The 56,354-nt window shown below is 40.9% G+C and overlaps 4 protein-coding genes and 1 non-coding gene across 9 annotated transcripts; 4 read left to right on the top strand and 1 right to left on the bottom strand.

Annotated features, from left to right (window-relative positions):
* The first annotated feature begins 14,113 nt into the window (after positions 1 to 14,113).
* Positions 14,114 to 17,990, top strand: LOC111973071 (alpha-1,6-mannosyl-glycoprotein 2-beta-N-acetylglucosaminyltransferase). Its single transcript, XM_024000251.3, has 2 exons — positions 14,114 to 14,221; positions 14,328 to 17,990. The coding sequence occupies exon 2, from the start codon at positions 14,586 to 14,588 to the stop codon at positions 15,828 to 15,830; it is 1,245 nt and encodes a 414-aa protein (XP_023856019.1). The 5' UTR covers positions 14,114 to 14,221; positions 14,328 to 14,585; the 3' UTR covers positions 15,831 to 17,990.
* Positions 17,991 to 18,639: 649 nt separating this feature from the next.
* On the top strand, positions 18,640 to 31,806 carry LOC111973404 (BRO1 domain-containing protein BROX). 4 transcript variants are annotated; one of them, XM_024147479.2, is made up of 14 exons: positions 18,712 to 18,740; positions 19,197 to 19,314; positions 19,439 to 19,569; positions 24,468 to 24,574; positions 24,744 to 24,840; positions 27,217 to 27,312; positions 27,474 to 27,546; positions 27,841 to 27,946; positions 28,139 to 28,228; positions 28,365 to 28,450; positions 28,556 to 28,637; positions 28,745 to 28,895; positions 28,990 to 29,149; positions 29,331 to 31,806. In XM_024147479.2, exons 3-14 carry the CDS (start codon positions 19,469 to 19,471, stop codon positions 29,415 to 29,417), a joined length of 1,236 nt encoding a protein of 411 aa, XP_024003247.1. In that variant the 5' UTR covers positions 18,712 to 18,740; positions 19,197 to 19,314; positions 19,439 to 19,468; the 3' UTR covers positions 29,418 to 31,806. The 4 variants fall into 4 exon arrangements, with proteins under 4 accessions (XP_024003248.1, XP_023856528.1, XP_023856527.1 ...); XM_024000760.3 differs by having other exon boundaries at positions 18,655 to 19,314; XM_024000759.3 differs by lacking the exon at positions 19,197 to 19,314 and having other exon boundaries at positions 18,661 to 18,740.
* A 194-nt stretch (positions 31,807 to 32,000) lies between these two features.
* LOC111972484 (protein FAM177A1) lies at positions 32,001 to 34,347 on the top strand. Its single transcript, XM_023999484.2, has 5 exons — positions 32,001 to 32,257; positions 32,583 to 32,720; positions 32,824 to 32,878; positions 32,959 to 33,053; positions 33,417 to 34,347. Exons 1-5 carry the CDS (start codon positions 32,237 to 32,239, stop codon positions 33,600 to 33,602), a joined length of 495 nt encoding a protein of 164 aa, XP_023855252.1. The 5' UTR covers positions 32,001 to 32,236; the 3' UTR covers positions 33,603 to 34,347.
* On the bottom strand, positions 34,086 to 34,167 carry trnas-gcu (transfer RNA serine (anticodon GCU)). The gene has a single exon. It is a non-coding gene; the product is annotated as a tRNA-Ser (tRNA).
* Positions 34,348 to 34,763: 416 nt separating the features above from the next.
* LOC111973486 (uncharacterized) lies at positions 34,764 to 36,079 on the top strand. 2 transcript variants are annotated; one of them, XR_002878589.3, is made up of 3 exons: positions 34,764 to 35,014; positions 35,145 to 35,236; positions 35,412 to 35,500. XR_002878589.3 is itself a non-coding variant. In XM_024000873.2 (2 exons), the coding sequence occupies exons 1-2, from the start codon at positions 34,879 to 34,881 to the stop codon at positions 35,915 to 35,917; spliced, it is 642 nt and encodes a 213-aa protein (XP_023856641.1). In that variant the 5' UTR covers positions 34,783 to 34,878; the 3' UTR covers positions 35,918 to 36,079. The 2 variants fall into 2 exon arrangements, 1 of the variants encoding a protein (XP_023856641.1); XM_024000873.2 differs by lacking the exon at positions 35,145 to 35,236 and having other exon boundaries at positions 34,783 to 35,014; positions 35,412 to 36,079.
* Positions 36,080 to 56,354: the final 20,275 nt, after the last annotated feature.

Here is a 56,354-nt window from a genome sequence, read left to right as displayed (position 1 = left end):
ACACCTGTTTTCAATCCCATTCATTACCTATTGTGTATTTAACCCTCTGTTTCCCCTCATGTGTTTGTCAGAGATTGTTTTATGTCAAGTATTGTTTTCTTGTTGTATAGGTGTGCGACGGGTCCTCATACCCATGTTTATTTGATATATGTATATTTTCGTGCTTGGAGCATATCGAGTGGACATTTAGTAAAAGTCTACATTTACACTCCGTCTAACTCTCCTGCGTCTGACTTCCATGCCACCTATACACACTACTATGACAGCTACAACCTTTATGGCTGTGGCCGCCGTGACAGAATTATTTATTCATTGGTTTCCCCTCATGTAAGCCTACTGGTTGTTTGGCAAAAAAAAATAATGTATTGTATAGCCTTTGCTTTTWACTTAATAGATTTATCTGTGATTCTTAATGTCATTAGGCTTCTTGTTTTTGCGGGTCTAATTGCCATTGATAGATATACAGCTTTGCTTTATTTGAAGGGTTAAGGGACAATGACCAATGTAGCCTAATTAGTTGTGCTCTGAGGTGAGCCCTGGCGCAATGCTCCTGTTGTTCTGGCTGTTCACTCTGGTGGTGCTGAAATTGGAAAGGAAAGGGGGATACCTAGTCAGTTGTGCAACTGAATGCCTTCAACTGAAATGTGTCTTCTGCATTTAACCCAACCCCTCTGAATCAGAGAGGTGCAGGTGGCTGCCTTAATCAACATCCACATCTTCGGCACCTGGGGAACAGTGGGTTAACTTCCTTGCTCAAGGGCAGAACAACAGATTTTTTATCTTGTCAGCTCGGGGATTCGATCCAGCAACCTTTCGGTTACTGGACCAACGCTCTAACCACTAGGTTACCTGCCGCAGTGCATCTAACCTTATGCTGTAAGGGTTGCGGAACTGGTGGCAGTGAAGTCAGACGCAGGAGAGCAGAGATAGGTAATAGCCGGAGCAGTTTAATACAAAACCCACGGCAATACAAAAATAACCTACATGGGTACAAAACCTGACGYGCACCAGTAACATAACGTACAAGCACTTACAAACAAACAATCCCACACAAGGACATGGGGGGAACAGAGGGTTAAATACACAACAATTAATGAGGGAAATGGAAACCAGGTGTGTAAGAAAACAAGACAAAACAAATGGAAAATGAAAAGTGGATTGATGATGGCTAGAAGACCGGTGACACCGACCGCCGAACACCGCCCGAACAAGGAGAGGAAACGACTTCGGTGGAAGTCGTGACATATCCTTTGATCTGACTGCCGGTAGCCTTCTGTCCATGGTCCTGAATCGATGGTTACGGTGTGTGGTGTGTGCTGTTATAAATGAGCGTATCTTGGGCTACCAGTCTTCGCGGGGCTTCTCTTCAACATTGTGCTTTCTTGTGTGCAAAATGAAAAGTTGTTGTGTATATGGCTGAATTTCAGAAAGGTCTAAATTTGTATGCATTTTGTACGTCGCAGTAGTAGGACCAATGCCGTGTGGAGCCTACTAAAAGAAGTACGTAGGCAAACGTTCACTCTTTTATCATTAATTTGCATTATTAGTTGTRTGATAGGCTACTGTAAAAGTGATGTCAATACTATGAAAACGCCCCCTCTCTGCTCTCTCGCTATAGCGTGCGTGTGTTTGTGTGTGTGATACTCTCWCACACAGAAAATATTGTGCACCTGGAGAAGTGGCGGCTTGGTTACGCTTATTGCGCAGTGTCACAAATTCAACAGCAATGTACAGCAATGCCTATAGTTCTAATTAAAGTTTAAGCTATGAAGCATGTACGAATCTTTGATAGCATGCAATAGAAATTATGTGCATTGATCAAAAGACCCTTGAGATGAACAAGAAAACATCCATCAACTCTGTTATACACATTATGAGAATGACTTGCCCTTTACTCACGTTTCAGTTGCTCTCTGACGATATTAAAGTGATATCCCCAATAAACACTAAACACCACACACACACACACACACACACATTCCCCTTTCCCAATATCCTGGTGCAAGTGACAGGGCAAGTGTCAGAGGGGCACGTCTCCAGCTGTTTCTACTCAGCTCAGCTTTCTACCACCCCGCCGTTTTCCGTGTGGCTCGGTGCTACTCTGTGGTCCAGTTCCATCCACTGTTTTCTCTCTGGTTGGCTTGCTTAGAGACATTTCTGACTAGAAACAGCTGTTTAAGTCCAAAGAGAATGTCACACACTGTAGGATACGTTTGTGGTATTGTGCATGATGAGTTCGTTTCCATCACCATAAGGCCCTGTGGAAAATGTATTATTTGGAAAGACGATCCACCACTGTGGCCTCTGGATCTATTAAAATCTCCCATTCACTCTTTCGGGGTTCACTCTTTTCAGGGTTACTGTAAATTCATTCATGTATAGTAAAATAGCTTGCCAAGAGCTTGATGACATTACATTTAATGTGGTGATCTCTGAACTGTCCTTTTTTGCAATTGAATGATTATTTTACAAATACTATGTAATAACACTGTTGTTACTATAGTAATTACATGGTTACTACACAGGTATAAGAGCAACTTAATATTGAAAAATATAAAGTGTCAATCAAAGCCAAATTTGTATATGATCAGAGGAATAACAGTCAGAGGAAAACGTGTTCAAAGAGAATAATCAGTTTAGTTTGAAGTCGCGCATGACTGATCAGAACTCAATTCAAGTTACAATGAAAGAACTMCCTGAATCAGCAGATGATAGTGTTGTGACTGAGTTTCGGGACTGGCTAAAGCTGGATGTAAGGTGGTGGGGAGGGTGATGAGGCGCATGATAGGATACAAGGGTCAACTTACAAACTGCTCCAATGGAGATCGTTTTATATATGTTGAAGCAGCACCCATCATTCCTATAACACGGTCTGTAAAGATGGGTCCTCACTGGATCAAAGTATTTTATGTTGGACAAGGTCCTGCGTGTAGACAGGACTGGCTGACACAATCCCACGCTAGAGGGGGTCAGGAGATGGTAGAGTACAGTCCTACTACACTGGACAACATCAGGTGCATAGAGGAAACTTTTCACACTATGTACAGGACAACAATTCTGTCCCCATGAGTAGGGCAGACGTATCACATATCTCAGCTGAAATGACTGAACGTGAGACTGAGGTTGAAGAGGATAATTCCTCGGCTCCCAAGCACAAAGACGGAGAGAATGAAACATTGGAGTTGATACCTGGAGTCTGCAACAGTGACCTCTCATTCATACAAAAGAAGGCAGCCAAACATCAATGCTGGCCTTCATTCAAACAATCCGGAATCAACATACACCCAAGCGGCCCAGGGTACCAAGCTCCCCATCAGAGTCTGGAGTTAGGTCACCTGCAGAAAAAAGGCTGATATGGAGGATGTACTGTAATTCTGGGAGAAGTGGAGAAAAGTCCCCCTAATTAGCCATCCAGACTGAAATCGTTGATGAAGAATTGAAATCATCTATATTTGAGTAACCTATATTATCTGGTTCAGAGAAGGACATTCTGTGTATGTGAGCATAACTTCTGTCGCTAACATAGCTTTTCAAAAGAATGAGCAATCAGCTGATAATTTGATTTTAATGCCACCTCTTGATACATGTCCCAAACAAACTCAGTTCCCTTAACCCAGATATTAGAAAACATTGTACCATGAAACTTTTTCAAACCATTAATCAGGCTAAAATGCTCTGGTACCCTCGTTCCAAGGCTAGAGCAATATTGGCAATATAATATTGTCATCTGAATATTCGTAGCATTATTTCTAAGTGAACAGGTTGATTTTATTGAACGACTCTAATCTGGATTTTTTCTGTTTCTCTGAGACATGGCTGAAGAAATCTTCTCCTATTTCTGCCCTTAATGTCTCTTGATATTCCATATTAAGGAGGGACTGAAGAGGGCAGAGCGGTTGGATTGCTTATGTACATGAAAGATAACTTTAAATGCAATCGTATCATATGGAAACATTTCAATGACATTGAATGTATTGGGCTGAATGTCTTCCTCTCCCCTCATATGTCTCTCACTATTATTGGATTATATCAACCACCAACATCTGATATCTCGTTTTATGACCATCTAAATGCCATGCTTAAAGAATGTGATCATAAGGAGATCATCTTCATGGGCGATTTCAATTATAACTGGGAAAATAAAACTTGCAGGAAAAAACTGAAAGAGATCACAGATTATTTAAACCTGACTCAAAAAAATACAAGGATAAACCAGAGTAACACAGTCATCCCAGACTCAAATTGATCTGGTGTTTACTAACAGACTTGATCGAATAATTAAGCCCAGTAATTTACTAACTGGCATATCTGACCACAATGTTACATTGGTGGTTAGAAAGCTTACCAAAAAGAGATTTAAGAAGCATATTAATGTGCAACAGTACGACAAAAAAGAAATCCAGAAAAGTGAGCAGAGTAACTATGATGCAGCTATAAGTCAAATTGACTGGTTTGATCTGTTAAGCAATGAAGACCCAGAGTCTGGATACAGAACATTTCTGCCAGCTAYTGACAAAGTGGATGCCTCTTTTACTAGGAAATTTTAAAGTAAGCCAAGACGGAAAACCTCTCTACCATGGCTCAACGAGGACCTCTGGAGGCAGATGAGAGAATGGGATTTTTCATTGWAAAAAAGCACAAGTCTGGTAAGAATGATGACAGACGTATATTTGCRTCACTGAGAAATAAGGTGGTTAGGAATTTWAAAAAGCAAAAGCAGAGTTCTTTCTTAGACTGAGCAATGAAGCTAAAGGAAATGGCAAAGTGATTTGGGAAAATCTCAACAAACAGGGAGAGGAGCTGAAAAGTAAAAAAAAAATTCCTGAAATAACGGTTAATGGGATTCTAATTCATATCCACCACCTTTAACAATTTTTTTGTTGACTGTCAGGGAACTGGCTCAAAGATTTTCAACCAAGACCACAGTTCTCACACCCATAGAAAATAAACCAACACTCAAAATTCTTGAAATCTCAACGTCAGCAGTGGACAGTATTATTAGCTTCTTCAGGACCTCTAGAACAAAATATGTATTTGGTCTAGACACTGTATTCCTGAAGAGACAAATATTCTCCGATTGCCCCCATGGTACATCTAGTTAATCTGTCCATCAAATATGAGTTCTTCCCAAATGTAACGGCAGCCTTCCTCCTCTTCGTCTGAAGAGGAGGTGTAGCAGGGATCGGACCAAGACGCAGCGTAGTTAGTGCTCAACATGATTTAATGACAGATGATAACGTGAACACTTACAAAATACAAAAATAACAAAACGTGGCAAACCGAAACAGTCCTCTMTGGTGAAATGAACACAAAGACAGGAAACAACCACCCACAAACCCCAACACAAAACAAGCCACCTAAATATGATTCCCAATCAGAGACAACACAAAACACCTGCCTCTGATTGAGAACCATATTAGGCCAAACATAGAAACAGACAAACTAGACACACAACATAGAATGCCCACCCAGCTCACGTCCTGACCAACACTAAAACAAGTAAAACACACAAGAACTATGGTCAGAACGTGACACCCAATGCTTGGAAGTCTGCTGCAGTGATACCTGTTTTAAAAGCTGGTGACCCAACACTGGTGGAAAATTACCAACTTGTAAGCATTCTTCCAGTGCTATCAAAAGTAGCTGAAAGATGGGTGGCTGATCATCTGACAAATCTATCCAAAACTGTACACATGATTTATGTGGTTCCTCATATGTTAGACGACAGTTGATGATAGTGTTGTTGTTGTTAGAATAATATATTGGATGTAATGTATTTTGTATTTTGTGTTGTTTTAGTGAGTATTTGTATTGTGGCTGTGTAATTGTCCTTAGCTGCCCTGGGACAAATGAGCTTTTAGCTAACCCCGACACATTTACATGGATGTTGAATTATTGTAATATTGATTCATGTGCATTGTCCCTATAAATAAAATGTCAAATGTTTGCTGATCCTTACAACTTTGATCAGTTTGGGTTTTTATTACAAGCAGTTTACAGTCATGCAAGTTTTAGACTATAGGTAATAACTAAGCAGAAAAAACAGCAATCCTTCAGATGCATTGTATTTCTACACTAGTGTTTGCCAGTAATGTCCTTGGCTCTCCAAACAATCATTACATTACATTACAATAAAACCATAAATGTTAACCAGTAAATGTTGAACATTATTTTAGTTTGTAAATAACAGCTCAATAATATTTTCCAAATGCTGGCAGTGGCAAGTGTTTTGTGCTTAAATGTTTCCAATCACTGCCTCTAAATGATTTACTGAAATACAGTATACTGCATTGGGTGTAGTTATAAAAATGTGTGTGTAGCTTAGAGCGGCCTTGAGGTGAGAAAGCATAAGTACTACTAGTAGAGAGAAGATCATATATATATGAATATTGCTGATCTGTTTTACTTGTTTCAGTCCATGCATATCTGGAAACAAAAGAAAGACAGCAACATTTTGGAATAAAAGGCCTTCATTTGTTACCTTAAAATTGGGGTTTGGTTCAACTAAAAACTAAATGATCCAGAGAGCCTTTATACACAATAAATGTATTAATGGTCATTAAGTATGATCTGTTTCATCTCTTGTCCGCACAATAGCAGAATGTGGCATTAATATAGGCATACAAGTGTTAGGATGTGTTTGGTTTGGAAAGATTAGCATAAAGAATTCTGGTGCCTCTGAGGATATCATGACACAAGGCGAGACCCAGATGCAGACACGAGGCAGATGGTTGGAGTCTAAGATGTTTAATAATCCAAAAATGAGTAGGCAAGAGAATGGTCGTGGACAGGCAAAAGGTCAAAACCAGTTCAGAGTCCAGGAGGTACAAAGTGGCAGACAGGCTCGAAGTCAAGGCAGGCGGGTACAGAGTCCAGAAACAGGCAMGGGTCAAAACCGGGAGGACTAGAAAAAGGAGAATAGCAAAGGCAGGAGAATGGGAAAAAACGTTGCTTGACTTGGAACATACAAGACGAACTGGCACAGAGAGACAGAACACACAGGGATAMATACACTGGCCCAGAGAGACAGGAAACACAGGGATAAATACACTGGGAAAACAAGCGACACCTGTGRGGGGTGGTGACAATAACAGGTGAAACAGATCAGGGTGTGACAGAGGAAAAAAATGCATTTGCGATTTGGCCCCAGAGTCAGTGAAACGATTGCTTCATACCCATGTAAATAGAGATACAGGATTACATAATTGGGAGAAAAAAATCCAACATAGATGTTTTCTCTTGATTAATGCTATGTTTATTTGCTTTGGGAGTTAGGTGAAATCACATTTTTGGACAGAAGGAAGTCGTGCATGATTGTGCCTTGTGGTGATTGTTCGATGTGTTTTCTCAAAAGGTCACGGGATGGAACTGCCTTATGAACAATGAAAACGGTTAAGCTGTTTCCAAAACAAAAACTCAGAGAGAGGTAGAGAGAGAGATGTAGAGAGAGAGAGGTGGAGAGGGAGAGGTAGAGAGAGAGAGACGTGGAGAGAGAGTCAGAGAGGAGGGTAGAGAGAGGTGGAGGGAGAGTAGAGAGAGAGACGTGGAGAGAGGAGAGAGAGAGGTAGAGAGAGGGAGAGGGAGAGTGAGAGAGAGACGTGGAGAGAGAGAGAGAGAGAGAGAGAGAGTAGAGGGAGAGGTGGAGAGGGGAGAGGTAGAGAGAGAGACGGGAGAGAGAGAGCGAGAGGAGAGAGAGAGAGAGAGAGACGTAGAAGAGAGAGAGAGAGAGAGAGAGAGAGAGAGAGAGAGAGAGAGAGCTGGTTTCATATTCAATGGTGTAGCCTAACTGCAAGTCACTTATGTCTGAACCCCCTTACTACAAGTGCTTGCAGAATTTGGCTTGAAGGAAAGCTATAAACCATCCATCCTCATTTGTTTGAATATATTTTAAAGCAAGCACATGATTAACAGATTACACAAATTATTTTTACAGTAGCAGTAGAAACAAAACTAAAACATATAAAATGTTATAATATGTGTAGCCTATAACATGCCTTTGTAGAAATATATGAATGACCTTAACCTCCAATCTGTTTTAAAGCACAGCCATGTTCTTCATTGATTAGTTCCACCTTCCTCCTGTTAATAGTCAGGGGACATTGTATACTAATACATTTAGATGTTTTTTAATGTAATTTCTTCCTGCTGTGAAGATATACAGATATCCCATCTGATGTGAGAGGTTATTGTCCTTGCACCCATTGTACCAAGAAAAACATGACATGTATCATGCTTGATTGGATATTTGTTGCTGTTCCTTGTTTCATAATCCACAGAAAAGATAACCCAATCGTTACACACAAAGCTTACTGTCTATGAGATATATTTGCTACCTTTTCACCACTCTCCAATAAAGACTATAAGTAGGTTCCTTGAAACATGATGCACATATTTGGTAAAACAAACATAAAACTACAACATTGTGAGATGTTGTGTCTGATCCCATGCTGTGTGTATGTCACGCCCTGMCTTTAGTTATGTTTTCTTTATTTTTTGGTTAGGTCAGGGTGTGACAAGGGTGTGACAAGGGTTTGTTTAGTTTTTGTATTGTCTAGGGGTTTGCATTTTGTCTAGGGTTTTTGTTTATCTATGGGGATTTTGTATGGTCTAGGGGTATGTAGGTTTATGGTGGCCTGAATTGGTTCCCAATCAGAGACAGCTGTTTCTCGTTGTCTCTGATTGGGGAGCCTATTTAGGTTGCCATTTACCATGTTGGTTTTGTGGGTAGTTGTTTTCTGTTTTTGTGTCTGAACCAGACAGAACTGTTTCGCTTTCGGTTTGTTGTTTGATTTTTTTTTTTTGTTGATTAAATCATGAACACTTTAAACGCTGCACCTTGGTCCACTATTCCTTCAGTCCACTATTCCTTCAGCCCGCGAGAAGCGTTACAGTGTAGCTCAGAGAATGTATGTGATCATCCAACTTTTCAGTGACTGAGACCACAATCRGTCTGAAACACTGGTCCAACCTTTAGATTAAAAACACCAGCATCATGTCTCGTGTGGTTAAAGTTACAGGCACAGAGGGATTGTGAGCTTGTTTCATGTGAAGTAGCCTGTGATGCTTGACATTCATGGTACCCAAAGCTGCAATTACAGTGCATTCAGAAAAAATTCAGACCCCTTGACTTTTCCCTATTTTGTTACGTTACAGCCTTATTCTAAAATGGATTAAATTGTTTTTCCCCCTCATCAATCTACACACAATACCCCCCAATGACAAAGCAAAAACAGGTTTTTAGAAATGTTTGCAAACCCCCCCTGGAAATATAACATTTACATAAGTATTCAGACAAAGGGTACTTTGTAGAAGAACCTTTGGCAGCGATTACAGCTTTAAGTCTTCTTGGGTATGATGCTACAAGCTTGGCACACCTGTATTTGATGAGTTTCTCCCATTCTTCTCTGCAGATCCTCTCAAGCTCTGTCAGGTTGGAGGGGGAGCGTTGCTGCACAGCTATTTTCAGGTCTCTCCAGAGATGTTTGATCGGGTTCAGGTCTGGGCTCTGGCAGGGCCACTCAAGGACATTCAGAGACTTTTCCCGAAGCCATTCCTGCGTTGTCTTGGCTGTGTGCTTAGGGTCGTTGTCATGTTGGAAGATAAACTTTAACCCCGTCTGAGGTCCTGAGAGCTCTGGAGCAGGTCTTCATCAAGATTCTCTCTGTACTTTGCTCCATTGATCTTTCCCTCAATCCTGACTAGTCTCACAGTCCCTGCCGATGAAAAACATCCCTACAGCATGATGCTTCACCGTAGGGATGGTGCCAGGTTTCCCCCAGATGTGACGCTTGGCATTCATGCTAAAGAGTTCAATCTTGATTTCATCAGACAAGAGAATCTTGTTTTTAATGGTCTGAGTCCTTTAGGTAACTTTTGGCAAACTCCAAGCGGGCTGTCATGTGCCTTTTACTGAGGAGTGGCTTCCGTCTGGTCACTCTACTATAAAGGCCTGATTGGCAGAGATGGTTGTCCTTTTGGAAGGTTCTCCCATCGCCACAGAGGAACTCTGGAGCTCTTTCAGAGTGACCATCGGGTTCTTGGTCACCTCCCTGACCAAGGCCCTTCTCCCCCGATTTCTCAGTTTGTCCGTGCGGCCAGCTCTAGGAAGAGTCTTGGTGGTTTCAAACTTCTTCCATTTAAGAATGATGAAGGCCACTGTTTTCTTGTCGACCTTCAATGCTGCAGACATTTGTTGGTACCCTTCCCCAGGTCTGTGCTTCGACACAATCCTGTCTCGGAGCTCTACGGACAATTCCTTCGACCTCATTGTTTGTTTTTTTCTCTTACATGCACTGTCAACTGTGGGACCTTATATAGACAGGTGTGTGCCTTTCCAAATCATGTCCAATCAATTGAATTTACCACAGCTGGACTCCAATCATCTCAAGGATGATCAATGGAAACAGGATGCACCTGAGCTCAATTTTGAGTTTCATAGCAAAGGGTCTGAATACTTATGTAAGTAAGGTATTTCTGTTTTTTATTTTGAATACATTTGCAAAAATGTCTAAAAACCTGTCTTCGCTTTGTCATTATAGGGTATTGCGTATAGATTAAGGCTGTAACGTAACAAAAGTCAAGGGGTCTGAAAACYTTCTGAATGTCTTGTATATCATTACAAATCCTTACATTTTTATTGCAGAATCGATTCCTTACTGCTGTTAAACCAGCTAGGTTATAATTGTTTTTCTTCTGTTGGTTATGATAACCAATGCCGTTGATTCATGCACGTGAATGAATGCTTATAATGAGAACAATAAGTCATAGTACAGAACACAAGGAGCTGGATCCCTGGTTAGAAACAAATAGTAGAGTAATGGGGGAAGTGGATAACAAAATGTGATACAGCAATGCATAATGGGTCTAGGTACTGTATTTGCTGTCTACTCTTGCCATCTACAGGTGAAAGTTATGAACAAGTTTACTTAGCAACTTATGATTCATGTAAATGTTTTAGGCTTGAGTCTGACCTGGAAAGTAGGCTATATGGGCGAGGGCTGGTACCTCTGGTGTGTGACCATGCTGATTTGGTCTGGGTGGGGGAAAGAGACAAATGACAGCGGTGCCAGGCGGGGTTAGGCGTTAACAGATCCACCCCAGATCCCCTTTCTGTTATGGGATCCAAAACAAAACTCCATGTAAATGTTTGTGTGGTTATTATCAGATGGATATGGATGTTTCTCTGCCCTCTGGAATGTCATCAAACTGTGGAGAGAATTTCACAGCCGCCTGGTGGAATCAATACCCTATGTAATAGACTAGTGTGGAAGGCTACAAGTGCACAATAGCATACATATACCATGACATAGTTGAATGTTGGATTGAATAGTTAAAGGCGCTTCTAGTTTGACGAGAGAAGCGTTTGTCTTTGGAACATTTTGTGACAGCTTAAACAGTTGTGTTTTCATTTTGTAACTCTAACAAGTATGTTTAGGCACCTAACTACTGTAATCAACAACCCCTAACACATACATTCCATGTGGGTGTGGCACATGTCTCATTCATACCAGCCAGGCAGCTTTAACCAGTCCAACCTGATTGAAGAGATCCTTGCACAAGCCATAGCCTGGACCAGTGGCGACCTGTCATTTAGAGCATCACATATAAAAAGAGGCGAGGAAGAGCCTGTTTTGAGCCCCACTGTCACGTTCTGACCTTAGTTCCTTTTTTATGTCTTTATTTTAGCTTGGTCAGGGCGTGMGTTGGGGTGGGCATTCTATGTTGTTTTTCTATGTTTTGTTCTGTACGTTATATTTCTATGTGTTTGGCCTAGTATGGTTCTCAATCAGAGGCAGGTGTCGATCGTTGTCTTTGATTGAGAATCATACTTAGGTAGCCTGTTTTCCCACTATGGGTTGTGGGAAGTTGTTTTTCGTTTCAGTGTTTGCACCATTCGGGACTGTGTCGGTTTTCATTTGATTCTCTTGTTCTTTTTGTATTTTGTATTCATTCTCATTAAACGTTATTATGGATACGTACCACGCTGCACATTGGTTCGATATTTCCTACTCCTCCTCAGACGAAGAGGACGAAAGCCGTTACACCCACCTGTTTGGTTTGTTGTTGCCTATTTTACATATTGTTTTGGCAATAATACGTGTCACATATCAGTTTGCAAACAATGTAAAAAAAWAWMTATATCATTGAGTTAATAAAGCTGCATACAAACATGGTCTCTTTTTTGTTTTCTTGAGTAAGTCAGCTCCAAAATGCAGGTGTTTCAGCCTTGTTCAGTGCTTTCTTTGGTGGTGGGGCAAGCCAGGGGAAAATACAGAGCGTTGCGCTGTGATTGTCTCAGTGTTCTGTCACTCATGTGGACACTATGTCACCGCCTAAGGGTAGACCTTGAAAAGACTCTAGCCATTTGGGGGCTGCCATAGAGTTACAGTAGAAGTGTAGGCTCAAGGTCATTGGCCACAGATAAAACAACGTCTAATCATGTTATATCTACAGTAGCTTTGATTGGACTGATCATGTCAAAATCTTAGCTATCAGTTATCATCATGAATCAAGTAAAAAATCTACTGGCAAATCCTTTTTAATCCTTGTCATATGAAGATAAATAATCAAGAGAAATTATAGATAAACCGTATCGGTGCTCATCGGCCATTCGACATAAACATTACACAACAAGTTAGAAATCGCAAATTYAACAATGAGTGGTTTGGAAGGAATCAGTGGCTAACTGTAAGCATTGCAAAGCAATCATTAGCCTGCTATTCAGTGGAGTGGCTGTGTGGTCCCAAATCTAAGATTAAGGGTTTCTTTTCCTAGTTTAAAATGATAAACATTCAACATTGGCCATGCTGTCAATAAAGTATGATATGTGCCGCGCTCAAAACAACTGTTAACACAGAACTGAAAAATCTATTTTTTGTGAGTTCACGACAACTGAGAACTTGGGAAAAATTAGCTATGACTGGGGAAATACGTTTTGAACTTTCATCCAACTCGGAATTGTAAATTGGGAACTCGGGCCTCTTTCTAAAGCTATGACCTGAAGATCACTGACGTCATCATGATTCAACCTTTTGTTTTTCGAGTTCCCAATTGTCTTGAAAGCACCATAAATCCAGAGAATGCCAGACTTCGATGACAAAGTATGATGACAAAATATACCCACGAATGACCGTCGCACCACCTTCCTGTTCAAGTGGCCACAGCACAACAAGGTCTTGTATGCTGCTGCATAAATTATGTAATATGCCATAGATATGTATATGGTAGCTTAGAAGGTAATACTAAGTGTATATTGTGTAGTAAGCTGTTAGTAGCCCATGTGCCTCACCCTAACAATTTGGTCTATTTTCTCCTCTTAATTTCCCCTCCTGTTCTGACTTGGTGATGCACATGTAGCCTATAACCTTCTTTTTGAGAAATGTAATCATCGAATATTGTAAGAGCTTTCATTGTCTGCTTATATGCCCCTTTTATTTATCCAACGGTTCTGACTTGGTGTACAGAGAGAACACTGTAGGAACAGCCCGTGTTCTGAATTCTGTCGCTGTACATTTCAAAAGTGCTGAACAAATAGTTATATTGACTACGTCCGTTCTAGCTCGCTCTTGAATGTCTTAATCGAAATTACGGATTGCCTCTTATCCGCTTGTCGTCCCCTCATGCCAAAGTTTGTACATCTCAATTGTCAGTAGAAACCACATTTGTTTAAGCAAGTCAGCCATATCAGCTTTGTTTTTTTAAAAGGCAGTAAATGAGGCTGAATGAACTGTTCTGCTGCCAGACAAGTCTCCGYTGATAGCCAGGTGTAGCAGTGGTATAGTGCAATTCATGTATTGTTTAGTGTTGTGTTGTGGCTTTGCTGGCATGGATCCCACATCTTTTTTGGGGGTCCCACCAAGATTTACATGCTAAAATCGCCACTGGCCTGGACATAAGAAAGAACATGCCTCAATTATAAAAAATTTAATATTCTGATTAATGGAAACTCATTCTTAATTGAATTAATATAACACTGAATAGCATAAACTATACCATTACTCTCAACAGATCTTCTCCAACGTCATGGATGTAGCCTATAGTGTAGGTCCCGTAATACATAAGCATAGATAGGCCACTGATTCGTTCAGAATTCTGCCTGTTCCTGTTGGCTGAATAGGACACGTCAGCACTCAATTTTGTTACGTGTTCACTACATGGCATTCCAAAGTCCWAAAACACTCTTCCGGATAGCATTGTAGTGATACATGACACCTCGCTCTTGGTAAGTCAACTCAACCACTGTAAATTAACTTCATGAATGGAAACAAATCTAATATGTCTGACATAGAGAATAATACATTATTTCATCATCTTGTTACTTTTCACAGGCGATACAGCCGATCGCTAAACTTCTAAACAGCAATAGCAACAGATGATATCGACCAACCGAACTGACAGATCCGTGTCAAAAGGAGTCATCATCAACGAACGATTTCTTCGCGTGCCAGTTGGTAACGTTCTGCGGAAACTGCTGCATTTGGGTTCCATCGAAAATGGCAAATGCAAACAAGATGAGAACGCTTTCAATAGTCAGGTGATTCAAGCCATSATTATTGTATCCAAAGGTTGCCTTTAACGTTACGAAAATGAGGTTACGATTTCTCAAAAAGAACCTTCTCATTATCCTTGGTGTTTCTTTTATTATTGCCACTGTCATGATCACAACACGTGTCTTCATTTCTGATGAAGTCACGGGTGTTGTCGCTCAGGAACACATGTTGTCTGATGACATGGCAAAGTTTCAGTACAGTTCTGTTCCAGAATTGATAAAGTCCATTTACAATGCTAATTACAAGCAATACGTTCAGAATGCGGACAAGTATCCTGGGGAGCCTAAATTGGTCCTGGTTATTCAGGTGCACAACAGACCAGACTACCTCAAAATACTCATCAAGTCATTGGAAAATGCCGCTGAGGTCCACAGCTTACTGTTGATTTTCAGCCACGACTATTTTTCAGAGGAAATCAATTACATAGTGCAAGGGATAACTTTCTGCAAGGTCTTGCAAATATACTTCCCCTACAGCACACAGCTCTATCCCAGTGAGTTTCCTGGGCAGGATTCACGGGACTGTCCACGAGACATATCCAAGGACGATGCTTTAAAAACAGGATGCCTCAACGCTGAGCATCCAGATTCGTATGGCCACTATAGGGAAGCCTCCATCACACAGACCAAACACCACTGGTGGTGGAAACTTCACTTTGTGTGGGAGCGAGTGCAAGCTCTACAAGGTTACAGTGGCTTTGTTGTCTTCCTCGAGGAGGATAACTTCATCTTGCCCGACCTCTACCACCTCTTCAAGGAGATGGTTGGATACAGGAAGAGCAGCTGCCCTGACTGTGACATGTTGGCACTAGGCAACCACAACGGCCTGGCAGAGTTTGATAAGCTCAGCAACAAGGTGCAGACTGCCGGGTGGATGTCTACCAAGCACAACATTGGCATGGGCATCTCCAGAGAGGTGTACTACAAGCTAATGGGGTGCAACAATGACTTCTGCTCCTACGATGACTACAACTGGGACTGGACCCTCCAGCACCTGTCAGGGACTTGCATCTCCAAGCCACTCAAAGTGCTGGTGGCACAGGGGTCCAGGGTTCTCCATACGGGTAAYTGTGGGCTGCACCAGAACAAGGAGGCCTGTCGCCCTGAGCTGGCCCTAAAGAAAGCACAGGAGTCCCTTAAGCTTGCCAAAGCCTCCCTCTTCCCTCAGTCCCTGGCCCTAACAAACGCAGATTCAGTGGAGCACAAGGCTCATCTGAAAAACGGAGGGTGGGGTGATATCCGTGACCATGTCCTTTGTAATAACTATGCCAAACGTCTATGAACTATGGACTTCTCATTCTCTTTTTGATGTACTGAGAGGATTGAGGAAATAAGTGCCATTAAAATGTTCAGGGTTCCAAAGGCTGCAGTGTGTTATATATTTTTGTGTTTTTAATGAGGTCTTCCAAGGGGTTAGCAAAACATTTTGGGGGGTATGTTATGGTGTGTATGCAGCAGTGTGATTTATAGCTTGGTTGTTATTACTGTTATTACTAAAAGTAACATGATTGCCAAATATATTTCTTTCTTTTTCAAAACAGATTATACAAGCTGATTCTTTTTGCTTTCTCTTTTTATGTAACCGGGTTTGCTTTTTATTTCTTAAAAATTAAGACACATTTTAGTTGAAGTTAAGTAAAGCATTACAATGTTATACTTTATAAAAAATAACATACAATGTTTCAGCGCCAGCAGTTAATTATTATGGTACACATAAATTACTTTACATAGAAAACAAAACTGAATCAGCGTTATACATCCTTGACTTCTATTACATGTTAGATCATTGCCATTTGTATACATTCTTCAGAACAAATAAGAGAGTTGAGCCTTTTGCCCAAATGGGGTGACGCTTGTCCAGCTTCAGAATCCCTTACCCATCCACAATTATAATAGTTGTGCTTTAAATGATATGTGGTGCATGCAGTACAAATAGAAAAACAACAGCAAAGTCATTGTTTGATATGTAATGCACACAGCTATAGGTTATATTGTATATAGAAAGTGACAATAATGAAATGTCTTGTTACATATACATGCCACTAAACCAATGATCACTTTGTATCTGACAATTGGTTTTACTGGGGAATTACTTACTGTACATAACCTACAGTATGACATTTGTTTGACTGAAATGTGTGGTTAAAAAAAACCCAAATGTTTTACATTGGAACAACAGGAATTGACTGATATTGGTGGGTGTTTGATTTGTCATCATTATGACCTTACAAAGATTACCTATTTTTGCTTTAGCAAATATTTTCATAGCCTTGAACGATATTCCTCTTCCCTCCCCCACACCCAATTTGCCTAAAAGGGAAATCTGTTTATTTCCATCTCCTATGCCTTTGCATTTGACAATGCACCTGTTTTTTTAAACCAGTTGACATCCTTGGATCTTTCTTAAAATACAGGTATAAATGTAACCTAAGGTGCATTGATGAGTTTCCCTTCAGTAGTGGAAATGTGTAGGATGCAGTTGCTTCTTTTATTCTTATTTTTTATTAATCAGTGCCTTGTAGACATTCCCTTTTCTGCTGGTTATACCATGTGTAGTTTAAGATCTCATATGCAATATACACTGAGTATACCAAAAATTAGGAACACCTTCTTAATATTGAGTTGCCCCCCCCCCACATCCCCCTTTTGGCCTCAGAACACCCTCAATTTGTTGGTGCATGGACTCTACAAGGTGTCGAAAGCGTTCCACAGGGAGGCTGGCCCATGTTGACTCCAATGCTTCCCACAGATGTGTCAAGTTGGCTGAATGTCCTTTGGGTGGTGGGCCATTCTTGATACACCCGGGAAACTGTTGTGTGAAACTCAGCAGCGTTGCAGTTCTTGACAACTGGTGCAGCTGGCACCTACTACCATACCCCTTTCAAAGGCACTTAAATATTTTGTCTTGCCCATTCTCCCCCTGAATGGCACATACACAATCCATGTCTCAATTGTCTAAGGCTTAAAAATACTTCTTTAACCCGTCTCCTCTCCTTCATCTACAGTGATTGACTTGGATTTAACAAGTGACATCAATAAGTGATCATAGCTTTCTCCTGGATTCACCTGGTCAGTCCATGTAAAGAGCATGTGTTGTTGATGTTTTGTATAATCATTGTATATTTATATGACAAATGAATGCTGAATGCCATTGAATGGTTACTCCAATGGTTATTCCAATCTGGCTTTAAATTGCCATGTACAGTACTCTTATAATCCACCTGGCACAGCCAGAAGAGGACTGGCCACCCCTCAGAGCCTGGTTCCTATCTAGGTTTCATACATGGTTCCTGCCTTTCTAGTGAGTTTTTCCTAACTACCGTGCTTCTACATCTGCATTGTTTGCTGTTTGGGGTTTTAGACTGGGGTTCTGTATGGCACTGTGTGACATCTGCTGATGTAAAAAGAGCTTCATRAATACATTTGATTGATACTCCCCCACCTTTTATTCTAAAGCACAATCTTTTCTAGATTTTTTTGTTTAAACTGTTTCTTGTTGGTTAACTGATCCAAATTCCGCATTCACATGCTAGTCGGAACTAGGAAACTCTGACATGTCGACTTGCTAACTGGTTGAACGCGGAACCTGTATAACTACAACCAGGTAGCAAGTTGGCCATTTCTGAGTTTCCTAGTTCCGATTTGCACGTGAACGTGGCAATATTCCTATTGGGAAATGTTAATTTGATTTGTGAAATTATTTTCAGACCAAAGCTTGAAATAGTTTTTCTGCCCATGTTTTACTTTAAATTACAATAGCCATACATAAGCATTTGGATAGCATATCTGTCTATTTGCTCTAGTGTTGGTTTTTATTCTCCAAAGAAATTTAACTACAGTATGAGATGGTAAGACAAAACGTAGGCTGTGATGCCAATCTTCAGAAGTCATGGTTTGTAAATGGGTTGGTTATGAATGTCATATGTCCATGTAAGCAAATGAAATGCCCAAAGCTCACCCATCAGTGGGTGTATTTAATATAGTCAATCGTTTTTACTGGTCTGTGATCAGTTATACAATTTTAATTCAAATTAATTAACATTACAATTAAAGCAGAAAAGCGGATACTAGACCTGTCCCAAGAAGCAGCAAGTGGTCACATGACTCTACGCTTTTTCCACTGGTCAAGATCCATTCTGTGCCTTTATTTCCGGAAGTGCATCTTCAGATTGTCAGATATCCCAGATCCAAGGTTCGTAAATATCACTTCCATAATATTGTACAAATTAGACTTGTGGTTTTAGATTTTCGTATTTGTCCATTAGGCAATTAGAAAGCTAGTTCGCTAGGTAGCTAACGTTAGCTACACTACATTAGCTAGCTAGTTGGGAGTTGCTGCTGTCACATTTGGGTGGGTAACGTTATTCATTAGTCGTATTCCGTTGCAAAACGTTTACTCCAAACATGAATTGTTTGGAATGAAAACGAGAGTTTCTATTGGACATATTCAGTAAAGGCCTCGTCTCGTTCTGTTTGATTCCTAGAGTAAACGGTTTTGCAACGGGAACCGACTAATTTACCCCCCCATCATTTAGTCTACGTTACAGACTAGCTCCTTAGTAATATTCACGTCTATTTTGTTGTTGGTAGCTATCTAGTAACATTATACGAACAATGTAGTATGAAATAGGTTTTACAACCCGTCTAGCCTACATAGTGAGAAGCTAGCTAAGCTTAGCCAAGCAGTTGTGCTAGCTGCTAGGCCATCAGTGTACACGTCAAAGCAAGACCGTCATTGATTGTTGTCATCAAGCCACAGCCAACAAGTAAGATACGTTTACTGTCATATCACCAGTCTTTTATTTGTAGATAATCAGGCCAATTTATATACAATTATATATGTTTGAATATTGTTAATTGATGTCCCTGTCCCTATGCTTCATCTATCAGACATCCAGCTTTTACCATCCAAGCCACAGAATGACTCATTGGTTCCACCGAAACCCATTGAAAGCAACTGCACCTGTTTCCTTCAACTTCTATGGAGTTGCTGGTAGCCCATCAGCAAATAAGATATGCAAGTATGTACATGTGTACACTGCAATTGATATCCATTCTATGACAATTGACCCTTCGCTAAGCCCCTCCCCTTCCCTTGGTTACTCTTACAACCTCTGACAACATTTTTCCCTGGAAGCCCAATAGAGCTAGCAGGAAATTAGTTGCCTCAGGTTCGTTCAGCCTATCCTAARGTGGACTCGGGTTTTGGGATAAATGCAGAAAATATGTGAGATTAACACAGGTTTAGGAGATCTTATATGTTTTGTCCTATGAGATAATATCAGTCAGTTAACATGGCCTTTATGAATTATGAAGCCTTTATGTGCTTTTTTAAATTTTTATTACTTCAATTCTTAGCTGATTTCGATTTTCTCATAGAACATCACGTATAAGATCTCCTAAGCCTGTGTTTAGCACAGGCCTTATTTTCKGTGTTTATCCAAAAACCCTACAAAAATGGCATTCAATTCCAAATAAGCTTTGTCCAACGAGCCATGGCGGAGTTAGTGCCCACAAAAAGACGCCATTACTATTTCTCTCTTCCTGAGTCAACCGCTGGCGAAATCCCCTGACAATGATCTTAAACTGTGTTTCTAATACACAATGAAATTTAACTCAGACTACCCCTTGCTAATCAGGAAACATTTGGGTATGTTGTGGTGGACTGGTATTACAATTGGTTCACAGGAACCTGGTAAAATTATGTTTGTAATATACAACGGGTGGGTCTAATCCTGAATGCTGATTTGGTTAAAAACTAATTCCAGCAGGTGTCTATTCCACAAGTTACCACTGGATGAATCTATGACTTTAAATTGCCTATTTACTCTGTTCCATCTGAGTCCGCAATCCGCCCAGCCAGGCAATTTATAAACTTGATCTCCACTATAAAGAGCCTCTAGACATTATCTTACATTTATTTTAGGCTAACATTTCGTTTTCAACAGCGGAGATTTGTACAAACCTTGCTGTCTGTCTCTCCGACATTTACATGTTTCAATATTCAAATTCGATCTCCAGCTGTCCCGTAGTAATGAACGTGTCGGGAGGAGACAGACAGACAGACAGACAGGTAGGCAGATTTAGTCAGCCAGTCAACCATGAATCATCATAATTTCACGGRTATATACAAAGAATTATCAATAGAAAACAGGTAAAACGAAACGAAGTGCAGGTAGTTTGAAGTCTTTCCAGCYTTAGTTTGAAGTGATTGTGTTAGCTGTGTTGTAGGCTAGCTCTCGGTAAATACCCATTAAATTGCTGGGAGATTACACATGGAGTGTGCGACTTTCTTTATTTTGATAGTTTGTAGTTTATTTGCCGTTAGTCAGCACCTCCACACAAACTATTTTCTGAGTGTGTGCCAGCTCATGTTTTTTTTTGTAGGCTAGCTCTCGAACATAAGTGTACTGACGAGAGTGCACATTTTATATGCCAGGTAAAATCGTGCATCATTAGCTTATTGTTATGGATGTATCCAAATAAATGTCACTTGAAAACTGCTTATGCAAATACAGCTACTTTGTTGTTGTTCTGGCTGCACTGTTTGATGTGACTGTAAGTTAGCCATAGTTGGCGAGCTAGCAAGCAAGGGATAAGAACGCTGGCAGTCAGTATGGCAATGGATCATTTAGAACGAACAACTGGGTCACGTCCATAGATACAGAACAAAAAGACTGAACGACTGGGTCACGTCTCTGGCAATGGAATCGATAGAACGAACTACCAGCCAGCTTGGGTAGCAACCCTAGATTTGTGTCGGGAATACAGTTACCAGTCAAAAGTTTGGACACACCTACTCATTCAAGGGTTTTTCTTTATTTTTACTATTTTCTGTATTGTAGAATAATAGTGAAAACATCAAAACTATGAAATAGCACATGGAATCATGTAGTAACCAAAAAAGTGTTAAACAAATCAAAATATATTTTAAATTTGAGATTCTTCAATGTACCCACACTTTGCCTTGATGACATCTTTGCACACTCTTGGCATTCTCTCAACCAGCTTCATGAGGTAATGACCTGGAATGCATGTCAATTAACATGTGTACCTTGTTAAAAGTTAATTTGTGGAATGTCTGTCCTTAATGCGTTTGAGCCAATCAGTTGTGTTGTGATAAGGTAGGGGTGGTATACAGTAGATAGCCCTATTCTACAATGTAGAAAATAGTAAAAATAAACAAAAACTCTTGACTGAGTAGATGTCCAAACTTTTGACTGGTACTGTATATCTTGTGGAAGGATGAAATAGTATGAATACATTCATAAAAATTAAGTTTTTAATAGAAAATATATCAATCATTATTATTTTGAATAAAAGTGATAATGCCCTCGAAGCCGGTGTTTGTAGGATATATTGGCATGGTTTGTCGGCTCTCAACTTCGTCTCGTGCCTAACAACACCAGTATCAATATATCCTCCAAGAAACGGCTTCTCTGGCATTATCMCTTAAGTGTAGCTAGTAGAGGTCGACCAATTATAATTTTTCAACACCAATTTATTGGAGGACCAAAAAAAGCCGATGCCGATTTTGTATTTATAAAAAAAAAAAAAAAGTATTTATTTTTTCTTTATTAATATATATATATATATCCGGAAACTATAATTTCGAAAACAAAATGTTTATTCTTTCAGTAAAATACGGAGCCGTTCCATATTTTATCTAATGGGTGGCATCCATAAGTCTAAATATTGCTGTTACATTGCACAACCTTCAATGTAATGTCATAATTATGTACAAATCTGGCAAATTAATTACTGTCTTTGTTAGAAAGAAATGATCTTCACACAGTTCGCAACGAGCCAGGCGGCCTAAACTGCTGCATATACCCTGACTCTGCTTGCACAGAACGCAAGAGAAGTGACACAATTWCCYTAGTTAAAAGAAATTCATGTTAGCAGGCAATATTAACTAAATATGCAGGTTTTAAAAAATATACTTGTGTATTGATTTTAAGAAAGGCATTGATGTTCATGGTTAGGTACACATTGGTGCAACTTGCACTTGTTAAATCATCACCTGTTTGGCGAAGTAGGCTGTGATTCGATGATAAATTAACAGGCACCGCATTGATTATATGCAACCCAGGACAAGCTAGATAAACTAGTAATATCATAAACCATGTGTAGTTAACTAGTGATTATGTTAAGATTGATTGTTTTTTCTTAGATAGGTTTAATGCTAGCAAGGAACTTACCTTGGCTCCTTGCTGCACTCGCGTAACAGGTGGTCAGCCTGCCACGCCGTCTCCTCGTGGAATGCAATGTAATCAGCCATAATCGGCGTCCAAAAATGCCGATTACCGATTGTTATGAAAACTTGAAATCGTCCTTAATTAATCGGCCATGCCGATTATGTCACCCTCTAGTATTATGTCACCCTCTAGTAGCTAGCCATTGCTCTGAATTCACTGTCAGTGTAACGGATGTGAAATGGCTAGCTAGTTAGCGGGTACGCACTAATAGCGTTTCAATCAGTTATGTCACTTGCTCTGAAACCTAGAAGTAGTGGTTCCCTTTGCTCTGCAAGGGCCGCGGCCTTTGCRGAGCGATGGGTAACGATGCTTCGTGGGTGACCGTTGTTGATGTGTGCAGAAGGTCCCTGGTTCGCGCCCGTGTCGGGGCGAGGGGACGGTCTAAAGTTATACTGTTACATTGATGCTGTTGACCCGGACCACTGGTTGCTGCGGAAAAGGAGGATGTTGAAAGGGGGGTGAGTGTAACTGCAGACTAGTAATTAGTATCGAAGATTTGCTCTTATTCTGTCGGTATCAATAGTCTCAGAGTTTAACCATTTCCACCAGTGTAGCCAATGTTCCACGTGGTTTGGTTAGGTATTCAACGACCGAGGAATGCATGGTCTCTACTCAAACCTTAGCTCTCTCGGTAATCGAGGTACGCTTGGTCTGAAGTGGGCTTCTCCAGGTGGGGTTTATATTCGGAACAGCAGAAAAGGGCTGTCCCATGACGGCAGATCAATGTCTGTGCGCATGGGGCGGGCCAATGACTTAATCCAATTCCCTTTAAAATTTAACTATCTTTCATTATCATTCATTGTATAAACAGAGTTATGGTAATGTGGCTGTATTGTCTCTAGTGAGGTCACAAACATTAGACAGAATGGACCGGTCGTAGCTGGATTCTCCACCGACCGTTTACACATTCTCCACAACATGGATATTGTTCAGTTCTCAAGTTCTGTGAGGTAGAAGAAGTTCCTTTGTTCTACTGTGAACCCTGTCTCTATACTGCATGGCCGGGGGGGAAGAGAGTCTCCTCTAGGAATTTACGACCTGAGATAACAGAGCCTGGGTGTAGGGGAAAAAAGAGATGGTGAAAGAGAGGGGGATGGTACTCGCTATACCCAAAGAGGGCCACGTCTTGACACCACTTTTGGAGCTAACTAGTGCTCTCAAATTGTATTATGATGTCGGCAACATGGGAGTTGTATTCATAACATTGTTAACTTAGCTAGCTAACATACATTTTGAGAAAACAACTTTTATTAAGTGGCTAGCTAGCTAGCTAGCATTAGCAACGTTTGGCAGTCAATGAGACAGAGCTAGCTAACCAGCTGAGGTGGCAAACAATGTAACAAGTATAATTTCAGATTCAAAAAATACTCCAACCACAGGCTCTGCATTTCAGGAATCAGAGAATCAAGTACTCCTGGTGCACTGTTCAACTATTTAGCCATTTAAACATTTATTTTTAAAGAAAACTCTCCGGGTTTGCCATACCCCTCACTGGCTTTCATGCGATTTAAATGTGAGCTTATCCAAGGTGTCTGACTCGACAACAGTTGCTATCCATTGGAGCATTGTGATTGGCTGCCCAAAATTCTGCTGCGGGGCTTAGCGAAGGGTCAATTGAGAACACATGATTGCTTGACTGTTTACATTTCTCTCCTCAATAGTGACTTGAGGACATCGAGGGCCAGACTCTTGGAGATGTTCACAGATACCACCTGCGATCCTGAGATCATGAAAAATGCCACAGATACTTATTTCTCACTCTTACAAGGTGAACTTGTGCTGTTTGTTTATGCCTTTTCTCCTCTGTCTTTAGYAGTGCTTACTGTTTTGTAGTGTTTTTGTGTGGTCTTTCTACACGCTGCTCATCATGCATCACTATTCCTTTTTTTTCTATTAATAATCCGTTTCTGGCCTTTTGATTGCTTGACATGACATAGGATTCATTGCATCTCTGGATGGCACCAAACAAGAGAACAAGCTTCGGTTCATGCAGAACTTCAAGTGGACTGACACTTTGCAAGGAAACACCCCAAGGTAAAGCCTTCTAGCCCATAGGTGGTTAGTTACCTCCATCAGCCCCACAGTCAGAGCTCTACACATACAACATACAGTAAATGTCAGTCAAGGTGTTAGTTACAATAGGTCGTTATCAATAAAACGCCACAATACGGTGTTCAATTTGCCTGCTGCGGGGAAAGGAGACTCCCAGCCCTGCTAAAAACATTGATAACTGCGTGTCATTTCAGGGATTGTTAAATAAATGTTCACTATTTTGTTGTAATATCACCTCTTGAAGAGCATAGTCAGAACTACACATTTCCGATTACTCCATGCAAAACAATTGTGCAAATTTTGCTCTGTCATCAGAGTTATACAGCAAATAACTGCATGCTTTTCATGGTCAGTAAACATCAAATTATCAAGTAATTTCAGATACATCAGTGTAGCCTCACGATATACAGTACCAGTCAAAAGTTTGTACACACCTACTCATTCAAGGGTTTTTATTTATTTTTTACTATTTTCTACATTGTAGAATAATAGTGAAGACATCAGAACTATGAAATGACACATGGAATTTCTGTAAATCTTAATGCATTTGAGCCAATCAGTTGTGTTGTGACAAGGTAGGWGGTGGTATACAGAAGATAGCCCTATTTGGTAAAAGACCAAGTCCATATTATGGCAAGAACAGCTCAAATACGGGAAATGACAGTCCATCATCACTTTAAGACATGAAGGTCAGTCAATCCGGATAATGTCAAGAACTTTTAAAGTTTCTTCAAGTGGAGTCGCAAAAACCATCAAGCCCTGGAATGAGTAGGTGCGTCCAAACATTTGACTGGTACCGTAGGAGGGCAACAACCMAGCAGCAGGACCGCTACCTCCGCCTTTGTGCAAGGAGGAGCACTGCCAGAGCCCTGCAAAATGACCTCCAGCAGGCCACAAATGTGCATAAGTGGACAGTTTGATTTCACAGAAGTGTGATTGACTTGGAGTTACATTGTGTTGTTTAAGTGTTCCCTTTATTTTTTTGAGCAGTGTATATATATATATATATATATAGTATACAGACCCATTGCTATGTAAATTAGCTATGAGACTTGAAATTGAGCTCAGGTGCATTCTGTTTCCATTGGTCATCTTTGAGATGTTTCTACAACTTGATTGGAATCCACCTGTGATAAATTCAATTGATAGGACATGATTTGGAAAGGCACACACCAGTCTATATAAGGTTCCGCAGTTGACGGTGCATGTCGGAGCAAAAAACAAGCGATGAGGTTGAAGAATTGTCTGTAGAGCTCCGAGACAGGATTGTGTCGAGACACAGATCTGGGGAAGAGTACCAAAAAATGCAGCATGGTGGTGGCATCATGCTGTGTGGATGTTTTTCAGCGGCAGGAACTGGGAGACTAGTTAGGATCGAGGGAAAGATGAACAGAGCAAAGTACAGAGAGATCCTTGATGAAAACCTGCTCCAGAGCGCTCAGGACATCAGACTGGGGCATAGGTTCACTTTCCAACTGGACAACGACCCTAAGCACACAGCAAAGACAACGCAGGGTTTCTGATTGTCCTTGAGTGGCCCAGCCAGAGCCTGGATTTGAACCTGATCTAACATATCTGGAGAGACCTGAAAATGGCTGTGCAGCGACCCTCCCCATCCAACCTGACAGAGCTTGAGAGGATCTGCAGAGAAAAGTGGGAGAAACTCCCCAAATACAGGTGTGTCAAGCTTGTAGCGTCATACCCTAGAATACTCAGCTTTAATTGCTGCCGAAGGTTCTTCAACAAAGTACTGAGTAAAGGGTCTGAATACTTATGTACATGTGATATTTAACTTTTTTATTTTTAATACATTAGCAAAAATGTCTAAACCTGTTTTTGCTTTTTCATTATGAGGTATTGTGTGTAGATTGAGGGGAAAAAATAATTTAGCATTTTTTAGAATAAGACTAACGTAACAAAATGTGGAAAAAGTCAACGGGTCTGAATACTTTCCGAATGCAATGGGATAGGCTATCCTCGCAAATCAAAGTTTACAAGATCAATTTATGTTTACTGAACATGAAAAGCATGCAGTTACATGCTCTGATGATAGAGCTAAATGTGGAATAATTGGAAATGTGTAGTTCTGACTATGCTGGGGTCTCCTTGCCACCCAGCAACTAAATAAAATGCTCTGCACTGTATTGTGACGTTTAATTGAGAACTACCTATAGCTTTGTCTTGGTTCTTTTGTATTTCCAGCTGACATTTTATAAATGTGTTATTACATCATTACTCAGGCTCAACATTTTATTTAGTTCTCTCACCTCAAACAGATGTTTCCGTCCATTATTGAAATACACGGTCTCTCTCCAATACTATTATTGTTATTAACATCCTGTCCCATTGTCCCTTTAGTGCCCAACAAGATGCTATTTTTGAGCTGGTCTCCATGGCCTTCAATGTTGCAATTTGGCACACCAAGTTTGCCTCAAGACTTGCAGGAAAGGAAAAGTATGTGTTTATTTTCTGCCTTACTAATTTATTCTCATACAATATATCTGATTATGCAAGAAAGGTCATTTATGACCTTGATGTAATTTCACACTTGTTCCATTGACATATCAATATTGTAAAGGGAACATATTAGCGTTCTAATTTTCACCCCTTTTCAGTGTAACTGAGGTAGAAGCAAAAGATGTCCACAGGAGCCTGAAATTTGCTGCTGGGATTTTCAAGCACCTCAAGGTGATTAGCTTATATTGTCTCTGTATAATGACAATTATATTAATGTTTTATTTGAAATGCTTTTCAAGACACCTAAAGTCACTTTGCATAGTGAGATAATCAGCAAGTTAAAAAAGCACACTGATAAACCCATCAACTCTGGTTCCCATATTGCTCACTTTACATTAACCTCAACACATGGTGAACAATGTGAATACATTACAGTATCATCAACCTGAACACAAGTTGCTGGTTGTTGGTGCATGGTTGTCTCTGGCAGCGCACCCGTCCTCCTCTCTGGTCTCTCCCCTGTAGGAGGTCCACATCCCCCGCCTCATCACCCCAGCGGAGAAGGGCCGGGACCTAGAATCCAGAGTCATGGACACCTACATGGTCCAGTGCAAAGCAGAGGCACAGGAAGGTAGCTACACTGGACTCAATCAACTTCTCTGCATAATTATTAGGGTCAGGAGCTGACAACGTGTCTTGGCTKGGAAAAACTCTGGAGTCTTATGGCAATCTCATGGCAGTGTGTATGTGGGATTACACTGAGTGAGATATCATAATGCTGTAAAATTATATCAGCATTTAACTTAATTTTTTATGTTTGCAGTGACGATTGCCAGAGCGATTGAACTCAAGCATAACGCCACTCTCATTGCAGCCTTGGCCTTCGAGACCGCAAACTTTTACCAGAAAGCTGGTAAGTATTTAGGGGTTTCCTGTCACATCCTGACTTTGTTGCATTTTTGTAATGATCTTATATAGGAATGTCTCGATCTAACCACTGTTGGTCCTCCCGATCACTCAAAATAATGTTATCCTCTCGGTCTTCACAGACCACACACTGAACACCCTGGAACCAGAGTGCAGCAGTAAGTGGAGGAAGTACCTCCAGCTGAAACAGCACTTCTACATGGCCTATGTATGTTCTTGAGCAGTCTAGACAGTTGAGAGAGTTTGTTTGTTTTGATTGTTCTGTAAATGCTAAGATACTAATTCTAATGATGCTTTTATTTGTCACTTCCAGGCATATTGCTACCATGGACAAACTCTCCTCGTGAGCGACAAGTGTGGCGAGTCAATAAGATCTCTCCAAGAAGCAGAAAAGTGTTGGTATTTCTGTGCTAGATTGTGTTTTGCATTTTTGAAGCACTACACAGATGTTTCTTCATCTTAACAATTGTAAACACTTATAGCGCTTGCTTGCTGTGTTTAGGCTACTCCAAAGCCGAGGCGCTGTGCAAAGAGTACCGTCAGACCAAAGGGCCGGGTAGCACAGCCAAGCCCTCTGAGCAGCTCTTCTTCACCACGCTGGGTGGCCTGATCAAAAATACATTGCAGAAGTGCGAGAGAGAAAATGGATTCATGTGAGTAACACACACATCCAGTATAACATTTATTTGTGTATAGTAAATAACAGTAAGTAGTTGTAGCATTTATACACAAATGTCATTTCTCCAGATACTTTCACAAGGTCCCGGCCGAGGTGCCCCAGCTAGAGCTGAAGGCTAGCTATGGCCTGGCCGAACCAATATCCTTTGAGTTCCCAGCCCTCAGCGAGCAGTGCACCCCTGAAGTCTACACCACTTTTGACCTCACCAAGGGGGCCAAAGCTGAGAAGGTAATGCTGCTCAGACATTTGGCACTGCAACAGATAATTTGGTTACTATAGCTTTGTCTTCACATATTTTGTCTTGTTACTGATAATAATCACGTAAAGACACAAAGGATTTTGTTGATTTGCTTGTCTGGTTCTCGAACAAATGGTTTCACATTTTTCCCTCTCGCCATTTTGATTGCAGGCCAAACCCAAGCAGGAAGAAGAGGTTAAGCCAATGAAGGAACCAGATTTGAAGCCTCAGAAAGATACAGGCTGCGTCATATCATAAACAGAGATGACCGGGGGGGTGACAAGGACAAGAAAAACATGACTGTATGGATTTATTGATGCATTGGTTTGTTTTATCTGTAGTGTTTTTATGATCAGTGATTTACAGTAGCATGACCATCTGTTGTAGTTCATTTTATACATAGTTGTTTTCTATTTTTTTATGTTCATGATCAAATATTATTGTCAGACTTTATATTTGAAATGCTCTCTCACTAGTCCTGTTGGGGATTTTGGATCTTTATTTATTGCTGTCATTTAAGAAACGGACAATTAATATAGTAAGAACTTATAACACTCCACGATGAATATCCAATAATTTGTAGAAAAAATCGTATGTTTTCAATTTTATTTTTCAATCGCTGAGATTCTCTAATTGAATCATAGTTTTCTTGCAACTGAAAGGACACTGTATATACAGGATCACATTATTCATACACAAGGCTAGTCATTGCTGGGTATGACCTGTTTTTATGATAATAACCATTGTTTAATATTCCCCTCTTTATTGGAGACTTGAGGACTAGGCGGTGCTTGTATTGGGTCAGAATAACCTGAACAATGCCGGCTGTTCAGTAGGAACATGGAATAACATCTGGGAAGTTCTCCGGAAAGCTTGATGTTCTGAACGTTCTAAGTAGAAATGTCACGCATGACTACTCTGCACGAGAGAGGAGCAGGCCTGTTTTACATGAAACCTTTGAACGTTCCATAACATTGTGCCCTATGGAAGGTGATGTAGGTCTTCCTGACGCTAAGAAAACTGTTGTTAATTWTTTTTTWWWTWTTTTTTTTAACTCAGACTAGTGGCCATGGTTGCTGTTCTAAAGGATCGGTGTCCCGCTAGCGGGACAACTTCCAGTGAAACTGGAGGGCGTGCAATTCAAAATATTTTTCCACCGGCACAGGTTTCATACGTTCACATATAACGATKAAATATTCACTTACTTTTTAAAATCTTCCTCTGATTTGTCATCCAAAGGGTCTCAGCTATAACATGTAGTGTCGTTTTGTTAGATACATTCYTTCTTTATATCCCAAAAAGTCAGTTTAGTTGGCGCCATCGATTTGAGTAATCCACTCGTTCAACTTGCAGAGTAAGGAATCTGAAAATCTACCCCTAAACTTTGTTTCAACAAGTCAGAATACGTTTCTATTTACTCCTCAGATACCGTAAAATGTAATCAAACTATAATATTTTTTTCGGAAAGAAGTATGTTCAATAGGAAACCGGTTTTAGCAGGTGCGTAATGTCTTCATGGCGCGCGCAAACACCAATTTCCAAGACGTGTGCTTCTAAAACTGATATTTCTCATTCGTTTTTGAAGTTACAAAGCTGAAACCTTGAACATAGACTGCTGACAGCCTGTGGAAGCCATAGGAATTGCATCCAGGGAGCTAATTTTCAATATGACCTTTCTCTTGCAGTTCTAGGATGGTCTTTAAAAAAAAAAAAAAATCTGGTTGGTTTTTCTTTGGATTTTCTCCGACCATATCTATTGTTATATTCTCCTACATTATTTTAATATTTCTACAGACTTCAAATGTTTTCTTTCCAATGGTACCAATTATATGCATATCCTGGCTTCAGGGCCTGAGCTACAGGCAGTTTACTTTGGGCATGTCATTCAGTCAGGAAGTGGAAAAAAAGGGCCTATCCCTAATTAAGACTGGATTTATCAGTGATTGACAAGTGCAGGAACACTAGAGTAATGGTTAATGAAGAAAGAAATGGACTTGACAATCTGATGTCATTCAAATATGATGTCAATCATAACCTACTTAAACCATTTCAGTGAAGGGAGTAATGTTGTACTATGGCACATTATTTTACACATGGAAAATTGTTGGATGAAGTGGCCTACTATGTATGTAAATGAATCAAATGAATTACAAATGTTTGTTTTATCTGTAAATGACAATGATATACTGTAGTTTTTAGAGTACTGATTTGCTGTAATTGCCTAAGAGTTGTTTTTGAAAATATGTTAATGACAGCTAGCGTCTACTGAGGAGGTGCAATAGGGGGAAAAGTAACCCCCAGTATGGTATACTAACTTGCCAATATATTAAGAAAATTGTGCATTCTTTCTGTTCAACCTCAAAGCACATTATAATGCCTTTGCACTTTAAATCTTATTAGTCACACAGAAATTAAGAACATATACAACATATATGTTATCTCTACAATACCTTTTTATTCTTGGAACAATTAATTTTCACATTTAAGGAACAATTTGATTTATTTTTAATTAACACATTTATGAAAACAGTTTGCTGTAGCATAACAATGTTTACACAAGTCAACCTGAAGGTCATTACTCTTCATCTAATGGTGCCCTTCATGGAAAATGTTTCAAATAAAAATGTCAAGAAACCTTGGGTTACTATTTTATGTCGCAATCAAACACTTATTTTCCTGATGTAAGAACAGGGTGTCTGTGCTGCACTCAAGTATCATTAGCCAGAGGAACAACATCACTGCATATAGCAGTTAACAATAAACCTTGAAATTCTACACAGTGGAACAAGCCCAACCCTCAGCCTTACAAGAAAACTGAAATTAGTAGCCTGTCATCCAATGACCGCAGTCTCTGACTGGTGTACATAGTAAGCATGACTAAAATGTGTTTCTGGTGTGTTGAGTATCAGGTTTCAAACTAATGTAGGACCCAGTATCTTGCTTTTTTTTCTGTTGCCTTGATTGACCATTCCAGTGCCATCAGAGTGGAGGAAATGTATGTACTCTGAGCTGAGAAAACATTTTTGCTCTACAGGCAGCAAAACAAGGAAAGGAAAACCATTTATTCAGTGTGAAGAATGAGCGACAGTTTCAAGGAAGTAAGTGCTGTTCATATGTAGGCTAAAGGGTTTACCTGTCATAAGGTTAGACATTTCTTTATAAATACGTCTTCAGTATCTCTCAATTCAGAGCTACTTTTATGATTGTTTCCTGTATGGAGCATACTAATAGCCCTTTAAGACTATCCCTTGGCAAATAGATGGCGTCAGTAGAAATTGCTCATCATAAGCTAATGTAGTACGCACACACACCATTATCAAGCACAACCACAGACCTTRTGTTTTATGAATTGCTTATGCAGGACGGGTATGAGAGGATAAGGGGTCATTAACAGTGTGTGTCTCTCGGGGTCCTGACATTTAGGAGAGACAGTTCAGAGGTCCTTCACTGTCCCTGCAGAGGAGGGTCATCCATTTCGCCAGCGGTGAGACTCTGGAGGAAGATGACAGTGAGGAGGAGGATACATTACAAGAGGAGGTGTTTAGGGAGCCTGAAGACATGGTATGGAAGTGTTCAAACAGTTAAGATTTTGATTCTTAGTATAAATAATGTTTAGTCCATGAGCACAGTTGGAATGCAGCACTAATCTGTGTGTGTGTTTTAGCCCAAACTCCCATGGAGAGCTTTTACTTGGTCTCTGGGCAGGAAGTCATTGCGCAGTAAGTTACATTCCATTCATGTGTGCTCTTGAAACAATTTTTAAAAAGCATTGTCTTACATAACATGTTATTGCCTTCAGCTTGTGATTTTCTTGGGGAAAAACTGKCTGGTCTACTTGGCCTCAACACTGCCAAATACCAGTATGCTGTAGATGAACATCAGCGTGACAACAAGGTAAGGTACATACAACATTACACACACATATGGCCAGGAGTCTTTCTTGACCACATAAGAGTCATGAGTTTTTCCTGACCATGTGAGCTGACTAGGTACAACCTGGTGATAGGCACTAAGCCCCAGAGTTGTTCTCTGGTCAGGTAAAGTGGTCAGGAAAAGTTTCTGGACCTACACATAAAGCCTGCACAACATAGTCAGAAATGTAGACCACATATGCACTTGTTTCCAATCTTCAGTCAAATTCTAAGCTCTTGATTAAACATACACCAACTTAAATTTTTTTGCAGTCACACTCAAACAGAAGTCTTTTTCTAAACCGAATTAAAAAATGTTTAAGCTAGCGGTTTTGTTCCCTTCTAGAACACAGGCAGTAAAGACACCGAATGCTCCTATGAGAAAAGAAGGGAGAGAATCCACCTTTCTTYGAGGATGAGCAGTGAATATGGTGCCACAAGCTCCCACGGAGTCCCTGCTGGTTCTCAAGCCACTGAGCACAGAACTACAGGATCCCACAACATGGGTTATCGAGATGATAATGAGCACTGAATAAGAACTAGGCTAATAAACAAAACAAATGTTATTTGTCATATGCGCTGAATACAACAGGTGTGAAATGGTTACTTACATTTTTTTTTGCATTGTTTGTTAAGTTGTAAGTAAAAAAAAAAGAAGCTAAATAAACAAAAGGAAAAATAGTAACACAATAGTATGCATTGAAAGCATTAAACTTTTTGTGCTAACAAACTAAGAGAGCAAATATTTATATTGCTGTGTGTATTTGTTGGTGTTCCTCTGTGATTTCTACTGTATTGCACTTTATCTGACTATATTAATACAATTCTGAAATGTTCATAAAAAACATGCAGAATACATTTTCCATGCATGCCTTCAATTTAATTGAATTTCTGACTAAATGTGTYTTGTACATTATGCGTGAAAATATCGAATAAATATTCTGGATAGCACAGAACATAGATAATTGCTGTGTATAACTGATGACTGTACACTTTGGCTAGCGATAAAAATTATCGACGAGGATGGGATTCGAACCCACGCGTGCAGAGCACAATGGATTAGCAGTCCATCGCCTTAACCACTCGGCCACCTCGTCGTAATGCTTCCTGATGTAAAAGAGTTAGCTTTATCAAACCTCATGAACTACATCATTTACCGGACTGCAAATGCTACTGCATGTTTGTTTGTTTTGTATTTTTCGCAACATTTAACGTTGCATTTTAGAATTGTTCTGTTTTAATTTTCATAAATAAAATGTATTTGTTTTAGCTAGCTAGTTACATCTGTCTCAAGCATTGTGGAAGCTAATTTAAAGCCAATTTATGCTTGATCTGGATGTGTTGGAGGCACCGTATGGATGGTGTGACGCATTTATAGTGCCTCTGGAGGCATGCAGAGGCCATATTGAGCTCTGTACCGCATCGCTGTGCGCCTCTGAAATGTTGTAACAATGTAGAGGGCTTCGTATAGCTCCGCATTGACATGATTGGTTGACGGTAGGTGAGTGCGGAAGGTCCTGTATAAACACAACTCACTTCCTTGTCAACTTCCTTCACGACAGCTCTKCGCTGCCCGTGGAACGCAAGAAGTGTGAATGCCCTGACTTCAGCAGAGGCCATATCTTCGTAAATGCTGCACAGCCAATGCAGAGTTCGGACTGACCACGTAAAGCCTTTTAGCCAGCAAGTAAGCGTTTCAAGTTTGACCTATCAGCGTTTGGAAAAGATTTGATACGCATGCGCACTGTCTTTGAATTCAAAACGAATAGTARCAGCAGCGAGTGCTTTGAAAGCTAACGTTAGCTAACATGCAAATGGCTGACAGAATCATTTCGGCTGTTTCGGATTACCCTGAGTTGTATAACATAACTTTAAACTCATACAGGGATTCACAGAGAAAGGCAAGGGCATGGAGGGCTGTAAGTCTGCAAGTGGAAATGCCTGGTAAGGTCAGCTTGCTGCTAGCAATAGCTTGCTAACTACCCAGTTAACGTTAGCTAGTAAGCTAGCCAACTAGCTAGCTATAGCTACCCAGCTACTTGAACTGTTGTTGACCAAACTTTCTCTCACCTAGGTAGCTACGTACCTAGCTACATCCTTAGCTAGCTAGCTACCTGCCAATTGTTATCCCCCCAAATAAAACAACAATGTGATCCCTGCAATAAGGTAAATTAGGAATAAATACATGTTTACATAACATTTAAGAAATGTCATGTGTGTATTTTAATCATGAYCAGACTATCCGTAGGTCAGATTGAGATTGCTCTATTTGTGTTAGATGCAGATATCCTTACCCCACTCCCCTCTTCTTTTTGTGTTACGTGTAATTTGGGGTGTTTAGTGGATGACTGTCGGAATAAATGGAAGAACCTGAGGGACACTTTTGTCAAATTCAAGCGGGCTGAGCAGCAGAGGAGAGCATCTGGGGAGCTGGACATTCACAAGAAGACCTGGATGCACAGCAGGAGCATGTCCTTCCTTACCCCCTTCATCCAGGCCAAGGGCTTGCAAGGAGACACCACAGATGACTTGGAAGAGGAGGAAAGGGAGAGGAACAGGGAAAGTGCCACAGAAGGTGTGGACGATAAATCAGCCTACATTATCCATGAGATCGAGGGGGACCAGGCAGACGATGAGGATGCTCCCTCTCCTGACACTGTGTCGGAATCCAATGGGCCCAGCCGGAAGAGAAGGTGGCAGATGGATGGGATGGACGGACTGGAGGACATAGAAGATGAGATGTTCTTCTTTAGTTTGCTCCCGTATCTTAGGAAGCTCCCCCATAGAAAGAAGAGTGCTGTAAAATTGAAAATACACCAACTTCTACATGAAGCAGCATTCCAATAACCCACTGCCCAGCCCCTGCCCTCAATTCTGTTTCCATGGTTTTGTAAACACAAGCCTTCATTTTGTCCTGTTATCAACTATTGTTCTATATTCAGTTTGATACTATGCCTGTTTATGGTTATTGCAAAGTCAAGTGTTAACAAATAAACACTTTCAACATTTGAGGGCCTGAATTGCTTACTTTGTCTGCGAGCAATTCTCCYACATTTTCAAAATAATAAAACATTACACTCTTCACCTTGGGCTGATGCGATTGGAAACCATTAGCAAATGTGATGCTAATGTTGAGCAAGGTTAAACATTATGCGAATCATTGAAAAATCCAGGAGGTGAGGGAAGAAGCGCCAACACAAGTAGTGTTTGTTTTGAATGCAGAAGCAGAGAGGTACTTTCAATACTTACCAGGTGGGGGCAGTCACAGTCACTGTCAAAGAAAAAAAGTTATTTCTCCAGCCAAGGAGTGTTGTCCACCATCAGTTTCCTTTATGGACTGAGCTGAACCTGTTATTATTAACTAACACTGATTTGCATGGGAAGGSACTCTGAACTGGTTATGTAACATCCCACATGTCAGCAGCACTGTAGAGTCTACCATAGCAGAAAAACTTTATCAAGTGCTAAAGGGCCTCTGGTTCACTTGGACACTTAAACCAATCTACGGCACTGCTTCGGTATGTACCAGCTCAATCCCAATGCCTCTCTATAGCCCCGTTTATACCTGGTGCTAACATGGGTTCTCTATCTCGATATTGTCTACATTCTGATTATCCATTCTGTTATCCATCCACTGTGTCTGCATTGTGACCAGATTTCCTGGTCCCTTCTTTATGCAAATTATTTCACAGCTATTCTTTCAAAATATTATTTATTTAATGTAAGACACATTTAGTTAATGTAAGACACAAGAATTTTGATTKAAATGGTTTCTCTGTCCAGATCGGTCTACACTTGTAAGATATGCAGACACAACGTGTGTCTGACTACCTCTGAAGATGGGCTGGATGATCTGATCACAATCAGATTGCACTGTGTCTTTTGATTGAGCCCACATTTTTAGACAGTTGTAGACAATCAGAATGTGGACTTTTCAGACAGACCATTTCACTCTCCAAAATTCTAGCAACCAGGGCCGGCTCTACGGGTTGGCTAAGCTGGGCATGGACCCRCCCAGATAGAATTTGTACCCCCCCAGTTTTAGTTTTGTTTCCCCATAAACATAACAAATGTTATATGAATTACCCTGTTCGGGTTTGCCAGTGTAGTGCTGCCAGTAGCACAGACTGGGACAGTGTGTGATGTGAAGGGGGGGATGTAATAATTTAATTGTAGTTAAAATCCAAAAATGAATTCTGATTGGGCACTTAACCATGCAATGCCATAAGGTACCGCCTTCATAAACTTGTTTAGGAATCTCATTGGATCCCAGGGCGAGCGGGTTTTTACTCACAGAAGGGGGGAAATGGTTCACTTTTGCAGATAGCTACAGCTAATAATGAGCTAGAGATGGAGTGCGGAAGCCCACTCAATCCATTCTTTTGTTTTTTAATGAAGAGTCTCCCTTCTCACATGTACAGTCGTGGCCAAAAGTTTTGAGAATGACACAAATATTAATTTCCACAAAGTTTGCTGCTTCAGTGTCTTCAGATATTCAGATATTCAGATGTTACTATGGAATACTGAAGTATAATTACAAGCATTCCATAAGTGTCAAAGGCTTTTATTGAMAATTACATGAAGTTGATGCAAAGAGTCAATATTTGCAGTGTTGACCCTTCTTTTTCAAGACCTCTGCAATCCACCCTGGCATGCTGTCAATTAACGTCTGGGCCACATCCTGACTGATGGCAGCCCATTCTTGCATAATCAATGCTTGGAGTTTGTCAAAATGTKTKTTTTTTTTGTTTGTCTACCTGCCTCTTGAGGATTGACCACAAGTTCTCAATGGAATTAAGGTCGGGGAGTTTCCTGGCCATGGACCCAAAATGTTGATGTTTTGGTACTATTCTTTATTCATGGCTGTGTTCTTAGGGAAAGTTGTGAGTGAGTCCACTCCCTTGGCTGAGAAGCAACCCCACACATGAATGGTCTCAGGATGCTTTACTGTTGGCATGACACAGGACTGATGGTAGCGCTCACCTTGTCTTCTCCGGACAAGCTTTTTTTACAGTTACCCCAAACAATCGGAAAGGGGATTCATCGAAGAAAATGACTTTACCCCAGTCCTCAGCAGTCCAATCCCTGTACCTTTTGCAGAATATCAGTCTGTCCCTGATGTTTTTCCTGGAGAGAAGYGGCTTCTTTGCTTCCCTGCTTGACACCAGGCGATCCTCCAAAAGTCTTCGCCTCACTGTGCATGCAGATGCACTCACATCTGCCTGCTGCCATTCCTGAGCAAGCTCTGTACTGGTGGTGCCCCGATCCCGCAGCTGAATCAACTTTAGGAGATGGTCCTGGCGCTTGCTGAACTTTCTTGGGCTCCCCCTGAAGCCTTCTTCACAACAATTCAACCGCTCTCCTTGAAGTTCTTGATGATCCGATACATTGTTGATTTAGGTGGAATCTTACTGGCAGCAATTTCCTTGCCTGTGAAGCCCTTTTTGTGCAAAGCAATGATGACGGCACGTGTTTCCTTGCAGGTAACCATGCTTGACAGAGGAAGAACAATGATTGTCTGTTATTCGAACTCAATCAGCATGACACAGTGATCTCCMGCCTTGTCCTCATCAGCACTCACACCTGTGTTAACGAGATAATCACTGACATGATGTCAGCTGGTCCTTTTGTGGCAGGGCTGAAATGCAGTGGAATTTTTKGGGGGGGATTCAGCTCATTTGCATGGCAAAGAGGGATTTTGCAATTAATTGCAATTCATCTGATCACTCTTCATAACATTCTGGAGTATATGCATATTGCCATCATACAAACTGAGGCAGCAGACTTTGTGAAAATTAATATTTGTGTCATTCTCAAAACTTTTGGCCACGACTGTATTTTGGTTGTATGAGATTCCCTATGAGAGCCTTCGTGCCCAAACCCATGCAGTGTGATAAATGTTAATTATTTGGTCAGGTGTATGTAGACGGGAGGAGTATTATATGCCAGCTGAGCCTAAAGGATGCAATTGTTGTGGTGAACATGCACCCGAATTACTGAAGTGTCCTGTTAGGGTGAAGGAGACGGAGGTGGCAAGAATAAGGGCTGTCCAGAATGTCTCCTATCCTGTGGCGTTCAGAACAGTGGAAGAAAGGAGTGATGTTGAATAAGTAATGGTAGTAGGAGTAGAGACACAAAATTATATTCCTTGTCAATAGAGGGATCCTGACATGTTGCATGTTACGAAGGTGGACTTTGTAGAGTTTATCACTTTGGTTTTCAACTGGACAGCGCAAACAGAGAGGAAATCTGAGAAAATAGGCATTGTGAGTGCGGCTGAGCGTTTTTTGTGACTCAGGAATTTTTCTACAGAGGCATTTCAAGGAATCCTGTCTATAAATGCTCTGTCCTCACAGGCACCTGAGACTGTGTAAGGATTTGATTTCAATGTGACTGAAGGAGTGAGATGGTTATTTGATTCATTTTTGTATTATGTCGCCCCCCCTTCCCACAATGGAATATTTTTGTTTCAATACCCTGTAGAGTAGGTAGCGGCAATACACCAATAGGTGTAGTCTGCCATAAAACTTTAAAGAAGAAGAATAGGCTATCTACTAGCTACGTTGAGTTTTGGTAGTGGCACCCTGAATAATTATAGTTAGTTGGCTAAGCTTTGATCAGCATGGGATATCATATGATATGATAATGGCGCAAGAGGAAATGGCATCCGTTTTACGGGCTCTTAAACAATTGTGCTATTGTGTGTGTTTTTTTGCGTCATTTGTAACTTATTTTGTACATAATGTTTCTGCCACCGTCTCTTATGACTGAAAAGAGCTTCTCGATATCAGGACAGCAATTACTCACCTCGTACTGGATGAAGATTTTTTCTTTAACGAGTTGGACTCAAAGGATTTACTTCGGACACCCAACAAGGCCCAAATCACCATAATTCGTATGAAGAAGAGACAAAGATATCGGGGATGTAGGTTGGGGTGCCTTGTAAGGAACCAGTGGCGAGTGGTTAATCTGCCTCTACCATTAGTCCTATGAGCCAACGTAAAATTATTGGATGACAAAATAGATGAGCTACGGTCATGAATATCCTACTAACGGGACATTAAAAACTGTAATATCTTATGTTTCAGCCAGTCGTGGATAACATACAGCTGGTGGGGTTTTCACTGCATCAGCAAGATAGAACAGCTGCCTCCGGTAAGACAARGGGTGGCGGTCTGTGTATATTTGTAAACAACAGCTGGTGCACGAAATCTAGTCTCAAGGTTTTGCTCACCTGAGGTAGAGTATCTCATGATAAACTGTAGACTACACTATTTACCAAGAGTATTCATCTATATTTTTCGTAGCTGTCTATTTACCACCACAAACCGATGCTGACAGTAAGACCTCAATCAATGAGCTGTATAAGGCCATAAACAAACAGGAAAATGCTCATCCAGAGGCAGCGCTCCTGGTGGCCAGGGACTTTAATGCAGGGAACAAATCCGTTTAACCTAATTTCTACCAGCATGTTACATGTGCAACCAGAGGGGAAAAAAACTCTATACCGGCTTTACTCCACACACAGAGACATGTACAAAGCTCTCCCTCGCCCTCCATTTGGCAAATCTGACTATAATTATATCCTCCTGATTCCTGCTTACAAGCAGGAAGCACCAGTGACTCGCTCAATACAGAAGTGGTCAGATGATGCAGATGCTAAGCTACAGGACTGTTGTGCTTGYACAGACTGGAATATGTTCCGGGATTCTTCCGATGGAATTGAGGAGTACACCACATCAGTCACTGGCTTCATCAATAAGTGCATCGATGACATCATCCCCACAGTGACCGTATGTACATACCCCAACCAGAAGCAATGGATTACAGGCAACATCTGCACTGAGCTAAAGGGTAGAGCTGCAGCTTTCAAGGAGTGGGACTCTAACCCGGACTCTTATAAGAAATCCCGCTATGCCCTCCGATGAACAATCAAACAGGCAAAGCGTCAATGCAGGACAAAGATTGAATCRTACTACACCGGCTCCGACGCTCGTCGGATGTAGCAGGGCTTGCAAACTATTACAGATTACAAAGGGAAGCACAGATGCAAGCTTCCCAATGACACGAGCCTGCCGGACAAGCTAAATTACTTCTATTCTCGCTTCGAGGCAAGCAACACTGTGTGATCACGCTCTCCGTAGCCGATGTGAGTAAGACTTTAAACAGGTCAAAATTCACAAGGCCGCAAGGCCAGACGGATTACCAGGATGTGTACTCCGAGCATGCGCTGACCAACTGGCAAATGTCTTCACTGACATTTTCAACCTGTCTCTAACCAAGTCTGTAATACCAACATGTTTCAAGCAAAACACCATAGTCCCTGTTCCCAAGAACACCAAGGAAACCTGCCTAAATGACTACCGACCCGTAGCACTTACGTTTGTAGTCATGAAGTGGTTTGAAAGGCTGGCTCACATCAACACCATTATCCCAGAAACCATAGACCCACTCCAATTTGAATACCGCCCCAACAGATCCACAGACTTCGCAATCTCAATTGCACTCAACACTGCCCTTTCCCACCTGGACTAAAGGAACACCTGCGTGAGAATGTTGTTCATTGACTAGAGCTCAGCGTTCAACAGCATAGTGCTCTCAAAGCTCATCACTAAGCTAAAGACCCTGGGACTAAACACCTCCCTCTGCAACTGGATCCTAGACTTCCTGACGGGCCGCCCCCAGGTGGTAAGGGTAGGCAACAACACATCTGCCACTCTGATTCTCAACACGGGGGCCCCTCAGGGTTGTGTGCTTAGTCCCCTCCTGTACTCCCTGTTCACACATGACTGCTTGGCCAAGCATGACTACAACACCATCATAAAGTGTGCCAACGACAGGCTTGATCACCGACAATGAAGAGACAGCCTATATCGAGGAGGTCGACAACAACCTCTCCCTCAACGTGATCAAGACAAAGGAGATGACTGTGGACTACAGGAAAAGGAGGACCGAGCACACAAGCATTCTCATCGACGGGGCTGTAGTGGAACAGGTTGAGAGCTTCAAGTTTCTTGGTGTCCACATCACCAACAAACTATCATGGTCCAAACACACCAAGACAGTCGTGAAGAGGGCACGACAATGCCTATTCCCGCTCAAGATTTGCCATTGGTCCTCAGATCCTCAAAAAGTTATACAGCTGCACCATCGAGACCATCCCGACTAGTTGCATCACCACCTGGTATGGCAACTGCTCGGCCTCCAACAGCAAAACGCTACAGAGGGTAGTGCGTAATGTGAGAGCAAATTTGCAAGATTATGTTATAAATACTGTTATTGCATCAAATGGTTGTTTTATGTATATGATAGGGGGTTCTTAGAACACTCTCATCTGTGTGTGTTCTACAGAGACTGGGCCTCTGGGGGCTTAATGTTGACAGAATATTTTCGATGCCATGGGTTATAAACCTAACAGGACCGCAGTTCGTAGCATGAGTTAGTGTTTCTGTTCTATGAGGTACCAGGGTGGAGATGGCTCCAGTATGGATAAACTGGAAAGGAACTTTGTTTTGGGCACCAGACCCTGGTTTCTACACAATGAGAAGTCTTTACAGCAGATACGGTTTGCTGTGAATTATTAGTATCTTTTGGACGAATCCTAACCTTGTGACCCATTCCATACATCTATTGTTTGTCATGAACTTTCAGGAGGATGTACTTTGCTATAAAATTCTGTTGCTCAAATCCACTCTTTGGGCTCTCAACGAATCACCTATTGGTGGGTCGTTGACAAGCTTCATTATTGCAATAATTAATCAATGATACTAATACGTTTTGAATAAAGTAACATCCTGATTGGTGATTGACCTTGTCTCTCATTATTGATTAGAATTTCCACAACAGTGTGGCCCAGTACATCGCTGGGGCAAAGCTTCCTGCCATCCAGGGCCTCTATTCCAGGCGGTGTCAGAGGAAGGCCCTAAAAATTGACAAAGACTCCAGCCACCCTAGTCATAGACTGTTCTCTCTGCTACCGCATGCAAAGTGGCACCGGAGCGCCAAGTCTTGGTCCAATTGGCTTCTAAACAGCTTCTACCCACAAGCCATAAGACTCCTGAACATCTAATCAAATGGCTACCCGGACTAATTTCTTTGACCCCCCCTTTCTTTACGCATGTGCTACTCGCTGTTTACTATCTACGTATAGTCACTTTACCCCTACTTACATGTACTGTACATATTCCCTCAATTACCTCGACTAATCTGTACCCCTGCAAATTGACTCGGTACCGGTACCCCCTGTATATAGCCTTGTTATTGTTGCGCTTTTATTCTTCACTTTAGTTTATTAAGTAAATCTTTTTCTGAACTCTTATTTTTCTTAAAACTGCATTGTTGGTTAAGGGCTTGTAAGTAAGCATTTCACGGTAAGCTCTACAATTCTGCGCATGTGACAAATACATTTTCATTTGATTTGATTTGATTTCGGCTCCTTGCAAGTGTAACGGATGTGAAATGGCTAGCTAGTTAGCGGGTACGCGCTACTAGCGTTTCAATCAGTTACGTCACTTGCTCTGAAACCTAGAAGTAGTGTTGCACCTTGCTCTGCAAGGGTCGCTGCCTTTGTGGAGCGATGGGTAACGACGCTTCGTGGGTGACTGTTGTTGATGTGTGCAGAGGGTCCCTGGTTCGAGCCCGGGTATGGGCGAGGGGACGGACTAAAGTTATACTGTTACACAACATTGTACACAATCACCTTTTTTTTGTGACTTGTCATCTTATACAGGGGTGCCTGTCACTCTGCTTACAGTGTATCAATGAAATTCACATAATGGGTGGAATATGTTGTCATATATACAGTAACCCAGGTATTTCAGCAGTGCTTTGTACGCTACATTATAATTCTAAATGGTAGCACTTAGTGACTCTGTTACGGTAGTCCTCCTCCTCTTCAACCGAAGAGGAGGAGTAGTGATTGAACCAAGGCGCAGCTTTGTGAAATGACATGATTTAATAAAGACACGACCAAACAACYAAGACAGAAAACRAACTAGACTTGAATWAACTAACAAAATAACAAAACGAATGTGTAGACAAACCTAGACATACGAACTTACAATAAAACACGAAGAACGCACGAACAGGGAAAAATAGACTACACAAAAATGACGATGTACAAACATACCGAACAGTCCCATATGGTGCGACAAACACTGAAACAGGAGACAACCACCCACAACGAACACTGTGAAACAACCTACCTAAATATGACTCTCAATTAGAGGAACGCCAAACACCTGCCTCTAATTGAGAGCCATACCAGGCAACCCTTAAACCAACATAGAAACAGACAACATAGAATGCCCACCCAAACTCACGTCCTGACCAACTAACACATACAACAAACTAACAGAAATAGGTCAGGAACGTGACAGACTCTTTCCACTTTGTCTTATGATGTAGTATTTACAGCCACATCCATATATGATTTAGTTTGACCTTTTCAACATAAGTTGATGCCAAATCGATACATTTATGAAGTAAAAATATAAAAATGTGCAGTGTTCAGCAGTTATCAAACTATATAATGTATGTTAGCTAGGCACTATATCATTTTGGTTCAGAAGTTATTCGTTTTGAGCAGTTTGATTAAGTGATAGTTAATTGTATTGTTAACAAATGAGAATCATATGTGTATCAATGAAATTAAGATAATGAGTGGAATATATTGTTATACAATGAACAAAAATATAAGCGCAACATGTAATGAACTGTAACTCAGTAAAATCATTGAAATTGTTGCATGTTGAGTTGTAGCGGTTTTCTTCGTCTGAAGAAGAGTAGTCGGACCAAAGCGCAGCGTGGTAAGTGTTCATGCTTTTTTATTAGAACAGAACACTATAACAAAATAACAAGAGAATAAATGAAACCGAAACAGTCCTGTAAGGTGCAAAACACTAAACAGAAAATAACTACCCACAAAAACCATGTGGGAAAAAGCTACCTAAATATGGTTCTCAATCAGAGACAATGATAGACAGCTGCCTCTGATTGAGAACCACACCCGGCCAAACACAAAGAAATACAAAACATAGAAAATTAACATAGAATGCCCAGCCAAATCACACCCTGACCAAACCAAAATAGAGACATAAACAGCTCTCTACGGTCAGGGCGTGACATGCGTTTAATATTTTTGTTCAGTATAGTTTGATAATTCCTGATGTCAAATGACGTTGGAGGCAGCTTATGGTAGAGAAATGAACATTCAATTCTCTGGCAACAGCTCTGGTAGACATTCCTGCAGTCTGCATGCCAATTGCACGCTCCATCAAAACTTTAGACATCTATGGCATTGTGTTGTGACAAAACTGCCCATTCTGCCCAAGTGGCCTTTTATTGTCTTCAGCACAAGGAGCACCTGTGTAATGATCATGCTGTTTAATCAGCTTCTTCATATGCCACACCAGTTAGATGGATGKATTATCTTGGCAAAGGAGAAACGCTAACTAACAGGTATATAAAACAATTTGTGCACCAAATTTGAGAGAAATAAGCTTTTTGTGCGTAAGGAAAATGTTTGGAATCTTTTATTTCAGCTCATGACGCATGGGACCAACACTTTACATGTTGCGTTTATATWTTTTTTCAGTTTATTTMTGTTAACTAGGCACTACAACATTTTGATTCAGTAGTCACCAGTTTTGAGCAGTTTGACTAACCCTAAYCCTAACCTGTTTGAATACACTGAGGATCCCATCAAACATCACCAGCCAATTAAGTATGCTAAGTTGAGAGCCTTTGTGAAGGTCTATGACATTTCTGCCAACAGGAACAGTCATGTAATATACAGTGCATTTGGAAAGTATTCAGACACATTGACTTTTTCCACATTACAGCCTCTAAAATAAATTCAATTGTTTTTCCACTCATCAATCTACACACAATACCCTATGATGAAAAGGAAAAAACGGTTTTCAGACGTTTAAAAAAAATCATTTGAAATATTACATTTACATAAGTATTCAGATGATTTCCTCAGTACTTTGTTGAAGCACCTTTGTCAGCGATTAGAGCCTAAAGTCTTCTTGGGTATGACGCTACAAGTTAAGCATACCTGTATTTGGGGAGTTTCTCCCATTCTTTTCTGCAGATCCTCTCAAGCTCTGTCAGGTTGGATGTGGAGCGTCGCTGCACAATTATTGTCAGGTCTCTCTAGAGATGTTAGATCGGGTTCAGGTCTGGGCTCTGGCTGGGCCACTCAAGGACATTCAGTGACTTGTCCTGAAGCTCCACCTGTGTTGTCTTGGCTGTGTGCTTAGCACTCTGGAGCAGGTTTTCATGAAGGATTTCTCTGTACTTTGTTCCGTTCATCTTTCCCTCAATCCTGACCAGTCTCCCAGTCTCTGCCACTGAAAAACATGCCCACAGCATGATGCTGATACCACCATGCTTCACCGTAGGGATGGTGCCAGGTTTCCTCCAGACGTGGCGCTTGGCATTCAGGCCAAAGAGTTCAATCTTGGTTTCATCAGACCAGAGAATCATGTTTCTCATAGTCTGAGTCCTTTAGGTGCCTTTTGACAAACTCCAAGTGGGCTGCCATGTGCCTTTTACTGAGAAGTGGCATCTGTCTGGCTACTCGACCATAGAGGTCTGATTGGTGGAGTGCTGCAGAGATGGTTGTCCTTCTGGAAGGTTCTCCTATCTCCACAGAGGATCTCTGGAGCTCTGTCAGAGTGACAATCGGGTTCTTGGTCACTTCGCTGACCAAGGCCTTTCTCCCCCGATTGCTCAGTTTGGCTGGGCAACCAGCTCTAGGAAGAGTCTTGGGGATTCCAAACTTTTTTCATTTTAGAATGATGGAGGCCACAGTGTTCATGGGAGCCTTCAATGCTGTAGAAATGTTTTTGTCCCGTTCTCCAGATCTGTGCTTCGACACAATCCTGTCTCTGAGCTCTAAGGGCAATTCCTTCGACCTCATGGCTTGGTTTTTGCTCTGACATGCATTGTCAACTGTGGGACCTTATACAGACAGGTGTGTGCCTTTCCAAATCATGTCCAATGAATAGAATGTATACCAGGTGGGCTCCAATCAAGTTGTAGAAACATCTCAAGGATGATCAATGGAAACAGGATGCACCTGAGCTCAATTTCGAGAATCAAGGTTAGGTATTTCTGTTTTTTATTTTTAATACATTTGCAAGTATTGCTAAAATCCTGTTTTCGCTTTGTCATTATGGAATATTGTGTGTAGAGTGATTAGGGGAAAAAACAATTTAATACATTTTAGAATAAGGCTGTAACATAACAAAATGTGAAAAAATGCAAGTGGTCTGAATACTTTCCGAATGCACTGTATACTGTAGGTTAACAGCAAAGATAAACTGAAATCACAATACGCCTTGCTCTTACCGATAAAAAGATATCAACATTATATTGAAATAGCCATACTGGTGCACACACCTAAAATGTGCACATTGAGAAGTAATTGTATTTATCATCACATGCTTGTATGTTTAGCTTTGTGTTTAGCTTGAGTGCTTGTTTTTCAAACAACAGTATTGAATGGGGAATTGTAGCAGATAAATATCCTTCTATGTTTAAATTACCAATGCCGTATAGAGATCAGAGAATTTCCAGATCACGATATGCCTTGTTCATATTGATATAAAAATTTTGAAATAGCATTATTGGGTCCCACCACTAATATCTAGGATGTAAAATGTAATCCTTAATTTTAGAAAACTGATGTCTGCAGCATAAGTGAATATAATTGTGTGTGTGTGTGTGTAAGAGAGAGATATCCTTATTGATCTTAAAAATCTAATCAAATCAAATTTTATTTGTCACATACACATGGTTAGCAGATGTTAATGCGAGTGTAGCGAAATGCTTGTAATTACATCTGATGTGTTCATAGTAATCAAAACCAGGCTACAGCTACAAGTCCAGACACACCACCCCCCAATTACAAAGGGTATAGAGAGGGGCCGTCTTGCTTTAGGATGAAAGAGATTCACTAATGTTTATGCAGGTTTAACACTTGCAAAGGCTTCTGGGGGTGATGTACGGTACCCCGTGATTCCAGATGTGCACTTCACATTTCCATATCATAAAACTCATGTCATGTACAGTGTAAAGTTTTAATCACTAGGTTTGATGTACTCAGTCAATTGAAAATGTGCTTACAGTTTTGAAGCATGAKACATTTCAATGATCTGATTTGATTTATGTGCTTTGAGTTGTGAAAATGTTCCACATAATTAAAAAATTGCACCAAATTGATACAAAAAAATTATAATTCCAAGCCTCTGAAGTCCAGACAACTGCTTGTTGATTCCCAATTGGGCCAGGAGTGAATGCTCTGAGAGGCCTAATCCTACTCCCAACCAGTTTGATTACATTGTTGGATTTCTACCCAGACCCCCAAAACACACCCCATTCAAAACACTTCAACAGGCCCCCCAACCAAACCCTACTCTCAACACCAAAATGTTTCAACATGCCCAACCAAACCCTACTCTCAACACCAAAATGTTTCAACATGCCCAACCAAACCGCCCTCTTCCCCACCCACAAACTTGATCAAAAGCAACAATAGACCTTTGGCTCCCCAAATAGCCTCATACACTACCACTGATCAAGGGCATAAAAGTATCCTTGTCCCACAATTGACCAAGGACTTTACTTGATGAAAATCACCAAGTCTTCTGTCTTACATATAGTCCAATACACTACCCCCAGGATCACAACATGTCCCTCACACACGTCTTCATGGAAGACAAAAAAACACAGATACTCGCCCATCTGAATTTTTCCCGTCGTGCCCCAACATATCTGGATGTATCTGAAGAACTTGTGCCAAATTTGGAACTGGTTTCTTGGGCGCTGACACATTCATTGTGTCTTCATCATTCGGTCATATGCYCTTGATGGTACTGGGTAGACCAGACCTGTTGATAGATTTCTCAGGTGTTTCAACCTCAATAGCAAATGATTGGCTGACCTCCATGGCTGCTGTTTGACTGGGTACAAATAGTTTCAGTCAAAATTGTCTAAACTACAGTGCATTCGGAAAGTATTCAGACCCCTTGACTTTTACACATTTTGTTATGTTACAGCCTTATTCTAAAATCCGTTAAATATGTTTTCCYCCTCATCTGTCACGCCCTGACCTTAGAGAGCCTTTTTATTCTCTATTTGGTTAGGTCAGGGTGTGACTAGGGTGGGCAATCTATGTTGTATTTCTATGTTGGCCTGGTATGGTTCCCAATCAGAGGCAGCTGTCTATCGTTGTCTCTGATTGGGGATCATACTTAGGCAGCCTTTTTTCCACCTTAGTTTGTGGGATCTTGATTTTGTATAGTTGCTGTGTAGCCTGCAGAACTTTACGTTCGTTTTGTATTTTGTTGTTTTTCAGTGTTCATTTTAATAAAAGTAAGATGTTCGCCTACCACGCTGCACCTTGGTCTCCTCCTTCCATCAACGAACGTAACATCATCAATCTACACACAATACCCTATAATAAAAAAGCAAAAACTGGTTTTTAGAGGTTTTTGCAAATGCATTCCCAACCCAAAAACAGAAATATCACATTTAAATAGGTATTGAGACCCTTTACTCAGTACTTTGTTGAAGCACCGTTGGCAGCGATTACAGCCTCAAGTCTTCTTGGGTGTGACGCTACAAGCTTGGCACACCTGTATTTGGGGAGTTTTTCCCATTCTTCTCTGCAGATCCTCTCAAGCTCTGTCAGGTTAGATGGGGAGTGTCGCTGCACGGCTATTTTCAGGTCTCTCCATGGATGTTCGATCTGGTTCAAGTCCAGGCTCTGGCTGGGCCACTCATGGACATTCAGAGACTTGTCCCGAATCCACTCCTGCTTTGTCTTGGCTGTGTGCTTAGGGTCATTGTTCTGTTAGAAGGTAAACCTTCACCCCAGTCTGAGGTCCTGAGCACTCTGGAGCAGGTTTTCATCAAGGATCTCTCTATACTTTGCTCTGTTCAGCTKTCCTTCGGTCCTGACTAGTGTTCCAGTCCCTGCCACTGAAAAACATGCCCACAGCATGATGCTGCCACCACCATTCTTCACTGTAGGGATGGTGCCAGGTTTCCTCCAAAACTTGACACTTGGCATTCAGGCTAAAGAGTTCAATCTTGGTTTCATCAGACCAGAGAATCATGTTTCTCATGCTCTGAGTCCTTTACGTGCCTTTTGGCAAACTCCAAGTAGGCTGTCATGTGCCGTTTACTGAGCAGTGGCTTCCGTCTGGCTACTCGACCATGAAGGTCTGATTGGTGGAATGCTGCCGAGATGGTTGTCCTTCTGGAAGGTTCACCTCCCCGACAAAGGCCCTACTCCCCCGATTGCTCAGTTTGGCCAGGCAGCCAAATCTAGGAAGTGTCTTGCTGGCTCCAAATGTATTCCATTTAAGAATGATGGAGGCCACTGTGTTCTTGGGGACCTTCAATAGTGTAGAAATGTTTTGGTACCCTTCTTCAGATCTGTGCCTCGACACAATCCTGTTTCGGAGCTGTAAGGACAATTCCTTTAATACCCTCATGGCTTGGTTTTGGATTTGACATGCAGTGTCAACTGTGGGACATTATATAGACATCTGTGTGCCTTTCCAAATCATGTCCAATCATTGGAATTTACCACAGGTGGATACCAATCAAGTTTTAGAAACATCTCACGGATGATCAATGGAAACAGGATGCACCTGAGCTCAATTTTGAGTGTCATAGCAAAGGGTGTGAATACTTATGTAAATATAATATTTCAGTTTTTWATTTTTAATACATTTGCACAAATTGCTAAAAAAYGGTTTTCGCTTTGTCATTATGGGATATTGTATGTAGAGTGATGAGGAAAAAATTATTTAATACATTTTAGAATAAGGCTGTAACRTAACAAAATGTGGAAAAATTCAAGGGGTCTGATTACATGCCGAATGCAGTGTATAGTGTAGGTTAACAGCAAGGATAAACTGATATCACAATACGCCTTGCTCTTATCGATAAAAAGATATCAACATTATATTGAAATGGCTATATTGGTGCCCACACCTAAAATGTACACATTGAGAAGTAATTGTATTTATCATCACATTCTTGTATGTTTAGCTTTGTGTTTTGCTTGAGTGCTTGTTTTTCAAACAACAGTATTGAATGGGGAACTGTAGAAGATCAATATCATTCTATGTTTAAATTACCAATGTCATATAGAGCCCAGAGAATTTCCATATCACAATATGCCTTGYTCATATTGATATCAAAAGATTGAAATAGCAATATTGGTGACCACCACTAATATCTAGGATGTAAAATGTAATCCTTAATTCTGGAATACTGATTTCTGTAGCATCAGTGAAAATAAATATGTGTGTGTGTGTTTGTGTCTTTGTGTTTGTGTGTGTGTGAGAAAGGTCCTTCTTGATCTTAAAAATCTAATTTAATAATTACATCTGATGTGTTCATAGTAATCAAAACCAGGCTACAGCTACAAGTAAAGACACACCACCCCCCAATTACAAAGGGTATAGAGAGGGGCCGTCTTGCTTTAGGGTGAAAGAGAATCACTAATGTTTATGCAGGTTTAACACTTTCAAAGGCTTCTGGGAGTGATGTACGGTACCCYGTGATTCCAGATGTGCACTTCACATTTCCATATCATAAAACTCATGTCTTATACAGTGTAAACATTTTTGATCACTAGGTTTGATGTACTCAGTCAATCGAAAATGTGCTTACAAATTTTAAGCATGATCCATTTCGATGATCTGATTTGATTTATGTGCTTTGAGTTGTGAAAATGTTCCACATACTTTTAAAGATTACACCAAAGGGATACAAAAACAACTGCAACTTCCAAGCCTCTGTGAAGTCCAGACAACTGCTTGTTGATTCCCAATTGGGCCAGGAGTGAATGCTCTGAGAGGCCTAATCCTACTCCCAACCAGTTTGATTACATTGTTGGATTTCTACCCAGACCCCAAAACACACCCTTCAAAACACTTCAACAGGCCCGCCCAACCAAACCCTACCTCAACACCAAAATGTTTCAACATGCCCACCAACCCTACTCTCAACACCAAAAGTTTTCAACATGCCCAACCAAACCGCCCTCTTCCCCACCCACAAACTTATCAACAAGCAACAATAGACCTTTGGCTCCCCAAATAGCCTCATACATACCATGATCAAGGGCATAAAAGTTATCCTTGTCGCCACAATATGACCAAGGACTTTACTTGATGAAAATCACCAAGTCGTCTTCTTACATTAGGTCCAATACACTATACCCCCAGGATCAAACATGTCCCTCTCACACACACGTCTTCATGAAGACAAAAACACAGATACTCGCCCATCTGAATTTTTCCGTCGTGCCCATCTGGATGTATCTGAGAACTCGTGCAAATTTTGGAACTGGTTTTTGGGCGCTGACACATTCATTGTGTTTCATCATTCGGTCATATGCTCTTGATGGTACTGGGTGACCAGACCTGTTGATAGATTTCTCAGGTGTTTCAACTTAATAGAAAATGATTGGCTGACCTCCATGGCTGCTGTTTGACTGGGTACAATAGTTTTCAGTCAGAATTGTCTAAACTACAGTGCATTCGGAAAGTATTCAGACCCCTGACTTGATTTTTTACACATTTTGCTACGTTACAGACTTATTCTAAAATGCATTAAATAGTTTTTTCCATTATCAATATAACACAAACCCTATAATGAAAAAGCAAAAACAGTTTTTTAGAGTTTTTGCAAATTTAGTAAAAGAAAAAACAGAAATACTTTCTTACATAAGTATTCAGACCCTTTGCTACAGCTAGAAATTGAGCTCAGGTACATCCTGTTCACTGATCATCCTTGAGATGTTTCTACAACTTTATTGGTGTCCACCTGTTGTAAATTCTGTTGATTGGACATGCTCTAGAAAGGCACACACCTGTCAATATAAGTTTCCACAGTTGAGAGTGCATGTCACAGCAAAAATCAAGCCATGATGTCAAAATTAATTGTCTGTTGAGCTCCGAGACAGGATTGTGTCGAGGCCACAGATCTGGGGAAGGGGCCAAAAATATTTCTGCAGCATCCCCATAAACACAGTGGCCTCCATCATTCTTAAATGGAAGACGTTTGGAACCACCTATACTCTTCCTAGAGCTGGCCGCCCATCCAAACTGAGCAAACGGGGAGAAGGGCCTTGGTCAGGGAGGTGAGCAAGACCCCGATGGTCACTCTGACAGAGTCAGAGATCCTCTGTGGAGATGGGAGAACCTTCCAGAAGGACAACCATCTCTGTAGCACTCCACCAATCAGACCTTTATGGTAGAGCGGCCAGACGGAAGCCACTCCTCAGTAAAAGGAACATGACAGCACACTTGGAGCTTGCCATAAGCCACCTAAAGACTCTCAGACCATGAGAAACAGGATTATCTGGTCTGATGAAACCAAGTTTGAACTCTTTTGCCTGAATGCCAAGTGTCATGTCTGGAGGAAACCTGGCACCATCCCTACGTTGAAGCTTGGTGGTGGCAGCATCATGCTTTGGGCATGTTTTTCAGCAGCAGGAACAGGGAGACTAGCAAGGAAAAGATGAATGGAGCAAAGTATAGAGGTATTCTTGATGAAAACCTGCTCCAGAGCACTCATGACCTCAGACTGGGGCGAAGGTTCACCTTGCAACATGACAATGACCCTAAGCACACAACCAAGACAACGCAGGAGTGGCTTCGGGAAAAGTCTCTGAATGTCCTTAGGTGGCCCAGCCAGTGCCCAGACTTGAACCCGATCTAACATCTCTGGAGAGACCTGAAAATATCTGTGGAACGACACTCCCCATCTAACCTGACAGAGGTTGAGAGGATCTGCAGAGAAGAATGGGAGAAACTCATCAAATACAGGTGTGTCAAGCTTGTAGCGTCACACCCAAGAAGACTTGAGGCTGTAATCGCTGCCAACGATTCTTCAACAAAGTACTGAGTGAAGGGTCTGAATGCTTATGTCAATGTCATGTTAAATTTTTTCATTTTTATACATTTGCGCTATGATGAAACTGTCTCTCATGAGGACCGCTACAGGAAACGAAGACCCAGAGTTACCTCTGCTGCTTAGGATAAGTTCATTAGAGTTAACTGCAGCCCCAAAAAATGCTTCACAGAGTTCAAGTAACAGACACATCTCAACATCAACTGTTCAGAGGAGACCGCGTGAATCAGGCCTTCATGGTCGAATTGCTGCAAAGAAACCACTACTGAAGGACACCAATAATAATAAGAGACTTGCTTGGGCCAAGAAACATGAGCAATGGACATTAGACCGGTGGAAATCTGTCCTTTGGTCTGATGAGTCCAAATTGAGATTTTTGGTTCCAACAGCGGTGTCTTTGTGAGCGGTGTCTTTGTGAGTCTTTGTGAGACTCAGAGTAGGTGAATGGATGATCTCCGCATGTGTGGTTCCCACCATGAAGCATGGAGGATGAGGTGTGATGGTGTGGGGGTGCTTTGCTGGTGACACTGTCTGTGATTTATTGAGAACTCAAGGCACACTTAACCAGCATGGCTACCACGTCATTCTGCAGTGATACGCCGCCATTCCATCTGGTTTGCGCTAAGTGGAACTATCATTTCTTTTTCAACAKGACATTGACCCAAAACACACCTCCAGGCTGTGTAAGGGTTATTTGACCAAGGAGAGTGATGGAGTGCTGCATCAGATGACCTGGGATCCACAATCACCTGATCTCAACCCAATAGAGATGATTTGGGATGTGTTGGACCGCAGAGTGAAGGAAAAGCATCCAACAAGTGCTCAGCATATGTGGGAACTCTTTCAAGACTGTTGGAAAAGCATTCCAGGTGAAGCTGGTTGAGAGAATGCCAAGAGTGTGCAAAGCTGTCATCAAGTAAAAAGGTGGCTGCTTTGAGGAATCTCAAACATAAAATATATTTTGATTTGTTTAACACTTTTCTGGTCACTTCATGATTCCATATGTGCTATTTCATAGTTTTGATGTCTTCACTATTATTCTATTTTTTTTTTAAATAAAGAAAAACCCTGGAATGAGTAGGTGTGTCCAAACTTTTGACTTGTACTGTATATATATATATTTTAAATATATTTTACTTTATTATTTTCCCCTAACCCTACCACCCTTCCCATAATTGGAGTAAACTAATGGACAACAACACTTAGACTTCTACTTCAATTTTATCTGTACAYACTATCTACATTTTCAGGACACAGTATATTTTACAATAGTTATCTTTTATTTGTTTGTAGTCCCATCGTTCAACTACCCTCAACCCCTCCCATCTATCTCATAAACCATCCAGTTCTTTTTGCAATATATTTTTTAACTACGCTGTGATGTTTCACACAAGTTCTGACCCTTTATATTCTCATAGTTTCTACAGAATGTAAACTAAAGATAAACATTTTTGCTAAGTATTATTATATTTTTGATCGATTGACTATGACTTTTAGATCACCTAGCAGTGCCATTTGCAGAGTTAACTCCAGGTAAATGTTTTGTGTTATTCTATAAAGCCTTGGTTGTTGATGTGTACGGCTACATTTCAGATACATTTTGTACATTTGAACAGTAGTAGGACCAATCTACTTTGTTTTATTGGAGCTCTAAAGCAATACTAGTTGTGCCCCCCCCCCCAATGGATTGAAAATGCCCCCTCGGAGATGTCATCCTGGAGCCAGCCCTGGTATCAACTGCATGTAAAAAAATTATATGTTTATGTTTGGTTTGGACACTTGTAATTGTACATACATGCACTAAAACAACATTGTTGCAAGTTGCTCAAGAATAAAATAATTGTTTGTGAGATTTCTGTCGCTTTATTTAATTGATTATGAGATGATTGAAAGAGCACACGCATACAGATAACAATGTAATAAATGATTATTAACATAGGGCTAGATGCAATCCAGACCGCAGAAGATCTGTGTTACAGCGCGATTGACATTTAAAGGTAACTTCTGATTGAACCACTATATGCAGCGTCTTAGCGTGAATTCAGTCTCCGCGAACGTGGAATCATTGCCTTTTGATGTCAATCGCACTATAACGATGATCTTCCACGTTCCAGATTGAATCTAGTCCATTGACTAATTGAGAAACTACCCTTCCCTAGTAAAGCTAGTTAATCTTAGTTTCATTCTATTACCTACATGCATTTGCTCTACAGCCACAATTTATGCTGCTATATTCCTAACAATAAATTGGTGCCCGTTTGCCCAGCGCAGTCTGGGCTGCCCGTCTGCCCAGCGCCGTCTGAGCTGCCCATCTGCCCAGCGCCGTCTGAGCTGCCCG

This window comes from Salvelinus sp. IW2-2015, linkage group LG14 (genome assembly GCF_002910315.2).
Source record: "Salvelinus sp. IW2-2015 linkage group LG14, ASM291031v2, whole genome shotgun sequence".
In the NCBI taxonomy this organism is placed as follows: Eukaryota; Metazoa; Chordata; class Actinopteri; order Salmoniformes; family Salmonidae; genus Salvelinus; species Salvelinus sp. IW2-2015.
Note: the sequence above shows the minus strand (reverse complement) of the source record. Positions and strands in the feature narration are given on the sequence as shown.

Excerpts from the sequence above, each read along its gene's own strand:
- LOC111973404 (XM_024000760.3), top strand. The coding sequence starts at position 19,469 with ATGACTCATTGGTTCCACCGAAACCCATTGAAAGCAACTGCACCTGTT. Across the intron at positions 24,575-24,743 it reads TTATTTCTCACTCTTACAAG|GATTCATTGCATCTCTGGAT; the intron begins GTGAACTTGTGC and ends GACATGACATAG. Across the intron at positions 27,947-28,138 it reads CAAAGCAGAGGCACAGGAAG|TGACGATTGCCAGAGCGATT; the intron begins GTAGCTACACTG and ends TTATGTTTGCAG.
- LOC111973486 (XM_024000873.2), top strand. The coding sequence starts at position 34,879 with ATGCAAATGGCTGACAGAATCATTTCGGCTGTTTCGGATTACCCTGAG. Across the intron at positions 35,015-35,411 it reads TCTGCAAGTGGAAATGCCTG|TGGATGACTGTCGGAATAAA; the intron begins GTAAGGTCAGCT and ends TGGGGTGTTTAG.